A 72,089-nucleotide genomic window follows, 5' to 3' on the forward strand; every position below is an offset into this window, starting at 1 on the left:
GACGGAGAAAAACCAGGCAGCACACTGAGGAACTCATTTGCCGGCCGGGCCACGCTGTGTTTGCATTGTGCACGGCAACAAACACTGTGAACCGCTGTGCTTAAAGGCTCAGCCTGGCACAGAGGAGCAGGAACAGAGAGTAGAATGTACCTCAGACTAGAGCCTCGTAACTTCCCAGAGACTTCGTGCGTCAGTTCCCTCATACACAGACGTCCTTCGTAATCCTTTCCTTACTCGTCGTTCTTCGAAATACTGGATTTACACAGCACACCACCAAGAAACGATTTCTTGGAGGTCTTCAGGTTTTCGGGAAACATTCCCTATGACCAATCTGAAGATGCATCCATAATCAAAGTATTTCGTTGACCTCGTTTGTATGAATTGCAATTGTATCGCCAATTTTTTTAAACAATGCAACATAGATGTCTGCACGAAAAATGGGAAAAAATCGAAAAAAGAAGTGATTGTCGGAAGGACTGGCTCAGCATTAGGGAAAGTCCAAATAACCTTGAGGGAAGTTATAAGCAATGGCGGTAACATCAAGGGTGCAATGGGAATGTCACAAATGCAGAGGAGAGAGCGTATATGTGAATAGGGTACATTAAAGCCGGGGACACCATTCGATCATCTGACTAAATAGAACGTCTCTTTCAAAGTTTAGTTCCTGATAACGCTGTCTCTCACGAGTACGCGGCGTCTAAGTCTCAGCCGCGCGGTCTGGGCGTCCTGTAACGGTTCGCGCGGCTCCCCCCGTCGGAGGTTCGAGTCCTCTCTCGGGCGTGGGCGTGTGTGTTGTCCTTAGCGTAAGTTAGATTAAGTAGTGTGTAATCTTAGGGACCGATGACCTTAGCAGCTTTGTCCCATAAGATCTTATCACAAATTTCCAAATTTTGATTAAGTCTCCTTCACAGTGATCACTTAAAACCTGACGCAGTCCACGCCGCTCAGGCCGGTATTACACTATCATATTTCTTTGACACAGAAATGTGACCAAATATTCGTAAAGTTTCCTTAACAAGTATCTTTGGCGTCGCGCTAAACAGGGGTATTACATATCATGGTATATTTCGTCAAAGTACAAGTTTGCTGACAATGACAACTTGTTACCGTGCACTGCAGTTGTTGGTACTTCAACAGCATTGTGTGTGCATTTGGAAGAGAAGCGGCGGAAAAAAAAGAAACACACTTAGGAGAAGCCGTGGGTTTTACGTCGACATAACAAAAACATTCAGCAAAATTTTTTACGAGAGCTGCACGTGGAGGACGGAAAGTGTTATATAAATTAGGTAACGAATGGATGAGTGTGCATTTCAGTATTTGCTCAGCAGAGTGGTTCCTCATATTACAAAGCACAATAATCACTTGACAAATAGTGTAGCGTATGGGCAGAAGACGGGCTCACCGTAACGCTGTGATTTCTTACTAATGGAGAGAGCTATTCCTGCTAACAATACACCACTCCAGTACCACAGTGCACAATGACCTAAATAATTCTAGAAGCAATTTATAAAGCAATGAATGAGGAATATCTGAAGGTAAATAAATGTTTAGTGTATACTATATGGGCAATAAGAACTACTTTTATTTTTGAATAATTTAATTAATAGAATTAGCCTTCCAACAACTACAAACTTAATAAAAAGTAATAAACATTTGAACCACTTTTTAACTTGTGGTATCCAGAGTTCAAAAAGAGACAAATTAGAATGGAGAGCTAACAATTTTTTCATTTTAGAGTGTTTTCTTCTACTCTATTCTGGCTTGCTGAAAGCTACCAGGATGTTTCCAGACGTAGAGGCGGATGGCTGTAGCTGTGATTGTGGATTTGAAGTCGCCTGTAGCATATCCCACCTTTCCACCTGCACACGATTAATAGTGTGCGATGTACTCTTTGCTCACCCTCCACCCGAGTCAAAGCAAGGTTACTAAGAAGAGTCGAAGAAACACACCAACTAAACTTTGCAGAAATGCTTAAAAATACATTACAGACGTCAAATAGCCGTAGTGACGCCGGAGCTCTAAGCGGTTACATTTCACATTGCAGTGAACAGAAGACGAACAACTTTTATGAGCAAACCTACGGCGACGCCCAAGTTTTGATCATATTTCTTTGACGAAAGGCGAGAATTGACGAATTTCCCTATTACACTATCAAATTAAGTGTTTGACATATCGACGTTAACAAAGATATGTGATGGTGTGACACCGATCGTATATAAACTAGCAGATCTGTTAAGTACACTAAACACCGACAACATTAATGCACTCTGTCGATCGTTCTCCCTGTCACAGAGACTTTCAACTCTAATCATTCTCATACAACTGCCGATCGTGTGTGTGCGTGTGTGTGTGTGTGTGTGTGTGTGTGTGTGTGTTTTATGCTGAAATCCGGCCATGTCTTCTTGGTCACTTTTTTTTCCTTTCTTTTTTTGTCAGTCAGTAGATAAACGAGTGAATAATTGAATAATGCCCTACTACACGAAGGAATATATGGTTGCTTTTAGGCCGAATTTGAAACTCAGTATTTGTACTATTCACTAAATAGAAAATATTCTAACATTTTGAATACAGCGATCATCGCAACCACTTGCGGAGAGGAGCCAATCTCCATGAAGAAAATTTCTAAGGTTGTTCAGGGGTATTATCTGAGTGTTACGGTACAAGCAATCTGTGGTCTCTGGTAGCGTGTTACAGAGGAATAATGTTACCCGAATTATCTTTGAAGATACCCTCTCAACAGTGAAAAGTCTATAATATGCAGTCACCAATACGTACAACACAAAACAAAAAGTAATGCAACAACCTTTAGATGCAAAATATTGTCCGGCCGCTGTGGCCGAGCGGTTCTAGGCGCGTCACTCTGGAACCGTGCGACCACTACGGTCGCAGGTTCGAATCCTGCCTCGGGCATGGATGTGTGTGATCTCCTTAGGTTGGTTAGGTTTAAGTAGTTCTAAGTTCTAGGGGACTAATGACCTCAGATTTTAAGTCCCATAGTGCTCAGAGCCATTTTTGCAAAATATTGTGTGGTGGTTGCCATCGATGCGGGAACAGTTCAGCATAGCGAAGTTGTGGCTTTCTGCCGTTGTATTCAGTGTATCCATACAAGAGGTGCATATCGGCCAACACTTCTCAGTGAACATATCAGTACTACTGTGTATCACTGTTAACGTACAATTAACACTGCCAGAAAAGCAAACCCTAGACAGAACCGAACCGCGCTATAATCAAGCTAGAGGACGAAGAGTGAAGCTGCTGTCAGCAGCAACTAACGTTAGTGACGAAATCAAGATTTTTTTGTTCAAACGAGGACACTCCATCCATATCGTCAACATTTGCACTGCTGTTCATATATTTTCAGTGTAATATTGATATAAAGATGTGAGAGCGTAAGAAACCACACGGAATAAAATGTCTCTGTCACGAGCTACCAGACACCATTGGTCCATTGCATCAAAATAATTAGAAAATATCTCTGAACAACCTGTGAACATTTGCTAGCGTGGTTCTCCATGTAGAAAAGTGGCATTCTAGCAAAGTCCAACATCAATTGACTCATGGCATTCAGCTACATTTGTAGTAGAAATGTAAAACGAATTCGAATGCGAACAAACTATCTACCACGATCCAAGCTGACCTGACAATGGTGACCAAGGATGATTTAGAAACTAATGCAAATGCCGTACCAAACTCGTTTATATACGTGGTTTTCAAAGCTGTAGATCGATAAAATTAGTTGGATTACGCGTTTATTGTCTTCAGAATTGTATGTTGCCGCTTGCGAATAAATTTTTTTCAGAGAGAATAAAGAGACAGGTTGAATTCTTCCCGGCCAGTCTCATCGTGGTATCATCAACACAAAACTGTCAGTACACAGAAGTAACGTTTTGTGTGGACCAGGAAAGCGTAGTTTCTATTTGCATTTTGCAATTGACAACTATGTCTGCATCTAAAGCTGCGATATAGTCTCACTACCATCCGACAGATTGGGGTGAACTTCTCACTACTTCAAACTCAAGAATTACAACCTTGTAACTAATTTCAGAATTATTACCTTATTCGAATAGTGGACCGGAAAATGCACGCCTCTAACAATTCATACACTGACTCCATCTGGGTCCCACAACTTTCACTGGTAATACCATCCACAGCAGAACTGAAATGCAATTTAACGTCAATAGTTAGAACTACATCCAAAAGCGAAATTTTCACTGAATCAAATGAAACTTATTTACTTCGGTTAAATCACTCCAAGTTAGTGAGGGCTACCTCCATTCCACGGATGACTTCACTATCTGACATAGGATACTTTTTCTGTCGAGTACTTTCACACTCACTAAAAGGGAACATCTGCCTAGAAAACCTGGAAGAAGTTAAACAGAATGTTCTCCTCCGTAACTGAGTCGTCATAGGGGCTGAGTGCGGTGGACCCTGGTTCGATTCACTCTACTGCCAAGGACTTCCCCTTGGTGAGACGACTGGTCCTGATTGCACTCAGTTGTAAGTAGGCTGTTTAGTTTTTTTTTACTGTTAACGCCGCCGCCACGTAGCGCTCTGTATGAAAATCACTGGCTGTGCCATGTGCAGTCTAGGGCTGGTTTGCATTGTTGTCTGCCATTGTAGTGTTGGGCAGCGGCAGCTGGATGCTAACAGCGCGTAGCGTTGCGCAGTTGGAGGTGAGCCGCCAGCAGTGGTGGATGTGGGGAGAGAGATGGCGGAGTTTTGAAATTTGTAAGACTGGATGTCATGAACTGTTATATAATTTATGACTATTAAGGTAAATACATTGTTTCTTCTCTATTAAAATCTTTCATTTGCTAACTATGCCTATCAGTAGTTACTGCCTTCTGTAGTTTGAATCTTTTATTTAGCTGGCAGTAATGACGCTCGCTGTATGGCAGTAGTTGGACTAACGATGATTTTTGTGAGGTAAGTGATTTGTGAAAGGTATAGGTTAATGTTAGTCAAGGCCATTCTCTTGTAGGGATTACTGAAAGTCAGATTGCGTTGCCCTAAAAATATTGTGTGTCAGTTTAAGCACAGTCACGTATAATTTTTCTAAGGGGACATTTCATATGTCGACCTTTAGCCGAAGATACCTCACTGGAATCTTCTGATTTTTCTTGTAGTTTGTGTAGTTAGTGTAGCCTTTGTTTATTGCTAGTGCGTAATTGTAGAGAGAATTTCCTCTGTAGTTGTAGTTTTTCATTGTTGTACAGTAAAACAGTTGTGGCATGCATGTAGGTTTGCACCAAGTATTTAGCAGATGCGCTTGCAATTAACTAGAAATTATTTTCAGTGCTACATTAATGTGTTCTCTTATTTTTGCTCTTCAAATTATGCTTTTCTGTGTTATCGTGTGAAAAACGTAATACTAGGCTCCAAAGTAAACTGAGAAATGACAGTGATGACGAAAGCAGTGTGTTAGCACCACCATGTAATGAATTAACTAATGTTCAAAGTAGTAATTTGGTAATTGTGCATAGGGAAATGGAGCGGGCTGCAAATAATGGTGTAGGCAGTGAAACAATTAGTGAACAGGGAAGCATTATCGATCGATCGGTCGGCAACAGCTCGCCTCAGGATTCCGATATGACAGGACACAATCTTGCAAATACTGTAGATGTCCTCACCGTTTTCTCAGATAAATCAAGACACATTTTCTGCTTTTCAAAATGCTAATATTGCCGGTTCAGATGCACTGCCGAATAGCACTGAGGAACATGTTTCAGGCACCAGTGCATTGTTATTACAATTAATGAAACAAATGGGACAAAAGCTTCAAAAGTTAGACACAATGGAACAAACTCTTCGGAAGTTAGACAACACACTTGAACAAACACATGAAGATTTAACTAATGAGTTACATAACATTGAATCGAAATGTCAAAAAGTCTGTAATGACGTAAAAACACAAATTTGTGAGCATTTTCAACGTATTTTTTCGCGGCATGAAAATGCATTACAGAATCACGAAGCAGCCATAAAAGAACTGCAAACTATTGTTCATGAAAATCATGAGACCTTGCAAGCTAAAATTGACTCAGTTGCATCTACCGATTCGGCTACGCAACTTCCAAAAACTCAGGAAAACTTAAAGGATATAGTAGATACGATTTCAACACAAATGGACACTCTGAAACTTGGTTCAGAAAAGCACACAGAGGAAATGATTTCACTATCAGATAAAGTAGCCGAACTTTCAGATCAGTTCACTAACTTATCTACAAAGATAGATGATGATCTGAATGACACAAAACCTGTAGCCTTCACTGACATTGAAGAGTATGAACAAATTAGAAAATTCAAACAGAATCAAAATCAAATCAACACACGGTATAAAAGAGAAATGCGGGAAGTACAAGATCAGTTGGCTCAAGTAACACAAGAATTACATATTTCAGAGGACACTCGCGCCCCAGTACGGGAAGAGGGACATAGAAATACAGAACAATCACAAAATAATAACACAGGACATTTCGGAAATCATGAAAGAAATTGGCAAGGTGCACCGAATTTTGAGATGGAACCGCGGAAACGATGTAACAATGACCGACATGCGACTCGCCAACATGATGATTTTGACTATAAGCTGTTCATTACTGCACGTAAATTCAAAACATTTAAGAATTCTGGCAACGACATTCATCCACAAGCGTAGCTTCATCAATCCTCTCATTGTTTTCCTCCCAATTGGTCATTAGAGCACAGATTAGAATTTATGTGTGGCTACTTGGAGAATGATCCAGCTGTAAGAATGCGATCGGTCATTCACGATTGTCACAGTGAAGGAGAATTTTATCATGCCTTCCTCTCAGCATATTGGTCTCAAGCTACACAAGACCGAGTAAAACATAGCATCATGATGATGAAACACTTTGAACAATCTGAATTTTCCAGTCTTGTCAAATACTTTGAAGACATGTTGCATAAGAATCAAAATCTTTCAAACCCATACAGCCCTTCAGAACTCATCCGCATTTGCTTAATGAAATTGCCGGAACATTTAAGGAATATTATTTTGGCAGGGCGTTACAAAGACGACATTGAAGCTTTTCAGGGACTCTTACAAGAATTAGAAATTGACACAGACAGCCGCGGGATGCGAAAACAGGAAAACAATCACTACAGGTCACATCCGTCGCAATTCCGCGATGAAAGAAACAATAACTGGACATGACAAGGCTATTCTCACAACACAAATCGTGACCAAAACAGACACCACCCATATGACAACCACTGGCAGAGTAATAGTTACAGAGAAAGATAGCATTTCCGTAGTAATGAATATTACACAGACAATCATAGAAACAGACAATATGGCAACCAGAACTATTATTATCAAGGGAGACAGAATAACTTCAGACGCAACTGTCCAGCGTGCAGTTGCGATTCAGGGAGAAATTCTCCACCACATGACCGACAAGAAAGAAACTATGGAATCTACCGACATATCGACAGACGATATGATCGTAACGACAGACCTGAATTGCATCAGCACTGGCGGGATTCAGACAGAACAGGGCAGGGCCATCTCGACAACGTGGATTTGTGGAAGTTAGGTCTCCTAATCCCAATAACGACGCGCGCCAACAAAGAGCTAGCAGAGAATGACTCGCACCGCAGGCAGCCACCTGCGCCGGCTGGCTCAGGGAAAAATAGCATACACGCTAACCTTGAAAAAATTTTTACCATTCCTTACCGACTTATACAACAGGATAATTGCTTTGAAGTTGAAACTCTGCGCACTAGAAAGGGTAAAAGATTGCACCACATTTCACATGTAAAACCGTTTATTGAAAGATAATCTGCTTTTTAACTTTGTCTTTGCCATAAAACTTTTCACTTTACATTACTTTTGTCAGACTTAGAATCTGTTAACATGCAACAATGTTTGAAGTTAAATATCCAGTCTAGAACATAGGGAACATTTTTAAACAGAAATTACGAATGCATTGTTGTAGTGAACAGATGACACAGTGTTGTTATTTGTACATTCTTGCTTGTTAGTTGCACGATTACTTACATACTTAGAACATATACTGTTAATGAGATTTTAATACAACATTTTGGTTTAGTTGAAAAGACATTCTTTATTTGAAGTACTTTCTGTGAGATTAAAGATGACTTAGCATTTGTTTTCTTTGATAGCTTCACGATTATATCACGACGCTACTAATGTGTGACACAATTTACATTGTGCTTTTGTGGTGTATCTGTTTTATATCTGCACAGTTTTTCTGAATTCTTCTGGAAAGGAAAACATGTTTTAGTAGTAACTTTGTGGTATAGCTACAACGAGACAGCCTTTTCTGTAGCACAATAATACGTTACAGTACAGTACTTACTTCATCATGGCAATAAACGTAGTAACTACGATATCTATACGCAAAGCATTTCACTTTTGTTTATCATGAGGTAAGTACATTGACTTCTGCAGAACTTAGCTTTCGGAGGACGATAACTACGACACTTCCACAGAGATTATCTTACAACAAGACGCACAGTTTAACGCTACAGTACACGTATTTGAGTGATTAATTTTGTACTTAAAACATTTATTTTTAAAGATATTTGAAGTACAATGATACAAAGGTTTTCCGTGATACATTTCATTCCACTCCTGTAATCTGTAACACCTGAGGATATAATTACATTAATCCTCAGGGGGTACACGCCTACTTTGTGTACCATGTGTTTGGCAAGCACAAGGAGCCCTAGCTAATATGGTATTTGCTTATACAATTTTACACATCGGTACCATATTTCTCTAACACAGAATTACACAGCTATCTGATTATTTGACAGAGAAACAAACATATTTTTACTACGTCAGTGACATATGTTTACGCAATTACGCAGGTGGACAACTTCACACTTATGAAATTGTATTTTGTCTGTACTTTGTGAACTGTTCATATTTTTTCGGAACCATTGTGATACTATGAGAGCTTTGAATGACATATTTCGTATGGGATCATAATTTTTAAAGTACGTTTGAGGTAGATGACACTTTTAGACATGAGCAGAGAATTTTTTTTAGGTTTTGAAATTATTGCAGAAAGCTATGACGTTTTTGAGATTTGACTGAGGTGTTATGATATTATTACGACGACGATGTGAATTATGCTGCTGAGGTATGTTTAAGCTGATGCTATATGAGTTATGTGGTTATGCTACATATCTGTTATGATGAAATATTGAACAAGTGTCTACGAATATGTATATGTTTAATAAGGTAAGGAATAATGAGTAGTGGTTAGGGACTCTGATTTGTGGAAAAGGATGTTGGAAACCAAGAATCGTACTTTAAGAATTATGAAATGTGTGTACATGCGTGAATGTATTACAATGCCGACGAAAATTTTTTGGACACTGTTATATTTATAGGATTTTATTTTCTACACATTTGTAACGCAAATTCTCAACCTGTGAAAATATTTTTATATGAGACTATCATTGTAGCGGAAACTGCTTTCGTAAATATTTTGGTATGAAAGGTAAGTGACCGTGACATAATGCGTTGTGAGCAGCCAGGTGTGCCAGCCGCCTTTAGAAAAAGTCATAGTGTGTGCCTTTCAGAGGCACAGGTGGAGAAAAAAAGGAGGCCATTAACCTCGCCATTGACATTGCTTTGTAGAAAGCATCGGAAATATGACACGTCCAAACTTGAAAACATATAATTACACTGTGAAGCTCTTAATTTATGATATTTACTGAAATGAAATGATGAGAAACATTTTATATCTATTGTCTTTCTATCTGAGAGATTGCTCATTTTGTTTAATATCCAGTTTCTATCTGCTCGGCAGCATTGGCTAAAACAAAATTTAATAGATGTACTAATATCACTATTTTCTGTCTACAGACCCAGTAAAGAATCATTTTATGATGTACTTTCTTAGAAAAGAGAGCACAAACAGACATTTCCATTCACAGGAATTGCAAAAATAATTTTTTTTACGATTTGGTAACTTATCTGCTAGCGTATGTTCTCGTGATGCATCACTCTAGTGTTAAGATGTGACATAGGTATTAAACATTTTTACTGTAATATTTTTTCTGCTTCAGCTTTGTCATGTTTAGATATTAGTTATTGCATTTGCTGCTGCTTGCCAGGCATAGTGTTACTGAATTTCACTTTGTATTACCCTGTTAACCCAGTTTTACTACTGATTTATTTTTCTTGTTGCTGTTCATTGCTTCATATTAGTTGTAATGTTGCATATGGTTTGCTAAGTCCTATATTGCTACCTTTTTTCAACAATTTGCATTTTTTGTCATTGCTGTTTGTGTCAATTGTTTTGTGCTACTGCATTGCGTCGTCCCTTAGTTTAGCATCTGGGCTCAGTAGGTTTACGTTAGCTTAAGAGGGGGTAGACAATATAAGAAACTAACTATGATGAATTGGAAGAAAAGCATTGAGAAGCTATAAGAAAATGGTTTGGCCAAAAAAGTAGTGTACAGTGGAGAAAAACTATTTTTGAAAGAGGATGTGAACAGAATACAGAAAGCATGCTTGGATAGGATTTTTCTGGTGGAAACAAATTTTGAAATAAGACGAAAGATCTATGGAATGAAGTTTTGGGTTGGATTGCAGTACCAAATGTTACACTGAAAACAAACCCTATCCTGTACTTTCGTATTATTCCGCTATGTTTTTGTATACCCTTGTGTATTTTTGTTCTTCCTGTCTTTATGTGTTTAGCTAATAAGATTTATGTTGTAGAATTTTTCTCATACTCAGCTACATGAACTATGATGAGGAATACTGTTATCCTCAAAAATAATTTGCATTAATAACATGTCATTTACTTCTTAAAGATGTTTACACATTATTTATTCTGTTTTGTTCTAATTCTCATGTGTGAAGTTGATATTTCAAAAGGTATTTTGATCTTTTATGTATGTACTTATGTCATAATTTTTGTAACACTGATGTATTTGTTATTTCGAATCTTTTGTAAAGCCTGTATTACTGCAAATGTTATCTGTACTATTATGTTCTTTAATGATATATTTTGTACCTTTGTCATTGTATTCTCATGTTATAAAATTGTAATTGACACCAGTTCATCAAATTAAGTAACTTGTAAGTTACATTTCACTGCACACGTTCCTGTTGGTCATAGTATATGGACAATATGTGAGAAGTAGGGACTGATAGTGTTTGCACGTGTGTTGACAATTCAGCAACGGACTGGTTAACAGCATTGCTGGTTCTAAAGATAATTCCAAAAATTTGTGAGTGGACAAGTGGTGGTTTATGGACTTGCTGTATTCTCTGCAAGACTCTTCAATGGTGATTATGCACCTGCACAGTTGCAACAGATGGCTGCTGGCCGTCTCTATGTGGACTACAGTGGGTCTGCATCTTTGATGGCCCACCAATACCATTATTTCTACAAGGACTGCACTGGGTCTGCACCTCTGGTGGCCCACCAATACCGTAATCTCTACCAGGACTACAGTTCGTCTGCTCTGTGATGACCTACCTACCATTATTCTTCAAAACTTCGAATGACTCAGCTGTGGGTTTACTCTGCTGTAGACCATTACCTGTCTGCATGGCGAGAGTCAGCCCTGTCTTTCCGTTGGAAGGACAACACTACTTCTTCAAGTATGCATGGAAATCCACTACTTCCATGTGAATTTTCTTTTACTGCTCAGACTTTGAGAAAAGCACTGCAATTTTACTGTGATGAAAGATCAGGACTGTGTTTGTGGACTGTGAGAAAATCTTAGCTTTTGATCAACATTGTATCAATAAGTGTGTGCATTTCATTTCTTTGTTACTGTAATTATGAAAAAAAAATTCAAATCTGTATTGGCCACTGACCAAAACAATTTGTAAATTTTTATGTGGGAAGCATGGGGGCTATGTAAGTAGGCTGTTTAGGTTTTATTTATTGGTAACGCCGCCGCCACGTAGCGCTCTGTCTGAAAATCACTGGCTGTGCCATGTGCAGTCTAGGGCTGGTTTGCATTGTTGTCTGCCATTATAGTGTTGGGCAGCGGCAGTTGGATGCTAACAGAGAGTAGCATTGCGCAGATGGAGGTGAGCCGCCAGCAGTGGTGGATGTGGGGAGAGAGATGGCGGAGTTTTGAAATTTGTAAGACTGGATGTCATGAACTGCTATATAATATATGACTATTAAGGTAAATACATTGTTTCTTCTCTATTAAAATCTTTCATTTGCTAACTATGCCTATCAGTAGTTAGTGCCTTCCGTAGTTTGAATCTTTTATTTAGCTGGCAGTAGTGGCGCTCGCTGTATTGCAGTAGTTCGACTAACGAAGATTTTTGTGAGGTAAGTGATTTGTGAAGGTATAGGTTAATGTTAGTCTGGGGCATTCTTTTGTAGGGATTTTTGAAAGTCAGATTGCGTTGCGCTAAAAAATATCGTGTGTCAGTTTAAGCACAGTTTTGTATAATTGTTCTAAGGGGACATTTCACAGTTTCGTCAGGCCAACTGAAAGCTACATGACGGAATAGTAACGGTTGCAGGTCACTGACACCGTGCGAGAAAGCGTCGTGATCCAGTAAGCCATTGGTGGAGGATGTAGTTGCGGTTGGTCAGTACCGATGGACCCATCAAGGGCTGTAGACAGGAGTTTCTCGGCGTCATACGGGAACGAAGTTCTGATACTTGTAGTCTTTCAGTGTTTGAAAAGTGGTTGATCACAAATGATGCATAACTCCAAATTCCAGTGAAATGCTTGAAAGTTTAAACCATTATCTCCGTTCTACAGGGCGTACGACTTCCAAGCCCCATAGAACGCCCATTTAGAGTTAAGGAAAGACTGATCCATTATCTCTAGGTTGGAGAAAGCCTTTTTCGAAGATACTGGAAGATCTACTCTGACACACACATTAGCCATAGGATGAATACACAGTCGCAGCCAGTTGCAATTAATGACTGTATTTGTAAATAACAAATATCTTAAATGAAAATTAACTACTCAATTCGACATGTTAATAAAGCCTATCAACATATAAGTCGTTTACCCAAACAACAAAGAAGCTTCCCGCACTGGAAGTTAGCTGGATGTAGAGGTAAGAAAGCACAATTGCAAAACCTACAGTGTTACGTATCTATCTATTACCCAAGGTAAATAAAAATAAAATTTGGAGAAAAACGATGATATTTTCTCGAACTTCCTGCAGTGGAAAATGATTAAATAACCACCAGCTTTCATCTGAGTGCTCATCGAACTTTATCAAGTACTGACTTTTGTGTAATTTGTGCTGTCATCGTCCGCCTGCTTAGCAGCTATGATGTACTGATTTGTGGACAGTAACATTCTTTAGGTGGACTGCCCGGACTGCCGGACTGCCGGACTGCCCCCCCCCCCCCCCCCCCCCGAGTTTCGACCTGAACCCAGTGGAACACTTTTGGGATGAGCTAGAACATCGACCTACGTTTTCTGGTTTCCATTCTTGAGGAAGAATGAGCATCCATTCCTGCACAGACATACAGACTCCTCATTAAACGTGTACGCAGTAGATTTCAAGCCACCATAAAGGCGAAGGACTCGTCACACTCCATACTAATGTACACTAATAGCTGTCCGGGTACTTCGTATGAGGTTTGAGATAGTGAACAGTTATCAGTACCAGTGCACAAGACTCTTCACTCGTGTCTCGTGTGACAGCACTGAGTACATTGAACGCCTCTCTCCCAGTCTACCCCCAACCCTGTGCCAAAGTCCCACTGATAGGCCGACAATGAGATTATACACGGTACAGCCACATTAAGGTGACCACCGTCTATGTTCGGCGTCAAGATTAGATTACATTAGTACTTGTTCCATAGATCATGAATACGACACTTTGTAATGATGTGAAACGTGTCAGGTTAATAAAAGGTGTCTATACATGATATTACATTACACAAAATATTACATGACAATAAATATTTTTAATTTTTTTGTGGGGGTTGGGGAAATTACTCACTTACTATATCATAGAATACATCTAATAAGTTGAAGGAGTTGCCATTTAATTTCCTTTTAAATGCTATATGGCTATCTGTCAGACTTTTGATGCTATTAGGTAAGTGACCAAAAAGACTTTTGTGGCAGCCTAATTAACCTACTTCTGAGCCAAACTTAGATTTAACCTTGAGTAGTGAAGATCATCCTTTCTCTTAGTGTTGTAGCCATGTACACTGCTATTACTTTTGAATTCGTTCGGATTGTTAACAACAAATTTCATAAGTGAATATATATATATATATATATATATATATATATATATATATATATATATATATATATATATATATACTCCTGGAAATTGAAATAAGAACACCGTGAATTCATTGTCCCAGGAAAGGGAAACTTTATTGACACATTCCTGGGGACAGATACATCACATGGTCACACTGACAGAACCACAGGCACATAGACACAGGCAACAGAGCATGCACAATGTCGGCACTAGTACAGTGTATATCCACCTTTCGCAGCAATGCAGGCTGCTATTCTCCCATGGAGACGATAGTAGAGATGCTGGATGTAGTCCTGTGGAATGGCTTGCCATGCCATTTCCACTTGGCGCCTCAGTTGGACCAGCGTTCGTGCTGGACGTGCAGACCGCGTGAGACGACGCTTCATCCAGTCTTCGTACCGCCGAATTGCTCAACACGTGGGGCGTGAGGTCTCCACAGTACATCGATGTTGTCGCCAGTGGTCGGCGGAAGGTGCACGTGCCCGTCGACCTGGGACCGGATCGCAGCGACGCACGGATGCACGCCAAGACCGTAGGATCCTACGCAGTGCCGTAGGGGACCGCACCGCCACTTCCTAGGAAATTAGGGACATTGTTGCTCCTGGGGTATCGGCGAGGACCATTCGCAACCGTCTCCATGAAGCTGGGCTACGGTCTCGCACACCGTTAGGCCGTCTTCCTCTCACGCCCCATCATCGTGCAGCCCGCCTCCAGTGGTGTCGCGACAGGCGTGAATGGAGGGACGAATGGAGACGTGTCGTCTTCAGCGATGAGAGTCGCTTCTGCCTTGGTGCCAATGATGGTCGTATGCGTGTTTGGCGCCGTGCAGGTGAGCGCCACAACCAGGACTGCATACGGCCGAGGCACACAGGGCCAACACCCGGCATCATTGTGTGGGGAGCGATCTCCTACACTGGCAGTACACCTCTGGTGATCGTGGAGGGGACACTGAATAGTGCACGGTACATCCAAACCGTCATCGAACCCATCGTTCTACCATTTCTAGACCGGCAAGGGAACTTGCTGTTCCAACAGGACAATGCACGTCCGCATGTATCCCGTGCCACCCAACGTGCTCTAGAAGGTGTAAGTCAACTACCCTGACCAGCAAGATCTCCGGATCTGTCCTCCATTGAGCATGTTTGGGACTGGATGAAGCGTCGTCTCACGCGGTCTGCACGTTCAGCACGAACGCTGGTCCAACTGAGGCGCCAGGTGGAAATGGCATGGCAAGCCGTTCCACAGGACTACATCCAGCATCTCTACGATCGTCTCCATGGGAGAATAGCAGCCTGCATTGCTGCGAAAGGTGGATATACACTGTACTAGTGCCGACATTGTGCATGCTCTGTTGCCTGTGTCTATGTGCCTGTGGTTCTGTCAGTGTGATCATGTGATGTATCTGACCCCAGCAGGAATGTGTCAATAAAGCTTCCCCTTCCTGGGACAATGAATTCACGATGTTCTTATTTCAATTTCCAGGAGTGTATATATATCTTGGGAGGCCGCAGTGAAGATTTCTAGCTCTTTAAATAAGTGTCTGCAGGATGATCTTGGATGAGCTCCAGCAATTATTCTGATTACACGCTTTTGTCCAATGAACACTCTTTTACTCGATGATGAGTTAACCCAGAATATGATGCCATACGAAAGCAGAGAATGAAAATAGGCGTCGTAAGCTAATTTACTGAGATGTATATCGCCAAAATTTGCAATTACCCTAATAGCATAAGTTGCTGAATTCAAACGTTTCAGCAGCTCTTCAGTGTGTTTTTTCCAGTTCAACCCCTCAACAATGCATACACCTAGAATTTTGGAATTTTCTACCTTAGCTACCGATTTCTGATCGAAGTCTATATTTATTAATGGTGTCATTCCATTTACTGCGTGGAACTGTATGTACTGTGCTTTGTCGGAGTTTAAGGAGAGCCCATTTGCAGAGAACCACTTAACGATTTTCTGGAAAACATCGTTTACAATTTTACCAGTTAATTCTCGTCTGTTGGGTGTGATAGCTATACTTGTATCATCGGCAAAAAGTACCAACTTTGCATCTTCGTGACTATAGAATGGCAACCATTAATATATATTAAGAACAGCAGAGCACCCAAGACCGAACCTTGCGGCACCCCATTCTTGATTGTTCCCCAGTTTGAGAAATCACCAGTTTCTTGCGGTGACCACTAACAGACGGCAGGTGGCAGCACTAGCAGTGGAGGGTATATAAACCATCACGGAGGAAGCGGGAACGAGCGCAGTCGTTGCTGTACTGCGGAAAGGGATAGATTTTTCCGACGTCCAAAGGGGCATGGTCATTGGCTTTCAGGCCAATCGTGGAATCTTTTCCGAAGCGCATAAGTTTGTAAATCGCTCATGTGCGCCGTGTTTAAAGTAAAGGATGTCTATAATTTAAGTTCCAGTTTCAAAACGATGTAGAAATAGAACCACTACTCGGAATGACGTCAAAGTTGATCAGCGTATTATTGACGTGCGGGAGACTTCGAGAAACAAAAAAAAAAAATGGAAATTTGACCAATGGATGGCGTTTTAGGCGTCAACGCGTGGCTCACAGCTATTCCTCATTTTATGTCTGAGACGCCCAACATGACTGCCTCTTCAAAGTACGGCGTGCTGCCGGTAAAGCTCTTTTAAAAGAACAGTGACTGTGCACCAGTAGCCCTGCAGAAGTTCCGGACACTCGACGGTATTAAAAAAGGCATTGGTCTGATGTTCGTTATTAATCTGGAGATAATAATTACCAAAACTCGGAAAGATTCTTTTGGAGTGCAGTGTGGCAGAGGGAGGAAAGCAGTTGATCCGACGTCTGAAGAAAACGAGGCTACAGCATTGTAGGAGGGGTCGAGCGGTGGTGTGCAAACATGCAGTGAACAGTGAAATGACGGAACGTTGGACATGCCGTAAGGTGCATAAAATCCTACGAAACGTCCTGCATTACTATCTATACAAAATCTACCACTTTCAGGAGATGCTTCCTGCTGACCTTCCAGCATGACAACCGTTCGCTCTGGAATTCCTTGCTCGCATGGAAGAGGACAAAGAATGGGCATGAGACATTCTGTGGACAGACGGAACTCATTTACAACGGCATGTCAATACGCTGAAGTGCTGAATATGTGAAACGGAAAACCCGCACACCGTCAATCTGCAACGGTGAATCTGTGGAGCTGGTTGATAGAACCGTATACCTTAGGGCCGTATTATTTCGAGGAGATGAATCTTTTCGGTCTTGTTACCTGTATTGTTACGGGTGAACGCTATCGCAGTGTTTTGCGCACCAACGTCACCCAACTGTCCACAGTGTGAATGTGTGGATAGGATCATTTCCGTGCAAAACATAAAATGTGTGTTCAATCTTATGTCACTTAACTGCCAAGGTCATGAGTCCCTAAGCTTACACACTACTTACCCTAAATTATCCTATGGACAAACACACACCCACCCATGCCCGAGGGAGAACTCGAACCTCCGCCGGGACCGGCCGCACAGTCCATGACTGCAGCGCCTGAGACCGCTCGGGTAATCCCGCGCGGCATTTCTGTGCAAGATGGTGCAACTCCGTACATTGCACAGTCAATAAAGATGCTGCTGCAGAGGCATTTCAGAAATGCTAGAACCATCAGACGTCATTTCCCTACACCCTGGCCATCCAGATGATCTGATCTTAATCCGTGTGACTTCTGGTTGTGCGATTATCTGAAAGATGTGTTCAGTGCTCCAATTACAAAGGTAGCCAAGCTGTAGGCACGCATTGGGCGACGCTGAAACACTTTGATCTATTTTGGAACATGCTGTTTCTCGATTTAAACTTGTGACATGAAACTGTGAACACCAATTTGAACATGTCTTGTGACAGTCTCAAGACAATTAAAAACATGTCATTTTACTTTATGTGCAGTTTTTGACCCATGCTAAAGCCGAAGTCATTTTGCTTTTTATGTAGTGCTTGGCTTCAGGTCAATTAAAAACCAGTTTTTCCAATTTGGAGTGGTTCGACGCTGCCTTGGTGGATGGTCGACTGAACTTGAGCAGTCATTCACATTGACCAGTACAGATCGTTAATGTGCTATTCAAATCACAGCCGTCGTACTGTGATTCATATCATTTGGAGCCGAGCGCGGTTACATTAAGACGCTTATAACGCCATCTATTAATAACAGTTTTGATAATTTATTTGTTCCATGATGCTTCCCCCTGCCTCAATAATGTTCGGCTCGAATTTGATGACATTCTGTGCAGCGGTTCTCTTTCTGCAGCGTTTTGAAACTGAACTTTAATTGTTATGGACGCCCTGTATATCGTGCAGGGCAGCTGTGGTGCAGTACGGGCCGTAGATGACAGGGGTGAGCGGAGGTGTGTACGGGCGAGCAGTTGTGCAACTGTTGACCGACTGACTGCCCGGATGAACCAAGGGGCTCCTCAACGGCCGTTCAGCGAAAGTTACCGCATACAGGCCTCCGCAGGAGGCGCTTGGTTCATGGGCCCATTCTCACAGGCTGTTCATCTGCGACAAAGGCTGCTATTAGCAATCCAGTACCAGTACCACAATTGTACTTTTGATGTTAATTACTTATAAGAATGTCCGCCTCCGGTAGCTGAATGGTTTTCGGTCCGAGAGCTGCTTGGCTTCTGTAATTAAATAATACTAAGTGGAAGGATCAACCAAGGAACTTGAACTGATGTCTTGTGACGTCCGCAACGACCAAACACAAGGATAAAAAAAATGTCAATCCTTTAGGCCGGGGTACGATTCCCGGCTGGGTCGGGGAATTTTCTCCGCTCAGGGACTGGGTGCTGTGGTGCCCTCATCATCATCATCCTATCATCCTCATCGACTGCAGGTCGCCGAAATGGCGTCAAATTGAAAGACCGGCACCCGGCGAACGGCCTGCCCGACGGGGGGCCCTAGTCATACAATTAAATAAAAATTTGAACCACTATCGGACTTAACATCTGAGGTCATCAGTCCCCTAGAACTTAAACCTAAATAACGTAAGGACATCACACACATCCATGCCTGAGGCAGGATTCGAACCTGCGACCGTACCGGTCGCTCGGTTCCTGACTGTAGCGCCTTTAATAAGTCCAATAGTGCTCAGAGCCATTTCAACCATTTGATTGTGAAAGGGGGGGAGGGGGGGTCGGGAGAAAAGAAAGGAAAGGGAAGGGACTAATGGTGTTGGCTGTATCGGGAATTAACGCAGAAACAGCAGTAACTGGAAAACGTGTGCCACGCTGGGACTCGAACATGGGATCTCCTGCTCACTAGGCAATTACGTTAACTACTGTGTGCTACCCAGACACAGAGTTTACTGCAACTGCACAGAATCTCTCGGCACACCTCTTGGCATATCCTAACTCCCAACCATCACCAACTGTCCACAGTCCCTGGCCATTTCTTACATGCTCGCTACTTCGAGACTTCCGCAAGAGATCAGATGTAATTGTGTATAAGCACTGTAGGTGGTGGTTTCATTGCCCATCGAGGCGAATCAGGTGCGGATGGACAATTACGTCTACTTTCTCAAAATACCGAGCGTGGAGGAAATGGACAGGGATTGTGGACAGATGGCGCTGAGGTGGAGTGTAGAACGACCGAGAGGCATGCCGAAATAGTACACGCAGTTGCGATAACCACTGTGTCCGGGCGGCGCAGCTGTTAACCCAATTTCTAGTAACCAGCAGATGCTGGTTTCGTGTCCCGGTCCGGCACACATTTTCACTCATCGCCGCTGATTTCGCGTGTAGTCCCGAGGCAGCTGGCATTCTTAGTCCCTGTCCTTTCTCCTCCACCACCTTCAATTCACATAATATATGAATTACGTTTTGTTCCCATCGGACAGGTGACCGTTGGCGTGTACGGCGTGAAGCGTCTGAAAGCAAGTACCGTGGAGCAATCGTCGGAGCGTTACGGTCTGTAAAATATGTTTGTGGAATTCTGATAGTGACCTCGTTATTCTGGAATTCTCAGTATACATCTGTCCTTGGAAGCAAAGTCCACTCCGTTGTTTTACCTCAGCACGATGGCATCCACCAGCAAGAAAATGCACGCTACACAGAAGTCGCACTGTACGTGAGTGATCCGAAGAGCGCCAGTATTATTTTTGCGTAACCCCCTGGGCACCAAACTCTCCGGATTTAAGCCCATTCGAGGATTTGTGGGACCTCCTCATTTGAGCTGCTCACGCGAAGACTGCTCAGCCGAGAAACCTAGCCCGGCTGGCCACGGTACTGAAGTCGGCACGGACTTACACCCCCGCCGGCACCTTGCAGGACCTCATGGACTCTCTTCTTGCACGTCTCGCAGTGGTCCGCTTGCAAAAGTGGTTATTCGGGCATATGAAGGTGGTCACATTAATGCGAGTGGACAGTGAGTAAGGGGCAGCGAAATGAAAACGAGGCAGATGGAAAGAAAGTAAACTGTTTACTATTTCAAAAGTAATCGGTATAACTGTTAATACATGTTGAAACATCCTCTTAGAAAAATTTATCAATTACTGTGCTGGTAAACCTCTTACGTTATTTGATTTTCAAACAGGTGAGCAAAACTGAACGTGGTCAGACATTTCTCTCTTTACTTACTCTGATCATCAATAAACTGACACACAATATTTCTAGCGTAACGCAATCTGACTTCCAATAATCCCTACAAAAGAATGGCCCTGATTGACAATAACCTATACATTTCATGAATCATTTACCTCACAAAAAATCTTAGTTACTCGAACTACTGCAATACAGGGAGCGCCAATACTGCCAGCTAAATAAAAGATCCTAACTACTGATAAGCATAGTTAGCAAATGAAAGATTTCGATATAGACTAAACAATGTATTTACCTTAATAGTGTTCAAAAGTCATTATATATATATATAGGGTGTTACAAAAAGGTACCGCCAAACTGTCAGGAAACATTCCTCACACACAAAGAAAGAAAAAAAGAAAATATGTTATGTGGTCATGTGTCCGGAAACGCTTACTTTCCATGTTAGAGCTCATTTTATTACTTCTCTTCAAATCACATTAATCATGGAATGGAAACACACAGCAACAGAACGTAACAGCGCGACTTCAAACACTTTGTTCTTTGTTACAGGAAATGTTCAAAATGTCCTCCGTTAGCGAGGGTACATACATCCACCCTCCGTTGCATGGAATCCCTGATGCGCTGATGCAGCCCTGGAGAATGGCGTATTGTACCACAGCCGTCCACAATACGAGCATGAAGAACCTCTACATTTGGTACCGGGGTTGCGTAGACAAGACCTTTCAAATGCCCCCATAAATGAAAGTCAAAAGGGTTGAGGTCAGGAGAGCGTGGAGGCCATGGAATTGGTCCGCCTCTACCAATCCATCGGTCACCGAATCTGTTGTTGAGAATCGTACGAACACTTCGACTGAAATGTGCAGGAGCTCCATCACTCATGAACAACATGTTGTGTCGTACTTGTAAAGGCACATGTTCTAGCAGCACAGGTAGAGTATCCCGTATGAAATCATGATAACGTGCTCCATTGAGCGTAGGTGGAAGAACATGGGGCCCAATCAAGACATCACCAACAATGCCTGCCCAAACGTTCACAGAAAATCTGTGTTGGTGACGTGATTACACAATTGCGTGCGGATTCTCGTCAGCCCACACATGTTGATTGTGAAAACTTACAATTTGATCACGTTGGAATGAAGCCTCATCCGTAAAGAGTACATTTGCACTGAAATGAGGATTGACACATTGTTGGATGAACCATTCGCAGAAGTGTACCCGTGGAGGCTAATCAGCTGCTGATAGTGCCTGCACACGCTGTACACGGTACGGAAACAACTGGTTCTCCCATAGCACTCTCCATACAGTGACGTGGTCAACGGTATCTTGTACAGCAGCAACTTCTCTGACGCTGACATTAGGGTTATCGTCAACTGCACGAAGAATTGCCTCGTCCATTGCAAATGTCCTTGTCGTTGTAGGTTTTCCCCAGTCGCGAGTCATAGGCTGGAATGTTCCGTGCTCCCTAATACGCCGATCAATTGCTTCGAACGTATTCCTGTCGGGACACCTTCGTTCTGGAAATCTGTCTCGATACAAACGTACCGCTCACGGCAATTGCCCCGTGCTAATCCATACATCAAATGGGCATCTGCCAACTCCTCATTTGTAAACATTGCACTGACTGCAAAACCACGTTCGTGATGAACACTAACCTGTTGATGCTACGTACTGGATGTGCTTGATGCTGGTACTGTAGAAGAATGAGTCGCATGTCAACACAAGCACCAAAGTCTTCATTACCTTCCTTCAATTGGGCCATCTGGAGGTACACACTGACGAAACTAACATGGAAATTAAGCGTTTCCGGACACATGTCCACATAACATCTTTTCTTTATTTGTGTGTGAGGAATGTTTCCGTACCTTTTTGTAACACCCTGTATATATCACTTTATCATCCAGTTTTAAAAATTTACTCTCTCTGATGGACACACGTCCAGATCATCTGCTCTCAAAACTCCGCCATCTCACTCCCATATCCGCCACTGCTGGCGGCTCGCCGCCAACTGCGCAACGCTATGCGCTGTTCACATCCAATGCCCAATAAACTACAATAGCGACTATTCCAACAATGCCAACCAGTCACAGACTTCACACAGCACAGTCAGTGATATTCATATAGAGCGCTACGTGGCGTTACCAACATAAAAAACTAAACAGCCTACTTACAATGTAAGCCACTTGAGTTTTGAAATAATAAACAGTCTACTTAGATTTTTTTCCTATGTATCTCGCTTTATAATTTACTGACCCTGAGGTTTCCCGCGTTTCGCCCTGCCCCGGCAGTCGGACTGCACTCCTTCGGCATCGCTCTTCGCGTGAAACGTGCCTGATCGGGGCGCTGTTTCTGCCCGCCTTGGCCGCGCCGGAATAATAAATACCGCTCCGCATGCGAGCGCAGCTACGCTACATAACCGCATAAATCGACACGACCGGCACACGCCATCACGTGCGCAGCGCCGCATCCGCTTTCTCGGAACGGCGCCGCGCTGAGTGCGCCGCCACGGACGACGTACTGCACTCTGTGTTTGTGTGTGTACCTGCTCGCCTTACGTGTCCGGCCGCTGTCCTGGAAACAAATGCACGAATGCGAACGGCCGGAACATGCACTCCACTCTCAGGAAGTGTCTCATATCTTCACCCATTTTTCTTCCAGTAAAATTCGCTCTGTCGTCTCTCATTCGCATTATTTTCCTTGGCACTACACTGTGGAATATAACGCCATTCGAGCTATGAGACGAAGGAACGCACCTGTAAATGATGGTGTTGCAATAGGGAACGGTTAAACCTGGACGTATAGAGTTTATAAGCTAGAGCATATGGATAACGCCTGTTTGAGTCCATGTCTTTCGAAAAATACGTTTTAGCCACGAGGTCTTTGATATTATTTGGCTATCTCTGCTTCTCGGCTTTCAATATTTGCCTCGAAGAGACTTCTTTAGCGTCACGCAAAGTGTGACTCTGGGAATGATACGAACTCGGTCTACGGTTGTCCCCCAAAACTGGAGGGACAGTGATAAAAACAGGATTGCAAAAACTGCTTCGAAGGTTTCTGCACAGGAAGATAGGACCCCACAAATGCATGTTGCAACTGTTGTATTTCACAAGAAAGTAACCAAATAAGACGTAAGAAGCTACAATTCAGTAGCGTCTTCTATGCAATGCTGTTGATTAAATTTAGAAGCGTTTTTGAAAAATAAATAAGTAAATAAATAAACGAGTAAGAAAAGGACATCGAACGGTAACCGAGCAAATTAACAAGCTGATTTCTGAAGTCTATTTAGCACACCTGGACCATCTGTAATTAATGAACGAAATGATAGAAAAGGGAACCGAGGATGAATCATCAGTTTCTGGGAGCTATGCATTTTGAAAGCGCGTGGATTCAGTTAGTTGCTGCCTAAACCATCACCAACCATCCTTGGGAACTTCTGTTACTGTGCAAACCGATGTTACATCTTCTATTAGATTCCTCCGGGTTAGTAAGAAACTTTGAACAGAAAGACGACTCAGGTAAAGACGCTTCATACCGCCAAAGCTATTCTCATCGTCTCCAATGAAAGGTTTTCTTATCCTAAAACGAGGGAAAACGAAGAAGGGATTCGTGTTCCTCGTCAATTCTGCTTGGCTCTAGTGCAGGTAAACTCCAACGATGAGTGAAGGAACACAATATAGCGAATAGGAAAATGAGCTTGACAACCAATTATAATAACATACAGTCCCGGAAATGGAAACAAGAACACCATGAATTCATTGTCCCAGGAAGGGGAAACTTTATTGACACATTCCTGGGGTCAGATACATCACATGATCACACTGACAGAACCACAGGCACATAGACACAGGCAACAGAGCACAATGTCGGCACTAGTACAGTGTATATCCACCTTTCGCAGCAATGCAGGCTGCTATTCTCCCATGGAGACGATCGTAGATATGCTGGATGTAGTCCTGTGGAACGGCTTGCCATGCCATTTCCACCTGGCGACTCAGTTGGACCAGCGTTCGTGCAGGACGTGCAGACCGCGTGAGACGACGCTTCATCCAGTCCCAAACATGCTCAATGGGGGACAGATCCGGAGATCTTGCTGGTCAGGGTAGTTGACTTACACCTTCTAGAGCACGTTGGGTGGCACGGGATACATGCGGACGTGCATTGTCCTGTTGGAACAACAAGTTCCCTTGCCAGTCTAGGAATGGTAGAACGATGGGTTCGATGACGGTTTGGATGTACCGTGCACTATTCAGTGTCCCCTCGACGATCACCAGAGGTGTACGGCCAGTGTAGGAGATCGCTCCCCACACCATGATGCCGGGTGTTGGACCTGTGTGCCTCGGTCGTATGCAGTCCTGATTGTGGCGCTCACCTGCACGGCGCCAAACACACATACGACCATCATTGGCACCAAGGCAGAAGCGACTCTCATCGCTGAAGACGACACGTCTCCATTCGTCCCTCCATTCACGCCAGTCGCGACACCACTGGAGGCGGGCTGCACGATGTTGGGGCGTGAGCGGAAGACGGCCTGACGGTGTGCGGGACCGTAGCCCAGCTCCATGGAGACGGTTGCGAATGGTCCTCGCCGATACCCCAGGAGCAACAGTGTCCCTAATTTGTGGTGCGGTCCCCTACGGCACTGTGTAGGATCCTACGGTCTTGGCGTGCATCCGTGCGTCGCTGCGGTCCGGTCCCAGGTCGACGGGCACGTGCACCTTCCGCCGACCACTGGCGACATCATCGATGTACTGTGGAGACCTCACGCCCCACGTGTTGAGTAATTCGGCGGTACGTCCTCCCGGCCTCCCGCATATCCACTATACGCCCTCGCCCAAAGTCCGTCAACTGCACATACGGTTCACGTCCACGCTGTCGCGGCATGCTACCAGTGTTAAAGACTGCGATGGAGATCCGTATGCCACGGCAAACTGGCTGACACTGACGGCGGCGGTGCACAAATGCTTCGCAGCTAGCGCCATTCGACGGCCAACACCGCGGTTCCTGGTGTGTCCGCTGTGCCGTGCGTGTGATCATTTCTTGTACAGCCCTCTCGCAGTGTCCGGAGCAAGTATGGTGGGTCTGACACACCAGTGTCAATGTGTTCTTTTTTCCATTTCCAGGAGTGTAGAACCAACGAACTGAAAAGAAACTAATGCAACTTTAAAATGAATTTATAGATTCTGTTGATGAATTTCTGGGTTAAGGTCAGTCAAAGACATGGACCATCAGAGGAAGAAGTAAACAGAAGAGTAAAACTTAATCTGAGTGGTTTTTGCAAACAAATTAGAGTATTCGAAACGAAACTTACGATGCTCTGAAAAGTGAAAGTTTGCAACCAGTATTCTTACATTTCATTGCTTACAGCAACACGATACGCCTTTTATTGCCAAAATTGTTCAAACCTGAGGTCCGCTCTCGGCCAGGAAATGCTTCTTGAGAAATATTTAGATAATGGACATGGATGAGGAATGCGAGTTAAATGTAAGACGTTATTACTACTGTACTGACAATGAAATTAGAGTGAGTGACACATGTACGCCGGCCGCTGTGGCCAAGCGGCTCTAGGCGCTTCAGTCCGGAACCGCGTGACTGCTACGGTCACAGGTTCGAATCCTGCCTCGGGCATGGATGTGTGTGATGTCCTTAGGTTAGTTAGGTTTAAGTAGTTCTAAGTTCTAGGGGACTGATGACCTCAGATGTTAGGTCCCATAGTGCTCAGAGCCATTTGAACCATTTTTTTTTATGCATGTAGTCAGGCGAATGGATGCTAGAACCACCAAGGAAGCTCTTTGTCGGATTGCAACAGAATTAGAAAACCAAGCCTACAGCCTAAGTCCTAATGCAAAGTGGGTGGCTGAAATTTGAGAACATGTAGCCTGGAGAAAACCAAGCAGTCCGGTCACTGGTGCTGAAGGCAGCTTCCTCCCTGTGTTTTTATTTTTTTAAACTATGCTGGACACAAGTGCCATCAACCTCTCCGTCCATTACATTTTCCCTCAAGGTGTTAGTATTTCCAGCGCCAAATGCCTAAACAAAAATAATCTATAGTTTCATGGAAAGTTATTTTGACAAGGTGTTTTGGTAATCGACTGGTGAAATTACTGTAAGGAACATCACACTTCTGCTATACTAAAGTGCGTTAAATTGCAAATCAAACCCTGAAACTTACTGACAGTTCACAACATTGGTCACTGGCATATTGCCTCACCAGCTCCTCCCTCCCTTCGGTGTCAATGCTCTTACCTATTGACCTACCAGGTGTAACTCGTGAAATAGCTCACAACTTCCACCTGTTTTTCTCCGAGTAATAGAGACGTATGTTTAAGATTTGATCAATTGAAGGGCTCGATTTCTTTTAGAGAAATACCAGACAAACTGGTAATGGAACAGGGGTATCCCAATTGTATTTGGGATGGAATATCCAGTGCCGACGTGTGTCCCAGAATCAAGGGAAACCTCCGGAATGCCATGGCCTGAACTAAGTGACTGGAACTATTTTCATTTTCAGCTTTTATTTTAAATTACGCTACAAAGCAAACATTAGTTTCTGGAACTATGAAACAAACCATTCCACATTTACATGGCACTTAAGAAACCACATCCACCATCCAACAAATATAGTGCAAGATACGAAAATAATAAGAATAAACAACCATGGCAAAGACCTTAAACAAATGCAGGAAAACTACAAAGTCCAGAAAGCCATCGTTGGAAACAAACATGTGATGAACGAGCAAACACACATCAATACAGACTGTACTGAAGGTAATAACAGAAATGGTAAGATAAAAATCATTCCACTTGTACTTGCAGCCAGATTAAAACAAATACATATTCTCTCTCTCTCTCTCTCTCTCTCTCTCTCTCTCTCTCTCTCACACATACACACACACACACACACACACACGCACACACGCACACACGCACACAAACAGACCTATCAAACACAGATATCACCAGACACAACGAAACTTCAGATGGCAGTTACAGGAAAAGAACAAAAACATAGCAAGAAGATCAACATCCACGAAATCTGTAAGAACAATGTTAAATTATTACTATATTATAGAAAAGTAAAAGGTACCAGAACTACTTATAACCTATATATACAACGCACTAAATGTAAACTAAACAGTATACATACTAATATGTACATGTTCCTAGCAACTGAAGATGCTTCGCGAAGAATAAAGGCGATACGCGCATGGCACAAAAATTGTTTCATTCAGTTGTAATTAGACTGTCCCACAGCAAAACTTATCAAAATACCGTAATATTTTCATTTGGTTCCTAAGAGTAAATTATGGACGTAAATAAGGAAGCCCGGCGTATGTGTGTGTACGTGTGAGTATGAGTACCAGATATGTACTTCATTGTAACTCGTCAGAAATTTCCATGCTCACCATGATGCCACTGGCAAACGGCAGCTGAGAGGGATCATGAGTCGCGTCGGTGAAGCTCTGTCGGCAAGTGGAGTCTTTGTGTAGACCAAGGCTCCAGTTTATAGTCTCAGACGGGCACACTGTGTTAACCACCCTGAAAATTTCCTATCAGTGCAGCTGAATGCAGAACACAGATGTGTTATGCTATATTCCTTTTGATTGGAAATGGGAAAATACGCAACGTTCCACACGCCTCTACAATCTACAGGGTCGTCAGAAACGGTTTAAAATGTTTGAAAGAATGTTGCAGGATAGTTTGTCCTTAGAAATAATTGTTAAGAAAAAAATTTTGGTATGTTTTGCCGTTTCAGAATTAATTAACATTGAAGTTAGCCAGTCAGGATGGCACAAATTCAAGCAGCCCCCCATATACAGTTAGTTGTTCTCACAGCGTAGATGACAGTGTATGAGACTGCTCAGCCTTTGGCTCTTGTTCGATGTTTACTACCATCAAGTGTCCAATTTTTGTGTCGCTCCCTTGTTCGGTTTCTAGGAAACCAACCGATGAATACGTCTGGCGGGCCGCTTGAATTTGCGAGCACAATGGCCTGATTCACTAACTTCAGTGCTAATAAACTCGGAAACGGAGCAACGTATCGATTTTTCTTCTTAACAGTTATTTCTCAGCACAACCTACTATGTAACTCTGTTAGGAACTATTAGAGAGTTTGTAATCACAATGTATACCTCTCAGAAGATCGTAATTAAAAATAGGACATGAGGTAGACGGCGCATACCGTCCGTGATATGGATGCGTTCTCATGTCTGAATCTTCCCCACCCTCTTTCACAGGTTAGGCGTCAGAGGTCATCAACATTATTCAGGTGAATCAGAATGGGAGTGTGATTCTCGCTGAAGTTTCCACAAGTGACCGCGACAATCGCTCATTATCATTGCCAAATGATCTCTCCAGACATGAGTCCAGACCAGACTAGAATGTTCCGTATGGCGCGAAGTTTGTCCTACTTTCCTGATCCATGTCAAGTTCAGTTCATTAGAACGTAATGATATGGCATTAAGCACCAGCACAACATACTTTTTTAGATTGTCAGAACTATTTTTAGTGGCGTACACTGTAACGTCTCCTGGAAAAATTTAGCTTAAAATATAAGTGAACAGTGCCAAAATGACAACAAAAAAAAAGACACAGGACGTAGCAATTTTATCCGGCAATTGACAGTTGTTTGTTTTGTAATGTAGAGACTATGAGGCAGTCAGCACCAAAACTGAACATGTCCATATTGAGGGTATGGAAGAAAAACGGAAAAAACTACTAGATCACTTGATATAGAATTCAAAAATCTATAAAAATAAATTAAATGCAGAAAATTATTGTAAACAAATGTGATAGTTGCTATAAAATACATTGCAATTTTTCATAAATGACAGCAAATATTTTATTGTCATGTTAACTTTTGAAAAGTACAGAAGACATGTTTAGTTTTGGAACCGACGAACATGTACATAAAGAGTTTTGGAACGGATAAAATACGAACGTTTCTGAAAATCATGAAATTTTTATAAAAAGTCTGAGACATAATCACATTTTAATACAGTTATAAAACAGATACATGAAAAAATAGAAACTTTTTCTCTGAGTGAATTAGGAAATCCTTAAAATTTGCTACTCGAGTGAAATATTTTGGATTAGTAAACAGTGTATTACACACATGTCTGTTTTATGAATGAGAATTTTAACTTATGACAACTAGAATAAAAAAAGTTGCTTTCTTGAACAAAATTCAGATGGGTTCTAGCCGCCCATCTGAAGTAGTTTGACCTATTAGCGGAGCACCTGTTTAGAAAACATTTGTTATTATTGGAAATTAATTGTAATTCGAAATATAACCTGAAAGAAATAAGTGCTCCTTTCTTTAACAAACGACCCAGTTCACTGAGCAGCGTATCTTTTAACGCAACATTCCCTACCACTTTGCGTTCTTGTAACTCAGAACATTTTTAGCATTTATCTGTAGGCAGTAGCCTGAAATTTACTTTTATATTTACTGCCAAAAATGTTATAAAATAAACCGTATTTCACTTTCATTTCTGGATTTTGTGCTGCATTGTAGATTCTCCCCAACGTTTTAATGACAGTTCGCTTTGCACGTACTGGCGCTTTGAATGATCACAGCAGTAATGCGACTCAATGTATTTCTTTACACTGTTTATTTTGCATAATGTTTTGAAGCAGTACCACCTCCACTTCTTTCTCTTGGTGAAACCTGATCCTTAACTGATCTTTATCAAGCCTTTGAATCCCAAAATGAAAACAAAAGTATTTTGACACACTTTAAGTAATTTTCTCTTTCCAGAAATAATCTTATTTATATAATATCTCAGTCAGACAGCTTTGATTTCTTTCACACTTTTTGGACTTCTACACTGTGAAGATTCTTACGTCACGTAACAAAGAATGAATGAATCTTGGCATACTTTATTGTGAGATTCATAAAATGACTGGTGAAACTTCATTATGCCTAGCATTCCACGATCATTGTAATTGAAGCCAATCCTTTGATGGTGATTATAACCTGGTTTCTTTGGATGAGATTTGGATTATCGTCTGAAATATTGAATAAAACTGGTTGTGTAATTTTTTACTATTTCATGGCATTGGTGGGATATACCTGCAGCTTAAAAACTCAGAGCAGTAGCGCTAATGATATTCCGTCAAGGTTAATCCTTAATTTCATGAAGATCTATGATTTAAATCGAAAATCGGCGACTATGCCTACACTATAGGTAATCGCTGTAGGAATAATATAAGAAATGTTTCAGAATCCTTCTTACCTTGCTAATTTTTCTCGCTTTTTCTTCCGTGTAGAGACATCTCGTTTCGTTTTCCTTATGTGCCCTAATTCAGTGGCAGTAATAACACTTTCACAACTCTAACACTGGATTCTTCCTCGTCCATTTCACTGTGCGTCATTACAGTTACTACACTCAACAATGCTGTATATTATCGGTTGGGCAAACCCATTGTAGAAGTACATTGTTGTTCAAATGTTTGAATTGTGTACACTGTTTGTTCCCAGATACTAATGTTTGTTATGCCGTCATAAACATCACAAATAATACTCGGTTTCATCCTACAACACACTGTTAAAAGAAGACAGCTCCTTTCAGTCTTCTTGGAGTTAAAAAAAAGGGATGAATCTTTTATCTGTGTGTAATACGACTGCCTGTGCGTGTTTTCTTTTACTACGTTAAAATAAATATAACAGAAAAATATTTCTTTGAGAAACTTTAAAATTCACTGTGGACATACAAAGTTTCGGATCGCAAGAGGCAGTAGACATACAAAGTTTTGGAACAGAATGCAAGTTTAATGGGAAATGCCCGTGGGACGTGACAAATTACGGACATAACTCTTTCACCAGATTACAAGGAAAGCTGCAAAGACTCTGGAAATTGCGATAACTCGATTTTCAATTTTTTTGGACATGTTGAGTTTTGGAACTGTCGGCCTCCAGCGGTCTTCTTTGTATCATTCTGCTTCGTGTCTTACCACTGTACAGATTTCAAACTCTGGATGCTCTTGATTTGATAAAAGGTCAATAATGCTGGAAATTATGTATTTGCACTCTTTAAAAAATTACTTGTGTTTGTTAAAGTGATATGAGGTTTTATTTATGTAAAGATTAACATTCTCTCTCTGAGCTTTTGCACAATTCATTTCAGACTGAGCTTTTAATTATTGGCAGCCATTACTGCCTGAATTGCTAAATTGGTTGGACATGGCCGCAATGGCCTGCCTATTCAAAGAAAAAATACTTCATTACTCACGCTGAGTTATTATGCAAGTACTACTATTAAGATTTTCCAGAATTTCATCAAATTTTAAGTCCATCAAATTGCAGACGCAGCTAACACTTTTACCTTCTCTCAAAAGTGTTAAATCTTCTCTTTAGGTTTAAGGAAAATCTACATTACAGTGGCAGCACATATAAGGACCATATTTTCCCTGTAAACAAGAGAAAATTAGGCACTTGAAAAATCGATTCTGTGTGAAGAGGGCAACGTCTCACTTACATCACTGCTGGCCATTCTTTAGGGAATACTCCTTACTGTGAGATGAACAATATTACATCAGGAATTCATGTAACGGTGTTGTAATTCTATCTCTCTTGTAACTAAGCGGGCAGAAACTGTTGGCACCTCGTGTACAAAAGCCCGCAACTGCAAATATGGTTAGACAACACGATGAATATCATTTCACATTATTACATTAGTAAAAGCCTTTTTAGAATTACAGTATAGAGCTCCCTTGATCTATATTCACTGCAGTTACTTTGTAAAGCTGCTTTCATTTAACATGGAATCTCTTGTACTTGACTTCGTTGCCTGTGGACGGAAGTCACCGAATGCAGGTTATCTGTCTTAAACAACGAGAGAACAAATCTTAGTCAAGGAATACTGTATGATACAAGTATGCTGTTTCTTTTGCTCTTTTTTCGCTTCACAGCAATCATCCAACGCAGTTTAAATATGTGTTTCTGTACGTTATTTTATTTTTCTTTTCTTAATTAAGTCGTCAATTTCTAAATGGCCTGATATGACCTTTCAGGAATTCCTATCTTGTTTCAGCCTTTTTATCTCAGGGCGTAGTCATACCCAATGTCCTTAATTATGTTCTGCATTTATTCCAATCTCTGCCATCCACTACAGTTTTTACCCTCTACATCTCACGTTAGTACCATGGAAGTTATTCCTTGATGTCTTAACGTGTGTCCTATTATTCCGTTTCCTCTTCTTCTTCTCAATATTATCCACGCCAAATCAGCAGACAACTGCCTTATTTCGTGCCTTAACATTCTTCATAATTCTCAACAGCATCGTGTAGTATGACATAAACGCTTCGATATTTTTGTTTTCTGATTTTTCCACAATCCATGATTCGCAGCCACGCTGCGCTGGGATCCAAACGTACATTCTCAGATATTTCTTCCTCACATTACGGCCGATATTTCACACTAATAGATTTTTCTTGGCCGGGAAACTTTCTTTGCGGATCCAGACTGTCTATTACGTCCTCCTTCCAGTCTCCAGCATATGTTATAAGGTGGTCATGTCATTTTCAGTTTTGCAAGTTGTTGACATGAACGTCAGAGAAAGAGAAGAGAGAGAGAGAGAGAGAGAGAGAGAGAGAGAGATAGAGAGAGAGAGAGAGAAAGCAAGTTGTGTTACTGTTGAACAATATGTTGGTCTTGTTGTGGAACAGTCTTTGCCTCTGTGTACTCTTAGTTAAAGTGGGGCAGGTGATGGACGTATTTAGTTGTGCTGTATCGACTTGTCATTGTATCAGTGAGATGAACAAGGTTTTACTGTAAAGGACAGGAAGGATGAATATGATGTGTGTACTGGAAGGCGAAAAAAATATAAATTTTGATTAATGTTATTCCTTTTTAGGAGAAGAAGTTTGAGGTAAGACTACAGCAGTGCGCAGCTAGTTTGTAGGAATGATTATTGTCAGCTAGTTAACTTGCTCAGAGCTGAGAGAAAGACCATCCCACTTCCCTGAGCCTTGCATTAAGATATCAACTGATTGAGCTGTTTAGTTTTTGTAGAAATTCTTTATTAACGTTATACCCTTTTCGAATCATTGTTCACTTTGAATAACATAGTATTGTTCAGACCATTTTTATGTGTGAAGATCAGGCGAAATTTTACTCTGTCTTTCTGAATACTTACTTCATTCTGTAAGTAGGCTGTTTAGGTTTTTTATATTGGTAACGCCACGTTGCGCTCCGTAAGAAAATCACTGGCTGTGCTATGAGCAGTCTGTGGCTAGTTTGCATTGTTGTCTGCCATTGTAGTGTTGGGCAGCTGGATGTTAACAGCGCGTAGGTGAGCCGCCAGCAGTGGTGGATGTGGGGTGAGAGATGGCGGAGTTTTGAAATATGTAAGACGGGATGCCATGAACTGCTATAAACATTATGACTTTTGAACACTATTGAGGTAAATACATTGCTTGTTCTCTATCAAAATCTTTCATTTGCTAACTATGCCTATCAGTAGTTAGTGCCTTCAGTAGTTTGAATCTTTTATTTAGCTGCCAGTAGTGGCTCTCGCTGTATGGCAGTAGTTAGAGTAACGAAGATTTTTGTGAGGTAGGTGATTTGTGAAAGGTATAGAGCCATTCTTTTGTAGGGATTATTGAAAGTCAGATTGCGTTGCGCTAAAAAATATCGTGTGTCACCTTAAGCACAGTCTTGCACAATTTTTCTAAGGGGACGTTTCAATTCTAAAACTGTCTTGGAATATCATTTCATAGGAATAGTTACTCCCTCCACCCAACTGTTTAAAGAAGGTTTATCGTTACGCATTACCGCATATGGTATGCAACAGTTTGAATATTGTTTGGAAATTTAAAAAAAAAATTAGAAATCTAGCTTATCCCCTGCTTACTTGGTGCTTGCTGTTTTCTGTTGTGCTTTCGAGAAATCTGTAACAATATTGTCAATATGCGAGATACGTGGAAATTTTTATCACGGCGAGTTAATCGTTTTTCTTCAGTTGCGCATTTAATATAAGACAAGTTGTATTCTGACGAGTTATAGTTCAGTTCAAATTAGGTTCTGCTTAGTCACAGGTTAGCATACAAGTTGAACAACAATTTTATGAGTACACAGTTTTGGTAGTACGTAGACTTTTCATAGAGTAGGACGTAAATTTCACAGAAAAATATATTGTGGGAAACTTACAATGTTATTTTGTTTTCAATTTAGCATTGTGCCTTCAGTTCATAGAATTCGTGGTTTCCATGTCGATGTCAAGTTTATCACTAACCTCACATTTGCTACTTCTCATTACTTTCGTCTTTTTTCAGTTTACTCTCAGTCCACGACATGTGCTAATTACGCATCTCATTCCATTCAACACATTCTGCAGTTCTTTCCACTGCCACTGACTGCAGCAGTATCATCAGCGACTTTTATGGTCAATACCCTTCCAACTTGAATTTTAATCCCACGCTTGAAGAATTTCGAACATCGTGCATAATTTTACGTTGCCGAAAGTTATTTCTAGGTTAACAAATCCTATCACGGTGCCTTGAATTTTCTTAAGTTTTGCCACCATTGTCGAAAACAACATTAGAACTGCCTCTCTGCAGCCTAAGGGGAAACCGGTAGTTCTTTTAACAAATCCTCAATCCATCTGTTAGAAACAACACAATATTATAGCCACTACTGGGAGTTCGAACAGATATACTGAGTGGCACCCAGAGTTGCGACGTATGAGCACTGCCTACCGTTAGCGCTGAGAAACCGCCAGCAACCTGTCGGAGTGGGCCGTCTTGTGGAGACCACTTGAGCCTGAAGAGGGGGAGCGGTACTCGGAAGGTGACTCAGCTTGGCTGATACCGCAGTCCAAGCGTAAGGCAGCAGCCTCGTCCAAGTAAGAGGAGGTACGCGTAAACAGCACAGTGAGAGGGCGTTCCGGTACGAGATTTGCTACTGCATATAGGATGCCGCCTCCTATAGTGTTAAAATTCCACAGATGCTAGACACTGTTAACTGAGCACTTTAAGACGGGGTCTGTCGGCAACGAATATTTATTTTTTTATTTTTTTGTTTTGCCAACAGCTTCACTCGCGTACCTACAGGGTGACAATTATTGAAGTACATCAAATAAAATCGTCATAACTTTTGATCGGTTTGCGTCAGGACGATCAAAATGCAAGGTTGGCCGCGTGGGCATGTATGGTTTGGTTTACCGACGAAGTCCTCTCTCACTTGGATGGGTTCGTCAATAAGCAGAACTGGCGCATTTGGTCGACTGAGAAACAGCATTTCGCGATCGAGAAGTCTCTTCACGCTCAACGGGTGACTGTGGTGTGCAATTTCCAGTCACAGAATAATCGACGTCATACTCCTTGATAGTATGGTGACTACCGAAAGGCACATGAAGGTTTTGAAAGATAATTTCATCCCCATGATCGAAACTGACCCTGATTTCGAATATATGTGGTTCATGCAAGACGGAGCTCGACCCCATCGAAGCAGGACAGCGTCTGATGCCCTGGAGGAGCAATATGAGGACCGCATTCTGGCTCTGGGGTACCCAGAGGCCACTGCCATGGGCCTTGATTGGCCGCCATATTCACCGGATCAGAACACATGCGACTCCTTTTTTTGGGGCTATATTAAAAACAAGGTATATAGCAACAATCCCAAAACAGACAAAAAATGTTCAAATGCGTGTGAATCGCTAAGGGACCAAACCGCTAAGGTCACCGGTCCCTAGACTTACACGCTACTTTAACTAACTTGTGCTGAGAATAACACACACCCATGCCCGGGGGAACGCTGGAACCTCCGGCGGGAGGGGCCGCGCAATCCGTGACATGGCGCCACAGACCTCGCTGCCACTCCGCGAGGCCCAAAGCAAACATTCAGGATGTAATCGACAGCACGGATGTTCCGACAGTGCAAAGGGCCATGAAGAATTTCGTTACTCGCCTGCGCATATCAGACATGTCATAACCCACAACCGAATATCTGTAGTGACGTTTGCATGTTGAATAAAGTGTATGCACGCCGTTGTTTCTAACTAATCTAAGTTTTTTTCATGTAGTTCAATAACTGTCACCCTGCACATGTCACGTATATTTCATTCATACATGTACTTCACACATGCCCAGCTGATATAAATGTGAAGCTTCCAGAACAGATAGAGGAAACGATACGAAACTTCTCGGGATGAGAAGGTAAATGATGTTATATCAGTGATTACAAAATCGAGTCAAATTTACAAAGAACTTGGCAGTAAGAGGCCACTTATCAGAACGATGTAGTAATTTTTCCACCTTCTCTGCCTGTGCCCATGACAAGTGCCTCTCTCAGTAAATCCCTAGTACGGCACTCTTTAACATACGTGCAGGAACATCTCGAAGAGGCAGTGTTGATTGCTTGTGTTGTAATACACCACCAAACAAAAAGAGAGAACCACCAACAAGGATATTGGGAAACGAAATGACACTTCACGGGTGCAGAGGGTCTGTGGTGTTATTTCAGTGATTATAGAACGGAGTCGGATTTACAAAGAATTTGGCAGTAACAGCCCAGTTACCGTATGGCTTCGCACCTGGTCTAGTCTGGACGCATACCCTGATTCGGTTAGGAATGGCTACATGAATTAGTTGCATAATCTCCTGAGACAAGCTGGACGGTAGCTGTTGTGACCGGTCTTTGACATCCAGGATACTCGTACTGGGACAGAGTTGAAGTCCCAACCGATCCCACACATTTTCTGTCAGGAACATATCTACCACTTTTTCTCGTCACGGCAGTATCTCAATATACTGCAGACAACTGACAGAGACGCATGCCATGTGTGGACAAGCATTGTGCCGTTGAAAAATAAGCCAGCGATACTGTCGCACGAGAGGTAAGAGGTTTATTGGCATATTGCTGAGCAGTTACTGTTACCTCGGTCACTACCTGTAGTGGCCTGTGAGCGGTGCTCGCACTGAATCCTATTATTGACTGGTCTCCCTGTAGGAGACCCGAGTTCCGTACTGATTTGCGCGGTTTATTGCTGTTTGCGAGTGAGGAAAAGGAGGGGTCCGTGCTGCGGTTGGCAGGTTGGTCTTGATTCTAGGCGGCAGCCGTTATGGCCTGAGGGGCCCGTCTGTTGACATGGTCGCCGTTGGGTCCTCTTGCTGTATTCGGATACATATGCACGATAGCATCCACTGAGGCTGATTTCTGGATTTTGGAGGGAGAGTGCAGCAGCATTTTGCCTTCTGGAATCTCACAGTGTGCGGTTTGGATGTTGGCGGCGGGAATAGTGTTGTGAATGAGGGTATATGTAAAACTAAAGAACAGATGATGCATATTGAGTTTATTCTGTCATTGGAGTTTGGAAGATTTGAAGTGTAGAGTATAACATCACTGATTTGCTTAGTGATTTCTGTTTGTGTGTGTGTATGAGAAGTGTTCTAAGGGCAGCTGATCTATTAGAACCTCCGAGTTAGTCTCGGGTTAAATGGATGTCTACTTAGATGGACCACTGACTGAGGTGGTAAATTCATCTTTGAACTGTTCTGCTCCGATTCTGCCTGCGTTCCTTAATGTGTGCTGGTGTTTCTATTTGACGTTCTTTAACTTTAAGTCATTCCTTATCTGTTATAAGTTTCGAGCTATTTCGAATCAACTTTTGATGTTTTAAAACAAATGTTCTTTTAATTTTTGTAGATGGGTATCAATCTTATCTGTTAATTATAAGCCTAAAGTGTGAGCCAGGCTGGTAATCTTGTATCTATTATTCTGTAGTTTCAAAAGAGCATTCGGTGTCTGCTGGTAAATCTGCTATTGGTTACAACATGTGCCTTATTTTTATATTGGCAGTTATAGAACTGAAATTTAAGTTTCTGCTTGTAATTAAAAGGTTTAAGCCTTATTCACTTAACTTCGAGTGAAGTAATTGTTAGCGAACGTTGCCTCACTTTAAGGGATTTATTAAGTCTTCTTGTCGGAGATCTTGATTTCAGTGGCGTAATGCGTATGTTATTTGTTGACAGCCTTGGCTTCCGAGCTGTGATATTATATCTGGAGCGGAGCTTCCCCGCGTGTACCTATTCGTACTCCTGTACGTCGGCCTGTGCTTGTATGCTTGTGCCCGGACGTCGTCTCCGCTGGTCGGTAGTTCGCGGCTGGAGTTTTGATTCCAGCTGTAGCTGCTAAACAAGTTAAGTTTTCCGGATATTCTATTTGATGAATGGTTTTAAGTAACTACCTTTTCGAGGTTGCTCTGTTTTGTGATATAACGTAAGGAAGCTAAGACTCTATTTCCCGTACTTGAGTTAACGAGTATTTACTGTACTTAAGTTTTTCAATGTTTAAGTTAAATCTCTAATCCACTGCTCGTGATAGTCTGCTTGGCCTAACTTGGTTGCACACTTCTTGTAACTCATTGCAAGATTACCAGACTTAAAGATGTAAATTTTTCTTCCTTCCCAAAAGATTGATTCTTGTTCTTGCTTGTTGTGTAATTTAATTTAGCAACCTTTACGTAATTATAGTGCTATAATTGTCTTATTTAAGGGCCTTACGTTCGTTTAAAATTTTGGCTGATTTTAACTTGTCTACCGAGTTTCGAGAGTGGCCTCTGCGGGGATAAGGATGGCTTCGGCCTACTTATTGTGACAAACAGCTATTCCAGTTATTCTTTCTCTTTTTAAAAGAGCTTAGCTTCTTGTTTAATTTGGTATTTTATATTATCTTAAGGACTGCTTAGGTAGGAGAAACCTGCTGTTCATTATTATATAGCAGGTGCAAGACATGATTGTGGTCTTAACTATCATTCCGATTGTTGGCGTATTTTGAAACAAATTTGTAATTTCTTAAGAATAAAATGAGGTGCTTAGCTTGAGGATCGCCCTTACACGTCTACTATCCTTTTTCCATCCTATGCACGGACATTTCAACTTGAATTCATACCTGATGGCACTCCACAAAATGACGCCGGGAGTAACATCGCCCTGCTACTCCAGATTACCAACAGACTCGCCGACGCTAGTTTTCCGGTGTAGTGCAGAACCGCGACTTATAGCTGAAAACGATGCGACGCCTTTCATGAGTGCTTCCCTGTCACGGCACCACTCCAAACACAGTTCTTTGTGTTGAGGTCTTCACGGCAACCTACGCATGGGATGGAAATTCGCTAGTCCGGTTGTTGCTGCCTCTCCGACCAACGATGAGGGATGTCACATAATTTACAGGAATTCCATTACTTGGCCTCGGATGGCGGGCGCAGATGTGAAGGGGTTGGGACGTGTATGGTTCACAACACGGAGGTACTCCCTTGACATGGTCAACATTCTCCCTTGACATTGTCGGCCAAAACCTCAAAATCTTGACGTCGAGTACGGCTGGCCTGACACTACCATGCAGTCCAACATCGGACCAAGCGTCACATCTGAATGTTGCACAAGTCTGAAAATTGCACGATTCGATCAACCGGCCAAGTGGAGACGTACACCGAATCGTCTTCCAAGGTCTCTCAGGTGCTGAGAACGCTGTCTCATAGGAGTGTGCGGCATTTTCGCGCCTTTCACAGTGATTGCTCATTATTTTCCTCTGTTGTCGCCCATTGCATACACTACCACAGCTGGTAACAATCGTCTGTAATCAAAGGAGGTTCGACTGGAGAGGAACTCATCATGGACTTTCTCACAGCCATCTTTGAATTCTCGTACCCATTTAAGCACTTTGCTTTCACTCATAACAGTGTCATCGTACACTTCGCAAATCTATCGATGAATTTCTGCAGACAGGTTCCTTGATGACAAAAACTGTATCACTGAGCGAACCTCACACACGGCGGGCGAGTTGATAGTCTTCAACATTTTGAGAGCACAGAGCAAAACCGTATAGGTCAGCTGCAGAGTTGAAACAGAGCACAGTTGTTCCCGAGACATGCCGCAAAACGACGCATGCGCTCGTTGCGGTATGCGTGCGAACTACTAGTATCTACAACAAAACGGACCTTACCTAGAAAACACTCCTCGTATTATTTACGTGAAATGAACGTATACAGTCTACTACTAACCACGTCTTCTCCCTTTGCATGTGGTCAAATTGTTTTCTCCAACCCCAGCAGAAGCAGAGAATACGGACCACAGTACGAAAGTTGGAGGAGAAAAAGTCAAATGACTACAATAGAATACGCCCCTGAAACGTTTAGTGAAGTTTCCAAACAATACGATCGGGCGCCCTTGGACAGTAGAGGTGCCAGCTGCGTCCAGCGCGGTGCAGTAGGAGAGCAAGCAGTGTAGTGTTGGTAACGCGACGTGGCGAGGAGTGGCGTGCACCGCCTTCGTCGCCACGCCTCCTCCTCGGAGGAACAACAAATACGGCCCGCGTACAGTAAACCCGACCCCTTGTGTTTCCACAGAGCGTCCGTCTCACAGAACCTCTCTCTCTTTGTGGGCGTGCTTTTGTTTGAACGCCCGAGCAGCGAAACTGCCGATTAGAAGCAAAGGCAGGTCAACATTTACAAAGGAAGAGAAATGAGACGCGCCACACAGGGAAAAATAATAATAAGCAGCTGTATTTTTGTTTGGCGATTCCTGTCGCCGGCACATGTGATGTGGTTCTTGTGTGATTCATAGAGTGTGTATTATGAGGAATTTCATGTTGCCGCAGTGCGCCGCTGGTGTTACTTCCTGCCTTCAGATGTCTGACACATGTGAATACTAAAAGCCCCGCGAAAATAAATGCTTTCTGTCGCCCTGCTCGCCTTATGACTTTCGGAAACGTGGGTGTATCTGTTATGCATTTCTCGTCTTTTTCTCTTCTTTCGCCGGTAGGTGACAAACACATTTATTGTGCGTGTGCGACAGAAGAAGCAGTCCGTCGTAATGTCGATTCCTGGAACAGAAAATATTTGGGTGCGACTTCCGTGAGCAGTCGGTACTGCGGCTTACTTCCTTTGGAGCGGGAAACGGACCAAAGCAGACCGGAATAAGCGAACTGCCAGGGCTGCGTGACAATCAGAACTGCGAGTTGTTTGAACTTACGACTCGAATTTCCACTGCCAAAAGTACAGCACACTAGTCGAAACACCGTCATCCTATAGACAGACGGCGTTCCGTATACGCATTTGTTTACTAAAGGTGATGAAATGTTGGTTAAGCACGGCAGGTGCTAACTGTGTGACAAACTTAGAAAGACTTAACTACGAAGGCTTCCGCGGCTGGTGTCAAAATGATTTAAGTTCTTCTGTCCGTCGTAGCGCTTGTCTGCATAAAATACAAAATGCTTTAGCATATATAAAATGTAAAACAAACGTTTCCTCAGAGAAAGATTGAGGAAGACAAGACTTGCTCGGAAAAGGCCGTTACAATACAGTCGAGCGTCGATTATATAGTTTCTATATTTTAAAGTATTTTACGTTTCATACAGTGTGATTTGATCCATTGCAAATTGTTCTGAAAGCCTGCGACTGTGAAAACAATAGGTCCGTTTATAATAACTCATCTGCTACCACTCTCGATTTTCTTTATTTTATTATCTGCACGACGCGTTTCGGGAAATAACTCCCATTTTGAAGGGCGTTTTTTGTGTTTGTTATGTTATTCCTATGTGATGATGTCGATGTGTGAGATTCTGATTCATTTCGCTGACCTTAAATTTCCTTATTGTCCATTTGTGCACAGGCTCACACACACTAAACATCACACACAACTTTTTGTACACTTCTAAACATCGAAAACATTTCTACATAAACAAAACAGTGACACAGTTACTTGACCATCAAATGGTTCAAATGGCTCTGAGCACTATGGGACTCAACTGCTAAGGTCACCAGTCCCCTAGAACTTAGAACTACTGAAACCTAACTAACCTAAGGACATCACACACATCCATGCCCGAGGCAGGATTCGAACCTGCGACCGTAGCAGTCGCGCGGTTCCGGACTGCGCGCCTAGAACCACTAGACCACCGCGGCCGGCTACTTGACCATCATCAGTTATTTTGCTCCCCAAATAGCAAAACTCATCTGCTACTTTTAGTGTCTCATTTCCTAATCTAATTCCCTCAGCATCACCTGATTTAATTCGGCTACATTCCATTATCCTCGTGTTATTTCTGTCGATGTGCATCTTATAGGCTCCTTTCAAAATACTGTCCATTCCGTTCATCTGCTCTTCAGTTGAAGCGAGGATTCGTGAGAACAGGCGCTTCACAATAACAGGTCTCTCAAACGAATTTCCTGACGTGTCGACATCTGTGCTTTACAACATTGTTTCTGAACACCTAAAGTGTGCTCCCGTTGGGTCCCGAAACTCCTAACAGAGGACCAAAGAAACCAAAGATTTGAGTGTACGATAAAGTTCTTGACTCGTTATCACGAAGAAGGTGACGGCTTCTTGAGTCAGATCGTAACTGGAGACGAAACATGGGTTTCGCATATCACGCTCGAATCTAAGCAACAGAGCATGGAATGGAGACACACACACACAACTATAAAGGCGTAGGTGAAACAGACTGTCGTAGAGCAAAATCATGGCGTCGGTGCTTTGGGATAGGCATGGTATCTTGTTGGTCCACTTCATACAATGAGGAACCAATATCAATGCAGAACCATACTGCAAACCCTGAGAAAGGTACGCAGAGAGGTTCAAAACAAAAGACGCGGCATGCTGACAAAGGGAATTGTCCTTCTCCGTGACAATGCAAGACCTCACACTGTAGATCAGACCCGCTACTTATTGGACAGTTTTGGCTGGGAAGCTTTAGACCACCGACCCTACAGTCCTCATCTTGCGCCGAGCGATTACCACACTCCGCTGCAGAGTTAAAATCTCATTCTGGAAACATCCCCTAGTCTGTGGCTAAGCCATGTCTCCGCAATATCCTTTCTTTCAGGAGTGATAATTCTGCAAGGTTCGCAGGAGAGCTTCTGTAAAGTTTGGAAGGTAGGAGACGAGGTACTGGCAGAAGTAAAGCTGTGAGGAAGGGGGCGTGAGTCGTACTTGGGTAGCTCAACTGGTAGAGCACTTGCCCGCGAAAGGCAAAGGTCCCGAGTTCGAGTCTCGGTCCGGCACACAGTTTTAATGTGCCAAGAAATTTCATATCAGCGCACACTCCGCTGCAGAGTGAAAATCTCATTCTGATTACCGACTGTTCCTCCACCTCAAAGAACACCTCAGTGGCTACCGTTACAATGATGACGACGACGTGAAAACAGCGATGAACTCTTGGTTATCGGAGCAGGCGGCAAGTTTATATGAACTGGTATATTGGTTGACAGGTATGATACGTGTTTGAACAAACTTGGCAACTATGTCGAAAAAAAAACTTTCTTTTTTGAAATAACCTTTCGTTGTATACTTATTCAAAAAGACCTTACTTAAAAAAAAAAAAAAAAAAAAAAAACACGCCTCGTATCTTGCATCCGACAGGATATAGACGATTTAAGACAAAAAAAGACATCACACTCCACCAAGGAGTTATGCAAACTGATTGCAAATTGATTCATTCATGTATCGACGGAAAATTCTGAACTATAAAGTTTGGCGGCCGATAGATGAATCTGAGACGCTACAGCCCAATATCATCTCGCATTTGCCAAGGACAATCTTTGCGAGTTTTATCCCATGTACTCAGACAGTAACTATACCTCGCAGACAGGCGCGTGAACAATACACGCAGATGCCAACATTTGAGAGAGAACATATAATTGAGCTCAAAGAAGACGACTCGAATAATAGGCGATTCCGCCTGGCAGATTAAAACTGTGTACCGCAACGAGAGTCGAACTAGGGAACTTTGCCTTTCTCAGGCAAGTGCTCTACCATCTGAGCTACTCAAGCACGACTCTCACCCCGTCCTCACAGCTTCACTTCTGCCAGTACCTCGTCTCCTACTTTCCAAATTTTCATATCAGCGCACACTCCACCGCAGAGTGAAAATCTCATTTTGGAAACATCCCCTAGGCCGTGGCTAAGCCATGTCTCCGGTATATCTTTTCTTTCAGGACCGCTAGTTCTGGAAGGTACGCAAGAGAACTTCCATAAAGTTTGGAAAGTAGGAGACGAGACACTGGCAGAAGTGAAAGTATGAGGATGGGGCGTGAGACGTGCTTCGGTAGCTCAGATGGTAGAGCACTTGCCCGCGAAAGGCAAAGGTCCCGAGTTCGAGTCTCGGTCCGGCAAACAGTTTTAATCTACCAGGAAGTTTCATATCAGCGCACACTACTCTGCAGAGTGAAAATCTCATTCTGGAATAGGCGATTCACTCGATATTCGAATAGGAGCGATGCCACTGTTCGACGTTGTTGGCAGGAATGGGTGAACTATGGCCGAATACAGCGTCAAGAAGTCGATCTAGAGATGATGATGATTGAGATGTTTAGTTTGTGAGGCGCTCAGCTGCGCGGTTATCAGGGCCCGTACAAATTCCCAAACTTTGCTCAGCCCAATCTCACCACTTTCAGGAAAGATGGTGAACTGACGAGGACAACATAAACATCCAGTCATCTAGAGGCAGGTGAAAATCTCTGACCCCGCCAGGAATCGAACATGGGTCGACCTAGAGAGACGACAGAACGTTAGGCCCCAGCAATCGTCAGAGAGGCACTTAGAGCTCCGATTCATCATTATATCTACATCTATCCGGCGTGCAACTGGTGCTTCAGTGATCACAAGGAAATAATAGGCTGTTCACAGAAAAGGAGCTCAGCTCACAACTCCCCCATTGACCTCTGTACGCTAATAAGCGCATTTGGAGTGGTGTCGGACACATTGCCTCTGGAACGTCACTGACTGGAGTAGAATTATCCTCAGTGATGGATCCAGGAGGCCAAGAAAGACGTGTCTGGAGAGGGCCCGGACAGGATACCAGCCTGACTGCTGCCCGTCATACGGCCCGACAGCCAGGGGTGACGGTCTGGGGTTCTGTTTCATTTCACAGCAGGAGCCCTACGGTTCTCATCCGCGGCACCCTTACAACACAGCGGCACTTAGATGATTTTATACGCCCCGTATTGTTTGCCTGCATGACAAGCCACCCTGGGCCTACGTTTAGAGAAGATAATGCCCAGCTGCACACGGCGAGAGTTTTTACTGCGTTTCTTCGTGCCTGAGAAACCTTCGTTGGACACCAAGGACGCCAAACCTCTCCCCAAATGAGAACTTTTAGAGCATTATGAGCGGGGCCCGCCAAAAAGCTCGGGATTTTGGTAATATAACTCGCCGATTGGACAAAATTTGGCACGATATATCTTATGAGAACACCTAACAACTCTATAAATCAAAACCAAGCGGAATAACTGCTCGCAGAAGGGCTAGATGTGGACCAAAACCAAGCGGAATAACTGCTCGCGCCGGCCGGGGTGGCCGAGCGGTTCTATGCGCTACAGTCTGGAACCGCGAGACCGCTACGGTCGCAGGTTCGAATCCTGCCTCGGGCATGGATGTGTGTGATGTCCTTACGTTAGTTAGGTTTAAGTAGTTCTAAGTTCCAGGGGCCTGATGGCCTCAGGAGTTAAGTTCCATAGTGCTCAGAGCCATTTGAACCATTTAACTGCTCGCGGAAGGGCTGGATGTGGGCCAACATGATACTTACCCAGGTTTCAGCCAAAATGATTTGGCCTTTATCAGAAGCCAGTGATATTAAATTATTGCATGTATAAGTTTGCCCATGTCAAATATAAAACTGTAGCACCGTAGTAACCAGTTATAAACCTACATCACTTGAGCTGAAGAGAAACAACAGGCCACACTGCGCGGACGAGGTCAGCAGGCCGCGATAGCTTAGCCGGAACTAACGCGGCGAGCAGCTGTGTACCGAGCACCGCTGATGATCTTGTATCTATAACAGTAGCTACCTTTACATTAGGAACTGGATTAATATAACCATTAAATCTTTAATGGCGTAATACGTAAAAGAACTTCCGAGGAGGATGATATCCCAAAAACAGATTCGGAACCCGTAAGAAAAACTACACTTCTGGAAATGAAAAAAAGAACACATTGACACCGGTGTGTCAGAACCACCACACTTGCTCCGGACACTGCGAGAGGGCTGTACAAGCAATGATCACACGCACGGCACAGCGGACACACCAGGAACCGCGGTGTTGGCCTTCGAATGGCGCTAGCTGCGCAGCATTTGTTCACCGCCGCCGTCAGTGTCAGCCAGTTTGCCGTGGCATACGGAGCTCCATCGCAGTGCACGTGAACCGTATGTGCAGTTGACGGACTTTGAGCGAGGGCGTATAGTGGGCATGCGGGAGGCCGGGTGGACGTACCGCCGAATTGCTCAACACGTGGGGCGTGAGGTCTCCACAGTACATCGATGTTGTCGCCAGTGGTCGGCGGAAGGTGCACGTGCCCGTCGACCTGGGACCGGACCGCAGCGACGCACGGATGCACGCCAAGACCGTAGGATCCTACGAAGTGCCGTAGGGGACCGCACCACCTCTTCCCAGCATATTAGGGACACTGTTGCTCCTGGGGTATCGGCGAGGACCATTCGCAACCGTCTCCATGAAGCTGGGCTACGGTCCCGCACACCGTTAGGCCGTCTTCCGCTCACGCCCCAACATCGTGCAGCCCGCCTCCAGTGGTGTCGCGACAGGCGTGAATGGAGGGACTAATTGAGACGTGTCGTCTTCAGCGATGAGAGTCGCTTCTGCCTTGGTGCCAATGATGGTCGTATGCGTGTTTGGCGCCGTGCAGGTGAGCGCCACAATCAGGACTGCATACGACCGAGGCACACAGGGCCAACACCCGGCATCATGGTGTGGGGAGCGATCTCCTACACTGGCCGTACACCTTTGGTGATCGTCGAGGGGACACTGAATAGTGCACGGTACATCCAAACCGTCATCGAACCCATCGTTCTACCATTCCTAGACCGGCAAGGGAACTTGCTGTTCCAACAGGACAATGCACGTCCGCATTTTTCCTGTGCCACCCAACGTGCTCTAGAAAGTGTAAGTCAACTACCCTGGCCAGCAAGATCTCCGGATCTGTCCCCCATTGAGCATGTTCGGGACTGGATGAAGCGTCGTCTCACGCGGTCTGCACGTCCAGCACGAACGCTGGTCCAACTGAGGCGCCAGGTGGAAATGGCATGGCAAGCCGTTCCACAGGACTGCATCCAACATCTCTACGATCGTCTCCATGGGAGAATAGCAGCCTGCATTACTGCGAAAGGTGGATATACACTGTACTAGTGCCGACATTGTGCATGCTCTGTTGCCTGTGTCTATGTGCCTGTGGTTCTGTCAGTGTGATCATGTGATGTATCTGACCCCAGGAATGTGTCAATAAAGTTTCCCCTTCCTGGGACAATGAATTCACGGTGTTCTTATTTCAATTTCCAGGAATGTAGTTATTATTCGGCAATATTATTTCTTAATTTTGAATGCATTGCTCAAACTTTATCTGGTTATTTAATAAACGTATGTGTGACTATTTACAGGAATGATCTGTAATATCGTGGAGAGTACATCAGTGTGACAAAGCATCAATAAAGGCAACAGCGCCTAAAACCTTAAAAGTATGTGAATTTGAATTAACATAGCATTAGTAGCAGTAACAAAGACAGCATTAACAAAATTGCGTAGGCGAGTTAGAAACTGGGTAAGCCTAGCAGAACATAGACGTAGTATCTTAACATGATATAACACGTTAATAGTGGTACTAAAAAAGTATAAAACTGAGTGTTATAATACGTAAGTTTGAGCAATGTATTCAAAATTGAAATTAATGTTGCCGAACAATAGCTAGTCTTTCTTGTGGGTTTCGAATCTGTTATACAGGTATCGTTCTCCCTAGAATTGAGTTCTTTTACATATTACTCCATTAAAGGTTTTAATGATTATGTTAATCTAGTTCGTAATATGAAGATGGCTACTGTTATGAATCTATAATTTCACGCTCGCATGCGCACGACCATTAGCCATGCTCGGTACACGGCTGCTCGCCGCGTTTAGTTCCGGCTAAGCTGTCGGGGCCAACCGACCTCGTCCCCGCAGTGGGCCTGCTGATTCTATTCAGCCCAAGTAATATAGACTTACGACTGCGTACTACGGTGCTACAGTTCTATACCTGACATGGTCAAACTTTGGCATGCAAATAATTTAGTGTCACTGGCTTCTGATGAAGGCCAAATTATTTTGGCTGATACCTGGCTAAAGATTGGTTTCTATTCGCAACTGAGGTTGACTTGTTACATGTTCAGTTATCACAGTTGCTGGCAGGGCTGCACAATGTTAAAAAGTCTTATATTTGTCTTTACTTGTACATCACATCTACCCATTCGGAAAATTCCTTCGCGGAGCTTTTTCTTTGGTCTTAGAGTGCATACTTACTTCACCTTCCGAGATAAGTGCCTGCAAGGCGGCACTTACAACAGACCTGACAATGTTAGTTGATACTGCAACAAGTGCAGAGCTTGAGTAGTATATAGTAATAAGGATAATTATAATGATGGTAATATATGACTGAAAAAGTATATGTTTTGGTTTATAGTCTATAGCCAGTATCTGACACTACTCCTTGGGCGTGCCAGGGGATGGCCTGGAGATGGTTCTGTGTAACAAAGCCGGTAGCCAGCCGGCAAAATAAACAAATTTCAACTGTGAACCAAATATACACTTTTCCTGTACTTCATTGATCGCTGTTCCACCAACAATATGTCGGAAATATGTAATAATGTATGAATTGGTCCTGTGTAATGGGAACATTGTTGGCAAGGCGGTTCAGGAAATTCTGAAATGTAAGAATCTTAAAATCGTGGTACACCGATGTGGAACGATAAGACTGACATCAACCTCGTCATCACTGGTGCACCAGGAACAATCACACATAACCAGATTAGCGCTCTGCCTAGAATCACAGATTGTTGTAAATGTAGGGAAATACAACACTTAGTATAATCGGAACTTCTAGCAACATATTTTATAGTTAAACACAGGTTTTCTTAGCTTAAATTAGTTAATTTTCATACTAAACTGACTAAAAACTATTATACACTAAAAATAAGTTTATAAAGTAATTGGATAGATAAAAACATCTACCGCCATTCAGTGGTAGGAGAACACATATGCAAAAAAATGTATTACGTATGCAAGCTTTCAGAGCCAGTGGCTCCTCTTCCTGGCAGAAGGGTTGAAGGGGAAAGGAGAGGGTGAAGGAAAAGGGGATCTTGCCCAAAGTACTGTAAAATCTCTGAAATTATTAGACCTGCTCCTGAGGAAGCTGAAACTAACTTAGAGTAGATCTGACGACATCCAACATTGCAATCTATGTTGTGAAAAATGAAGATGATAATAATAATAAATGCACTAATCATTCCTTAGTGATAGTAAATATATTAGATACAGTAATGAACACGTAACAATTTAGAAATTTCGGTCTAGTTAAGGATTTGATGAGTAGCTTTCGCGAGTAATAACATCTGACTCAAGTGTATGGCAGCATCACAAAAGGAACAGAGTCTGGAGAAGAAGCTGGTAGGTCTCGAAAAGTGCAAAAAGTAGTATGGTAAGGTAGACATGTGGAATGGAGGAAAGAACGTAGCAATAGATTACAATAAGGAAAGCATCGGTAGTGTTGACAATCTGTCAGAAATAAGGACAGCTGCTGAACAGAAGGAAGAAAAATGAGAAATGATGAGAAGCATTTTATGCAGATGATAATATGTCAAGATCCAATCACCTGTTAAAGGCAAAGTGCTTTTGCATAACACCCGGATTATTGAATAGTTTGTTCCGAAGCTGTACGATTGAAAGATGCGTAGGTGCAGTCTAGATCCTGTATTGCAGTTATGAAATAATTTTAGATATTTTATATGTGAGGAGAGGCATTGAGGACATCACTGATTAAAAGACAGATTAAGAAACAGATGAAGAAAACTGATCATGTGGAAATAATGTCACATATCATGTCGCATCCACCCTAACTGAATATAGGGAGGACTAATGTAATTAAATAAACTCTTGCGGGAAAAGCATCTTACTCAAGACTTAAAAAAATTACTTTTCATTTCTAGATTTTTCCAAAGTCATGCTCAATAGTCGGAGGGATTCGCAGCCACTCCACCCGCAAACACAATCAATCAATTTTGTTGGAGGAGCAAAATGACTGCATAGACTATGCTCCAAAATACCAAGCAAAGTTTCTATGCACAGACCTGGGAACTGAGGGAGGTATAAGAGGTGCTGTACTCCAGCATCGTATTAATTAAACAAGGCCCACACAGTTTCAGAAGTGCGAACAGGAGCATAATCTATCATCTTGGCTTGCAGGTCGGTCACGGGGAAGACATTCTCCAGCACTGAGTGAAGATGGTGGCGCAAAGTATTAACACGATCCCCATCTGTAACCCGTCCAGGCAGAGCAACAAGTAGACCAAGGCCACGGTGCGACACCGTATACCACATTAAAGCTACGCCACGCTTCACAGTGGGGTTAAGGCAGCAACATCATAGGCTTCTCCTTGCTTTCTCCAAACGTCAATACGGTAAATGGTTAGGAATGACGTGAACAACGATTCATATGATATTTTCTCATTTTTTGTCCAGTTTATATGTTCCAGAAACCAGGTTTGTTGCTTCAAGGCACAGAAGGATATAATCCATGATTATGTAACATCAGGTATGTTTTCGAAGTTTACCGCTGACTTCACATGTCGAATAGTTTGATACATGAATGTTCTGAAGTGCGTTTTATCATAAGGAAATATTGTTTTAATTACTTTCTGTGTTGGTCGTTTTTATTTATCTGTCACGACAAAAAATTGCAACCGTTGATCACAATGTTTCATGACTTACATTTGGACACTGGTTAAATACAGGGTGATCAAAAAGTCAGTATAAATTTGAAAACTTAATAAACCTCGGAATAATGTAGATAGAGAGGTAAAAATTGACACACATGCTTGGAATGACATGGGGTTTTACTAGAACCAAAAAAAAAAACAAAGTTCACAAAATGTCTGACAGATGGCACTGGAGAGCAAAACGTCAGTGACTGTGCATGACAATCGTGTATAAAAGAAGCTATAATGAGAGAGAGAGAGAGAGAGAGAGAGAGAGAGAGAGAGAGAGAGAGAATCAGATGCTCCAGCAGTCGCAGCATCTTGACTTTATCTGAAAAGGCGCTTTTAGTAAAGCTGTATAATCAGAATGGGGAATGTGCTAGCCACGGGTTGCTTAGGCGACAGACCCCGTAGTGGCCGACCGAGCACAAGGCGTAATGCCAGTTCAGGAAGAAATGGAGACTGTAGCGCGTTCGTCTACGCACGAAGTCAGCGCTCGTGCAGTCGCACGTCGCACCGGCATTCCATACACTACTGTTTGGTTGGCACTTACGCGTACCCTCCGATGCTATCCGTACAAAATCCATCGGCATCATGAACTGTTACCTGGCGACTTAGTGAAGCGGAGGGCATTTGCGGTGTGGACGTTTCAGAAGATGCGGAAGATGACGATTGGTTGAGTAACGTGTTGTGGACCGACGAAGCTCATTTCACGCTCCGAGGGTCTGTCAACGCCCACAACTGCAGAATTTGGGCTACCAAAAATCCTAGAACTGACGTGGAAACTCCACTGCACTACGAGAAAGTCACGGTATGGGTTGGATTTACCACATCTACCCTTATCTGGCCTTTTTTCTTCGAGGAAATGCGTGATTCTGGTTTTGTTCCTATAAAGAACATCATCTTTGCTTTGTCTTACCTTGTTATGCTAATTATTGCTATTCTGATCAGATGAAGCGCCATCTGTCGGACATTTTTTGAACTTTTATATTTTTTTGGTTCTAATAAAACCCCATGTCATTCCAAGCTAGTGTGTCAATTTCTACCTCTGTATCTACATTATTCGGCGATTTATTCAGTTTCCAAATTTATACTGACTTTTTGATCATCCTATACAATATTCATGTTTGTTTGAGATTAATTACTGATGAATCTACATCTGCTGTGTCCTTGAACCAGTAATACATGCAATAATCTTCAAACACTGGTAACTCCAAGATGGAATAATGACAATATTGTGAAAAGGATGGGTTGCTGCTCATCACCGTAGATGCTGAGTCGCAGACAGGCACACAAAAAGACTACTGAACACGTAAGCTTTCAGCTTTCGGCTTTTGAAATAGACAACGTACACATACACACTCACGGAAACGTAGCACACAAACACACACAAATGACCACTGGCTGCCAAAACCAGACCAGCCACTTTTCAGCACACATTCCGTAGCAGACGCCTCGTATGTGTTCCGATGTCGACCAAACGACATTAACATTACGATTGCCGTGAGCAAGCACCACTGAGATAAGATCACAGATCAATGAAAACGTGCCGCCTGGTCACAGAAATCACGTTTCTTGTTACACTGATTCGATAGCCGTGTCTCGATTCTCCATCATCCAGGGGAAAGACTGCTCGAAACATGCATAGCTACGGGAGCCTGACAGTAAGGGGGGGGGGGGGGGGGGGGATATTCACGTGAGATTTCGTAGGGCCTGTGGTTCTAACCCACCATGACAGCTGTGAAGCTCGTGAACGTTCTTGAGGATCACCTGCATCTCTTCTTGCTTTTTGTCTTCCCTGGCAGCGATGGCATCTTCCATCAAGATAATTGGGCACAAGGCCAGAATCGCGCTACGGTGATTTTAGGAACACGACAGTGAACTCACTGATACATTGGCTACCAAATTCGCTGACCTGATCCTGAAGGAATCCATCTAGGAAAATATTTTTGGAAATTTGTCGTAAGTTCTAAGAGACCAAACTGCTCAGGCCCTACGCTTACACACTATTTACACTAAATTAAACTAACTTACGCTTAAGTTCACATACACACCGATACCCGAGGGAGGACTCGAACCTCCTATGGGGGAACCCGCGCGAACTATGACAAGCCGCCTCAGACTGCACGGCTAACCCGTGCGGCGAACACATCTAGATCGTTAGCCGACACTAGCTCCACTTCCACAAACCACTGACCCATAACTGACGGCAAATGCATGATTATTGCGTAGACATCTCATGAACCTGTAACGCCGTAAATGCATATTCTCCTAGTTCCATCTATTGTACTATAAATTGTTTCCTTATTTTGTTACCTGAAGATATGACATTTCTGTGTCTTTATATACTGTAATTGTTTTACTATTTGTATATGTATATATATGCATTTATGTCGATGTATAATTGGTTTCTTTTGTAAATATTATTTGTATTTTTACGCTGGGTCTTGCCTAGGGAAAACTATGCCATCGAACGATTACATCGATAGGTCGTGTGGAGAACCAAAGTGTTTAGGATCTTTGGTAGTGAACTCGGACGCGTGAAGCGCGGGCAGAGCGGAGTCTGCCTGGAGTATGGCGGTTGAGCAGGTGTGTTGAATGATGCTCCCGCGAGTTGCCGCGCTTTCGTGGTTTGGCAGCATGTAATTGCGCTCGACTTGCTATGATAGTTTCTGGCACGGTGTTGCGGACGGGAAACATTAGCTGGCACACATCAAGAGCCAGTTTCGCCTGGTGACCGTGTCGAGAAGAAGGCGCGCCATCATCCAGCTTCTGCAACAGCTACGGCCGACATATGTGATTGTCGCCACCTCCTCGATCGACGACTTCAAACTTTCAATCAACCAACAAGGAAGACTGAAAGCACGTAAAGTTTTAGAACTGTATGGCAGACCTCAGCTTTTCAAACTATTCCATTAGCATCACTAAAATACAGCAACTTAGCATGAAACTTTGTTGCTCATTGTACCAATTGCATTACCAAGCAGGGTCCGTTCCTTTTCCGAAATGAACTCGAGTGTCGTTGAAATTCAAACTCCAGCATTAAAGTAATATCATTCGATTTCACTGCTTTAATTCCAAAGTTCAGTTAAGGTATTCATAGCTGGCTACAATATTTAGATTACACTAGCACAAATTAAGAGTGCGAGTTTTGTTACCATATTTTAGCTTACCTGTGACTGCAGCTCAGTCTGGTACGTACTAAATTTTACTATTGTTAATTGTTCAGAATCATGTAATTCAAGTTCAAATTTAAATCGCTTATTTCTTAATTGCGTAGGTTCAAGGAGCTTTTGAAATGATTATTTTACTGAATTTCGTAGTGCTTCAGAAACAAAGTTCACTATTAATTTCAGTCACTAAATTAACTTTCAGTTTTCCGGTTTTATTAATTCTTTTGCTAAATTAAGTCAGAGTGTAGCGAAATTTATTACTTCAGTTTTCACAGAACACGTTTCAACCTTTAGTTGCCACGCTTTTAGTGCTAAGTATATGTGCAATAACCTTTGTTTTTCAGTTATTATAGTAGTTGTCCATAGGACTGGCGAGCGTAATTTCCCCCAAATCTCAAATATCTAATTAACGCCAGTTAATTGTTAACGTAACGGCCGCACATTTACTTTCTTTATTAACTTTACCCCTTTTCAAAATTAATTTCCACCAGTTTCATTCGTAATGTTCCTTTCATTTAGATGTAATCCTTTCCTCCCTCTTTACCGACAGATTAACTTCGGTGACGATTGCTTTTCCCAAATTTCCATTAGGTACACGCGGTTTAATTTTACCTGTCATTAAAGTCGATAAAATAGGGCGTGGTTACAAACCATACCTCCAGGAACCTATCAAGTACCTGATGGTCCATGCCACGGAATACTGCCAGTGTACTGCGTTCGTGCGGTGCTATATTATTGGAAGTGTCCGCCCCTGGTAGCTGAGTGGTCAGCGCGACGGCATGTCCACCCGACGGGAGGCTCTAGCCGCACGGCGTTTCCATTGGAAGTATTCACGTGAAGCACAGTGTAAGTGGCCACGTTTTTTGGGTGTAGATATATGCAGCAGAACACCTACTTGGAAAATAGCAACGAAATAAACAAGACATTTTTCGATCCTTTTTCTGATTGTATGCCGCCAACCGTGATTTTCTTTCCTGCGTGCATCTCTTAATTTCTGGATATCACTTGGACCCTACGTCCTGAATTTCTCGTTCTATGTGTGAGAGTTTCTGTCTCCTCCTACAGTTCTTATCCTCTAGGGCTCCCTTAAATTTCACTAAAACGACTTCTCGATGTCTAACACATCTTCTATCAGTATACAATGATGTCTCAGTTCACGGGAAAGCGATATGCACATATATAGATGGCGGTAGTATCGCGTACACAAGGTATAAAAGCCGGCTGGGGTGGCCGAGCGGTTCTAGGCGCTACAGTCTGGAACCGCGCGACCCCTACGGTCGCAGGTTCGAATCCTGCCTCCGGCATGGATGTGTGTGATGTCCTTAGGTTAGTTAGGTTTCAGTAGGTCTTAGTTCTAGGGGACTGATGACCTCTGAAGTTAAGTCCCATAGTGCTCAGAGCCATTTGAACAAGGTATAAAAGACCAGCGCGTTGGTTGAGCTGTCATTTGTACTCAGCTGATTCATCTGAAAAGGTTTCCGACGTGATTATGACCGCACAAAGGGAATTAACAGACTCTGAACGCAGAATGGTAGATGGTGAGAGGTGCATGTGACAGGCCGTTTCAGAAATCGTAGGCAATTCAATATTCTTAGCTCCACAGTGTCAAGTGTGTGCCGAGAATAACACATTTTAGGCATTACGTCTCACCACGGACAAAGCAGAGGCAGACGGTCTTCGCGTAACAACCGAGGGCAGCGGCGTTTGCGTAATGTTGTCAGTGCCAACGGACAAGCAACTCTACGCGAAACAACCACAGAAATCAATATGGGACATGTGACAAACTTGTTCGTTAGGACAGTGAGACAAAATTTGGAGTTAACAGGCTATAGTAGCACACGACTGACGTAAATTCCTTTGCTAACAGCACGGCATCGCCCTCAGCACCTCAAATGGGTTCGTGACCATATCCGTTGGATCCTAGTCGACTGGAAACCGTGCCCTTGTCAGGTGAGTCCCGACTGCAGTTGGTAAAAGCTGATGCTAGAGTTCTCTACGGAGTCATGGATCCAAGTTCTCAACATGGCACTGTGCAAGTTCCACAAGCTGCGACACTGTCGCGAATAAAACAGTGACTCGTATATACAATAAGTTTCCTTTAATTTACGTCAATGGTCACAAACTTTTTGTTAACAGATTACCGGTTTCGGTCGATAGTGACCGTCATCAGACCTGTTTTATAAAAACAAAATCCTAATGTGCTGCAGCCATAGTGACATCGTAGTAGTGCTACTGACAACATGACTCGTGCATATGATGTCATTTATATGTATTTGACGATGCTGCTGCTGATTCCGCATTTAACATTTGACGATACCACTATGGCTGCAGCACATTAGGATTTTGTTTTTATAAAACAGGTCTGATGATGGTCACTATCGACCGAAACCGGTAATCTGTTAAGGGGAGCCGGAGGTGGTCAGATCCAAAAAATTAAGATTTTTTTTGCCACCAAAAATTAATTGGAACATTCCTCTTTAATGTAAACTTTGAATTATTGTTCTACTCGCCCTAGAAGTGGAGTTATTACCATTTTCCCCCACGCCTGCAGAGGAAATGGGCGGCCGCTGAATGCATCTAACACCCTCTCGTGACTTCCTGGCGAACTGCTTGGGATTTTCTCGGCCTGTTACGCATACAGCGCCTTATGTTACGCATACAGCGAGTGTGCAAGGTTTGGCTACATTGTTTTCTGTGACAAATGAAGCGCTAATGGGCTGAAACAAACTTTGGGATCAAGTAAGCTCAGCGATGGAAAGACAATAGGCGGGAGAGGCAGGCTTACTGATGAGGTGATTGAACGTCTACAGAGATACTATGGGTATGCTATAAGGCAAAATACTAGTAATGTTAGTGACATGCGAAAAGCAGTGTGGGCATTGTTCCTTCATACTGCCTCCTCCAATGAATACCCTCAACACAGCCCGTGCCCAAAAGATTCCTGGTGCAAATATAATGCAAAAAAGGACTATGATCAGAAACATGGTTTGCCAGCAGCTGTGATAAATGCAATGAAACCAAATTTTCCATGACTTAGCACAGCTAGAATTGTTACACAAATGTCTGCACGGAAAGACGCAGAATCGTAATGAGAGAGTAAACAATTTGATTTGGAAAGTGATTCCTAAAAGGGTGTTTGTAAGCATAAAAACACTGCACTTAGGCATTTATGATGCAATAGCAACCTACAACCAAGGGAACAGTGTGAAGTGTGAAGTTCTGAAGGAATTAGGATTTACAGCTGGGGTGAACACTGTACGAGCACTAAGAAATATTGACAGAGAAAGGATAAGAGGAGCAGAAAGAAGAGAAAGGCATATCAATTATGATGGAACAACAGGCCAGAAAAGAAGACAAGAGGAAGCTTTTGGAGGATGAAGAAGAAGCCCCTGATAATCCATCCTATAGTGCAGGAATGTATTGAGAAACTTTGATAGCCATTTCCCATAAATTAGAATTTTACGAATATAAGGAACATTTCCTCATAATCCACTCAAGCTAGGGAGATGAAATTTTTCTACAGCACTCCTAGTGGTCAAATTTACATTGTAACACAGCCATTTGGCAATATGTTCAGTAGTTTCATTTCAGTTTAATTATAAAGCAATTATTTGTAAAAAAATTGGGTCATTAATAAAAAAAAATAATTGGAAGGAAACTAGAAAAGATGCTCCATAATCCCTCTATGATAACTGCAATACTGAACCACTCTATATGTAAAAAGAAATTTCTATTTGGTAGTTTATTCATAAATGTTCCTCAAACTTAGTGATTTTAACATGGGCAGCATAGGCTCCTCCGGCTCCCCTTAACAAAACGTATGTGACCATAGACGTAAATTAAAGGAAACTGTTCAAGCTGGTGGTGGCTCCATACTTGTATGGGCTGTGTTTACATGAAATGGATTGGCTCCTCTGGTCCAGCTGAACCGATGACTGACTAGAAATTGTTGTGTTCGGCTACTTGGAGACCATTTGCAGACATTCATGGATTTCATGCTTCCAAAGAACTGTGTCATGCCACCTTGCCACGATTGTTCGCGATTAGTTTGATGAATATTTTGGAGATTTCGAGACAATCATTTGGCCACCCATCGCCCAACACGAATGGCATCGTACATTTTTGGGACATAATCGAGAGGTCAATTCGTGTACAGTATCCTGCAGTGGCAACAGTTTCGCAGTTATGGACGGCTGTAGAGGCAGTATGGCTCAATATTTCTGCAGGGGACTTCAGCGTCTTGTTGAGTCCATGCTGTGGACAAAACGAAGTCCGACACGGGAGTGGGAGGTATCCTATGACTTTTGTCACCTCATGTAGACTTCTAGGCTACCAACCACGCTAGCATCTTCCGCCGTGGAGGTCGGCCGCCGCGGCCTGTGACGTAGGCTGACGCGCGGGGGACAGACGGCAGGGCAGCCCAGTCTGGTCTGGCGCGCAGCGAGACAAATGAGGCGCGGCCCGGGCCGGCCGGCCAATTAGTCGTCGTGATTTATTGCCGGCCTTCCGATCCATCTGCGCGGTCGCCGGCAATTAGCCGCGGCTGCAGCGCGCGTTATGAGGGCCCGCCTGTCTCGCGACACTACAGCCGAGCCTCCCCAGCTACCCTCCCGGCGGCACCGCCTTAGTTCGTGAGAGGTACCTAGCCACGGGAGATACTCGGCTCATTGTTAAAATTGCCACACCATAACGTCTGAAGTTCCTAGGTACACGTATGCTTATTTCGAGTTTTCACTTAATAAAATTAATATAACGTTTTTAATAACTCAAAGCCTGTATGACTCATTCATGTAGGTTAGGTAGTTTCAGTTTATGCTGCTAGATCGCACCACATTCCCGTTGCAGTGCCACTTAAAATGTTTTGAAGATATGAGTCAGATGAACGGCTGCCCACGGCACTCCCTGTGAAGGTGTTTCGAAATAATATGTTGTTCTACTCCTTGGATTTACTGCACTCAGTGCTTTTAATACGCGACAAGGGTCTTATATTTGACTGATATATGCTTTTCCTACAATTATTTCTATAGTTTACGTCCAAATTTGAAGTATACGTGCGTCTACTTCGGGTTACATCCTCAAAACTTTTTCTGTACTTCCTCTACAGTGTAAATTGGAGCTTTTTTGAGTAATGAAAACGTCACAACTGCATAATGTTTTGGCAAAATGTAATTTGAATGTTAGGATACAGATTCTAATAATGTCAATAGTTACTCTCTGTTATTATTTTCAGTTATCAGTGATGAATAAATACTTCGCATGCTGAATGAGAGAGATTTCAGTCTGTTGTTCTGTTATCCTTCTGTGTTAGAAATGAGCCTCAAGGTACCTGTAAGTCATTGTCAAATGCACAAAAAATTATAGGTCAAACTCCAGAATGAAAATCTATAATGGTTAGTTAAATTGTTTAACCATTTTATTGATTTGCCCAATGTTAATTGTTAAACTATCTACAAAAGATCTTGTGGAAAAGGAGTACCAAGATGCTACAAATATTCTGTAATAAATTTTACACAGAATTTGCTTAATGAGCTGATAGTCTTCTAATGTAAAAAGCTCCTCATGGGTCTCCAGAGAAATAAGTTCTGAGGGTTCTTGATTACATGCTAATAAACCCAAAAGGAGAAACGTGGCCCCTAGCTAAGAAATCTAAGTCGATATGACCAAGTTGACCACCTTTACCAATACATAGAGACAAAAAATACCTCTAAATGTCGCGCTGTGAAGGGTGGACGAACTTATATACACATATGAAAATGCAGTTCTTCAGTTCTTGTTACCGGAGCACCATGGTAATATAACCATGGTGACCACCGTCACTGCTTCCCTTGATCGGGCAGCTGACATTGGTGCAACCAATGGCACCAGTGACAACAGCAGATATTGCCTTGACACCTCATTCACTTTTTACACAACTCCCATATCTGGTATGTGCTGACACGGAGGAGAACTGCCGTCATATTGCAATCAGCGCTGTAATAGGTGCACATCACATAGTGTCAGGTACACGGTGCCATTGGCTACATTACATGATCAGTTCTCGTTCGCATAGCCAGTAATATGGATAGCAGGTGCTATATTTCGCCAGCCGGGGTGGCCGAGCGGTTCTAGACGCTACAGTCTAGAACGCCGCGACCGCTACGGTCGCAGGTTCGAATCCCTCGGGCATGCATGTGTGTGATGTCCTTAGTTAGGTTTAACTAGTTCTAAGTTCTAGGGGACTGATGACCTCAGAAGTTAAGTCCCATACTGCTCAGAGCCATTTGAACCATTTTTTGCTATTTTTATCACATGTTAAGGTCGATGGCTGAGCGTGTTACGGGGTGATAATGCCAACAAAACACCACCACTTCTGTTTTGAATAACCAGTAATTTGGACTGCAGCTGGCATGTTAAGGCCAATGGATGTGCATAGTATGGGATGTAACTTTGTATACAAAACAATCACTTCAGGTTTGTATAGCCTGTTATTTGAACAGCAGTTGTTACTTTTCTGAGAAATTAAGGCTGATTGGTGAGCATGGTATGGGGTGGCATTGGCTACACAACTTGAGCACTTGTCGTTCACACAGCTAGTAATTTGGGTAGCAGCTGCTATTTTTCTGGGCTGTTAAGGCTGATGACTATGACAGTCAAAGTCTCTGTGACAGTATCTTTGGAAAAGCTAACTCAGGACTGGATACTGCCTGTGCTGTCTTGGACCGCCTCAGTACGGACACTGCTCGAGTTTTGTCGTGGCCAGCACGTTCGTCAGACCTCCCACCCTGTGAAACACCTGCCGAAGGACCGGCGCACCACTACTCCCAAGCCACTAGTGTTGGTGAACTGTCACACCGAGCTGAAGCAGCATTAAATGACCTGTATCCGTCACCCAAGCCTAGTGAGTACTAAATTTTCGCTCTGTCAGTTTAGCTCAGTTTTCGTTCTATTGCACTGTCTATTTACAATAAGTAAAATAGCATCATGTTTTTCTATTTTCCGTCATTCCTTAGTTGTTTCAAAATTTATGGAGGCATGTTTCGCCTTTGAAGCTAAATGAAAGCCTAATTGTGTTTTACCATGAGCGTTTTGCTTCTTTTATGTATGAAACATATTCAGTGGACTGAAATGCATGTTTGTTTTTATGTATATAATAGATGCATTGTGTAGTAGTTACAAGTATGTTACTGCGTTACCTTTTCTCATGGTATCCTCTTGTTTTTCAAGTTAGAAACAAATTTTGCACAAGTTTCGTGAGATTAAATTATCGGTTGGTGTTATTTACGACTTACAATGTTGTTAGCCCATGTGTGGCGTCCTGGAGATGTGTTTACTGGTTCCCCATACATCAGATGATCGATTTTCGGCGTTCACCGACATTCATTACAACACTTCACTTGCACTTTTCGCTGTGTGTTGAATGTGTGTGAATATAGTGTGTAATATTGCCAGCTGTCCACGTGCTTTTATTTTTCTGCTTTTGTTTGAATTGTGAGAGTGTGTGTGTGTGTGTGTGTGTGTGTGTGTGTGTGTGTGTGTGTGTATGTATGTTTTGTTATGTGTGAATGTGTTATTCTTTGTATGAGTGCTGTCTGATTAGTGTGTGTGTGTTTCAGACAGATACAGGGGTGGTGGAGGGGGGTAGAGAGGGAGCTTAATTAATTATTTATTCTGATATTGTTTTGCATTCCTGTTTTTTATTGTTTTAGTGGATAACATAATCAGTAAGTTATCAGTGATTTATTGCATGAATTGGTTTGGTCATCAATTATTTTGTTTTTTATATATGAAAGTTCTTTGGTTCTTTATATACGAACGTTTTCCTATAAAGTCAGAAGTCTCTTGTTGTGATTGTTCTCTCTAATAATTTTCATGTCCTATTCCACGTTGGCTGGTTCATGTCCATGTTTTATCAGATTTTCAGCAAAGGCAGAATGGCTATTGTCATTAAAACAATAACAAACAGCAATGTAAAACAAAACAAGAATAAATAATTAATTAATCCCGCCTCCCCCATCTCTCTCTCTCTCTCTCTCTGTCTCTCTCTCTCTCTCTCTCACACACACACAGGTACACACACACAAATACACACTCACAAAAAGAAAGGAAAACACCCACACACAAGAAATAACATAGTCACACATTACAAATCGCACACACAAAAGAAATGAACATACACCAAACACACATACACATCACAAACGAATGTTCAAATGTGTGTGAATTCCTATTGGAGCAAACTGCTTTCGTCATCGGTCCCTAGACTTACACACTACTTAACCTAGCTTAAACTAACTTATGCTAAGAACAGTACGAGGGAGGACTCGAACCTCTTGCGGGAGGGACCAAAAACGAAAGACAAAAGATAAACACACAGCGACTGTTTTCGGCACTAGACATTACAAACACTCACTCTTTCAACACACAGTGAAAAATGTTGCAATAAGCCGGTGCTCTAGAGTATGGAGACGTCACACATAGACTAGCAACATTCTAAAAAACGCTAGTTTGACCTCACGAAAATTTTAATGTGAAAGTTGTGTCTGACCTGAAAAAGAAAAGCATAACCTGAGACTACGTAACATTGTAACATACTTGTTACTACCATATAATGTATTTATCAGATATATTACAAGCCACTGAAGTTTCTTCATAAATAAAAGAATCTAAACTTGTTCAGTAAAAAGTAAACTGCCTCTCGTATAGTTGCTAAGACGGAACATATTTCTATGAAGTAAAATTTCGTTATTTATTACCTTTCCCTATGTTACTAACTGTGGCCAGCTGTATATATAGGCAGCTGCACTTAATCTCGCTGTTAGTATAAGGAGCCATCAAAAAATTTTCCGTTCGAAGCCCACACTAACCACTTGTCTACATGTGGGTTCGGTGCATACATGACCACATTGTAGCCGTGCTGGGTTGTATATACGCTGCAGTAACGCCCTCAAACGATAACTTTTGGATTGCTCCTCTTAGCTTTTGGAATGGTTGAACTGATTCAAAAAGGAAGTTGCTTTAGGCCTACTGAAATCAAAGCTATTCGCTATAATAACAACTACATCAAACACCTCAACAACTCAAATCTTTTTTTAAGAGGAGGACCAGTTTACACAACGAGCGTAGATTTCATCCTGTTGCTTCATTTCTTTATTCATTAAAAATCAAAGTTCACAGTACAGGCGTAAGCCACAATCCATTCGTTTTCGCAGACTCACTTTGAAAGAAAATATAAAGAATCTCTATCTATACCATAATCAACCATTAACATCATAATTAGTCGGGCATCAAGAGGGATACAGCACGTTGATAGTTGACAGCAGCCAAGATGGCCGCTTTTAGGTAAGTGGGGAACCACCAGTATGAATGAGAATCGTGCACCCAAAATCGGGTTGTTTTGACGGCATGTCAAGTCTTGCGGCACCAACAAACCTACGTCACCTGTAATCTTCCACCGACGAGGCTGTCTGAATGGTAATTCCTTGCTGTTACAGACGAAGGATGGTCCACATAGTGAGCTCACAAGCATCAGCCGATCGATGAAAGACGTAGCCTTGGTAACCCTACTGTGGTGGACAAAAAGGACACCAATGGGACTGGGGTTTCTGGCATTACTAATTAACCGGTGTTCGTTGGATTGCAAGTTCTACGTCAGCGCCTACATCTACAATCCGCAAGCCACTTCATAGTGAGTGACGTAGGGCTGTTGTACCAATATATGTCCCTCTTTTTCTATTCCATTCATGGTGTGTACTTCCGTTTGAGCTCTACTTCCACTATTTTCTCGTCGTGGTCATGTCGAGAGCTGTAGGAAGAGGTAACTTGTTGCCTGACGTCGGAATGTGCGCTCTGCGAATTTTAGCAGCAAACTTCTCAATGATGCACAGCGCCTCTCTTGTAGCGCCTGCCATTGAAGTTTGTATGAGCATCTCTGTAATGCTCTCTCGCTTAGTAAACATAACGCTTCACTTTTTATTTGATTCTCTCTATGCCTTTTATAAATCCTATCTAGTAAGGGTCCTCCACTTACTGAAAATCGGACAACGCAATCTCTTACAAGTCACTTCTTTCGTGGATGAACTACATTTCCTTGAGGTTCTTCCAATGAATTTCAGTCTGGTTTCTGCTTTTCTGAGAACCAATTTCATTTGATTCCGCTTTACATCGCTCCGGAATGTTACTGCTAGACATTTTAGGTTGATACTGTTTCCACTAATTCGTGGCTAAAAGTGTCATCAAACAGTAATGGTCCTATCCGTCTATTTGCACGTCATGCTTTAAATTTATTCGAATGTAGAAGTTGGTGTGGAAGTGTCATTGGTAGTCGCATAGCAGTTCTTGAAATTTCACAACTTTCGAAGACAATAGTGTCTCAAGACACTCGTCTTGTTTGACGACTTCGTACGCGTTCATATTGTATTTTATACACTCTAGAGCCAAAGAAACTGGTACACGCGCCTAATATCGTATGGAGCTCCTGCGAGCACGCAGAAGTGCCGCAACACGACATGGCATGCCTGAAATAGTGCTGGAGGCAATTGGCCTCTTGAATCCTGCAGGGCGGTCCATAAACCCACAAGAGTACTAGAGGGTGGAGATCTCTTCTGAACAGTACTTTGCAAGGCTTCCCAGATATGCTCAATAATGTTCATGTCTCGGTAATTTGGTGCCCAGTGGAAGCGCTTAAACTCAGAAGAGTGTTCCTGGAGCCTCTCTGTAGAAATTCTGAACGTGTAGGGTACCGCATTGTCCTGATGGAATTGACCAAGTCCGTCGGAATGCACAAAGGGCATGAATGGATGCAGGTGATGAGACAGGATGCTTACATATGTGTCACCTGTCACAGTCGTTTCTAGACGTATCAGGGGTCTAACATCACTCAACTGCACATTCCCCACACCAGTACAGAGCCTCCGCCAGTTTGAACAGTTCCCTGCTGAAATGCAGGGTCGATAGATTCATGAGGTTGTCTCAATGCCCGTACACGTCCATCCGCTCGATACAATATGAAACGAGACCGGTCCGACCAGGCAACATGTTTCCAGTCCTCAGCAGTCCAATATCGCTGTTGACGGGCGCAGGCGAAGCGTAAGGCTTTGTGATCAGGACTGGGCCTTCGGCTACGAAATCCCATATCGATGATGTTTCGTTGAATAGTTCGCACTCTGACACTTGCTGATGGCCCAGCATGAAATCTGCAGCAATTTGCGGAAGGGTTGCAATTCTGTCATGTAGAACAATTATCTTCAGTCGTCGTCGGTCCCGCCTTGCAGGATCTTTTTTTGGTCGCAGCGATGTCGGAGATTTAATGTTTTACCGGATTGCTGATATTCACGGTTCACTCGTGAAATGGTCGCACGGGAAAATCCTCACTTCCGCTATCTCGGAGATTCTGTGGCTCGTCACTCGTGCGCCGACTAAACACCACATTCAAACTCATTGACCATTGGTGATACTGAGCAGCAGTAACCGCTCCAACAACTGCGCCAGACGCTTCTTGTCTTATATAGGCGTTGCCGGCCGTATTCCGCCTGTATTCATGTCCCTGTATTTGAATATGCATGCCTATAGCAGTTTCTTTGGCGCTTTATTGTATATTAAGATACTCACAAGTAGAATGTGGCACCAGTGAAAACGTGTCGTTGAATGAATGTAGGGAAGTCGCGATCTGACGTAGTGACCAGATAGCTTCATAACCAAAGGAGCGTTTTATCTACAAACCATCCAGACTCGTGGTCAGCGGTCACCAGCAGAGTAAATTTACACAGATGCTGAACTACACCGTGTGCATCAATGAAACAGTAAATTATGTCAAATTAAGAGAGTTGACTTTTGCCTGAGTTTCGAAAGTTTAAAGTATCTTTCTCGATCTTCCATCGAGTGTTTTGGTAGTCCTACGGTGAGTCTCATGAACTGATATCATAAAAATCGGTGCACTATTTCTGTAATCCATGCAAAAATGGGTAGTCGAATAAATTTTTCAGTAGGAGGTGGTATTGATTCTTGTAGTAATCTTTTGAAGTACTGTAGTCTTTTAGGGTGCCCCCTACTTCTGTAAGATTAATTATCTTTGTTAAATGATTCAGCCGCTACAAGACTTTGTAGACCAGATGATAAGCAATTTTCTGTTATAACTGTAGAAAGAAACTACGAAATTTTCGAACCATTTTTTTATTATTTTTTTAATGCATTAGAAGATCACAAAAAATTGTTTACGATGCACCTCTTACAAATTCCACAATTATTAAATAAAATAAAAGATCCACGCATCAATAGATCTTAGGTTTTCTCCGATAATTTTGATCCTGCGAACTACTTTCCACCATCGAAAGCGGTGCTGGTTATCCAAAACTGTACCCTAAATGTGTGACTGAATGTAAAGCATTTGGTGATGCGGGTGTTCCTCAGAACGACTAAAGGCGACTGTATCGTGGTCTTATGTCCGCAGACTTTATTGATGCACCTTTCTACGATAGTGTATCTTGTCCAAGCCTCTCCATCTCTGAATTACGAATGCAGCCCACAACCATTTGAACTGTTGAACAATCCTTGGTCCCGCTTTACAATTTTTGCATCCCATGTTTTCCTCCATTTGCAGACTGCCAATTCTTTGATGCCACATGATAAATCCTGTCAAAAAGTCCCAGCCAATCCCTTCTTTGAGGCAAGTTGCGTTGTATATTTCTTTTCTCCCTAATTCTACTACCTCTTCTTTAGTTATCCGATCTTTTAATATAATCTGCAGCGTTCTTCTGTAGCGCCTCATTTCAGAAGCTTCTATTCTGTTCCAACTCTTTACCGTCCACGTTCCACTTCCGTACGAAACTACACTCTAGACAAAAAGCTCCAAGAAGTACTTCCTAGCAGTTAAACCATACGGTCCAGCCATATTAATGTCACCACAACCTCTGTTCGCCGCCAACTTGCAGTAGCTACTCACAGATGTCAGGGGACAGCAATAGCAGTACAAGCAAGTCGGGGGTAAGCGGAACACAGTGCAGTCGTTGACGTAATGCGGAAGTGGAGCGATTTATCTCACGTCCAAAAGGGCATCATCATTGGCGTTCGACCCAAGAATGAAAGCATTTCCAAAATGGCTAAATTGTAAACTGTTCGTGAAACATGGTTACTTAATCCTACCACATTTACACATCATGTCTCAAATACCATAAAAGAGTGAGCGGGATGGAATCGTGTTTGGTAGTCACACTTTATAATTAAGACAATTTATTGACATTACCCCTTAAAAAAGTTTGAGAATTACAAATTGTGGCCGGCAGGTGTGGCCGAGCGGTTCTAGGCGCTTCAGTCTGGAACCGCGCGACCGCAGATTCGAATCCTGCCTCGGGCATGGATGTGTGTGATGTCCTTACGTTAGTTAGGTTTAAGTAGTTCTAAGTTCTAGGGGAATGATGACCTCAGATGTTAAGTCTCATAGTGCTCAGAGCCATTACGAATTGTGGACGAGCCACTAGATAAAGCTTTGCAAATACTGTTACAAACCCGACGTACTCAGTACTCAAACACTCCCTTATTAAGAAAACAGAATTACTAACAAACTTCAAAAATTCCAACTCCCATATAGGATTTCCCTGAAAATGCATATAATAAAACAATTATAAGTAAAGGGTGACTCAATGACACTTGAACTCTACTGCCAAGCTAAGATACAATTACATAACATGACAGAACCAGTCAAATGAAAGGAACTACAGCAGAAACATTTATCTTTAAAAATAAACGTTCACGTGCTCAGACGTGTTAAAAGCATTACTAGAAAGGCTGCTGGAAGACGTCAGCAGAAGCTATGCAGTTTACGGTTTAGCCAGTTGCCAGTCCCCAATATTTAAGGAAACAAGATCATATACGAACAGGTTACATACATATGTATTTATATATCCACCAACTTAAACCGACTTGGTGGAAAGAAGATAAATACTAAGCTTTGGAAGGCGATATGTGAACAACTACCGGTAGTGGCCAGGTTCTTAAATACTGCCAGGCCTAGACCTCGGATGACATTTCACTCCCCGCCAAGGCACTGGCACAATCGAAAGTTTCTGCCCGAGTCACAAAGACATTCCAAAAACTCTCAAACATAGAAGCACTCGGCAGAACCTTTGACTCACTTGCACATGGACAACTGTATTAATAGAGTGCAGGCTTTAAAAACGGCAACATAAAATCATTTGATTGCAAGAGACACAAAGCACTAGTAAAACTTCTGAGAAATCGTTCAAATAACGGCCACCATTTAACTAGGCCAACTGAACTCTTCCGCGCCTTCAGGTTCGACTGTGGAAGTCTCACCATAATAATAAGTTTAAATGGCTTTGAGTGCGTCGGTGAACAAACACAATCACGACGACTTACTCCGTATCAGGTAGACAATACGAGGGAACGGGTTCACAGCTTCACCGCTTCCCTTCAAATCTGGTTCCCAGCGAAGCCACAGAACTTGTATCTCCAGCCTGCCCGTGTCGGCAAAGCGCCCAACCAATGTCGCACCACAACATGAAACTGTCATCACGCTCGTTCGGCAGCCGTTGACACTTGTGTCCCCGCGAATGTCACGAGATCTCGAGGGGTACCCGTCGAAGACTCACAACCAACTCGCTTCGCCCGCCAACCCGGAAGATAACACACGCGAAAAGCAAAGTTAACTTACCTCATCCACAATCGATCTCAACGATACCTGAACAAAATAACACTGGCGCCAACTCGCCACAGCTCAGTTCGCTTGCTTCCATGATAAAAGTATACCGTGGATGACAAAATGACGCTATCCAAAACCGGCACCGTGGTTCCCCACAGGCCATAGATGACAGGGATAAACGACACCTGTAGAGGTGTGTACTGGCACATAAACGTTCAAGTGTTGGGTAATAGACCGCTCACATGAAGCAAGGGGGCCGGCCGGTGTAACCGAGCGGTTCTAGGCGCTACAGTCTGGAACCGCGCGACCGCTACGGTCACAGGTTCGAATCATGCCTCGGGCATGGATGTGTGTGACGACCTTAGGTTTGTTATGTTTAAGTAGTTCTAATTTTTAGGAGACTCATGACCTCAGAAGTTAAGTCCCATAGTGCTCACAGCCATTTTTGAAGCAAGGGCTACAAACAGAGTCTCCTCAACGACCGTTTGGCGAACGCTGCTGCATATGGGCCTTGGCAGCAGGTGCCTGGTTCACGCACCCATACTGACTGCTGTTCCTCGGAGACGAAGGCTTGCATCTGCACCGAGCGAGGTGGCGCAGTGGTTAGACACTGGACTCGCATTCGGGAGGACGACGGTTCAATCCCGCGTCCGACCATCCTGATGTAGGTTTTCCGTGATTTCCCTAAATCGCTCCTGGCAAATGCCGGGATGGTTCCTTTCAAAGGGCACGGCCGACTTCCTTCCCCGTCCTTCCCTAATCCGATGAGACCGATGACCTCGCTGTCTGGTCTCCTTCCCCAAAAGAACCCCAAAACCCAAGCTTGCATCTGCACGCCAGTAGCGCGCAACTGGACGCCCACAGAGTGGCGACAGGTGGCCATTTCAGATAACTCACGTTTTATGCTCCATCGGACAGAGGACCGTTGGCGTGTACGGCGTGAAATGTCTGAAAGCAGACACCCGGCAAGAGTCGTCGGAAGGGTCCAGGCGGAGGAGGGAGCGTTACGGTCTGAAGAATGTTTTTCTGACATTCCATTGGTGATCTCGTCATTATGGAAGGCACAATGGATCAACATTAGCATGAATTTTTCTTGAGGACTATGTCCAACCTTACCTGCTTTTCTGTTCCGCTCGGCACGAGCCATCTCCCCGCGGGACAGTGCAACGTGTCATACAGTTCGCAGTATATGTACGTGGTTGGGAGAGTATCAGGCTGAGATTACCGTATTGCTCTCACCACCAAACTCCCCGGATATAACCCCAGTCGAGAATCTGTGGGACCATCTCGGTCGGGCTGTACACTCATTGAATCCTCAACCGAGAAACTTAGCGGCCTGGTTCCACTTCCCCGTCGGTACCTTCCAGAGCCTTAATGACACTCTTCCTTCAAGTCTCATAGCGCCCCCCTCTGCAAAAGGTGGTTGCTTATTCAGAATGTAGACAGGTGGTCACATTAATGTGCCTTGACAATGTATATTCGAAATTAATACATTTTTCTTTTTCATACCAACGTTTCTTGTTAATGTTACTCTTCATTTTATATAATTTTCAGATTGGCAAGCATCTGTTATTTTGTTGCCCAAATAGCAAATCTTATCTCCTCAATTCTTAATCCAATTCCTTCAACATCGTATGGTTTAGTTTGTCTACATTTCTAACATTCTGCGTGGTGTCTGTTTGTTCTAAGTCGTGTCTCCCTACCACTTTAGCGCAACGACGCTCTGAGCATGTTTTTTACGGAAATGACTAGTGTGAACCTGGGACCTGTTGCTGCTAAGGAGACGCCAGACCACACATGACATGTAGAGTTCAGAAGAGTTCAGTGAGACTAGCGACGATATAATCAAATACTTAATGATTTCAGCGTCAGCTCCACTGCACTCCCTGTAAAATAATCTTAATACCAACTAAATTTAGTGGGAGGGGTTCAAGGCTTTCCTATTTTTCGTTATATGGTAAAATAACGTCGAAAAAGCAGTTAAGTTTACCACTGGAATTTTTATTCTGCTCACAAAACATTGTTTATTGATTGGTTGGTTGGTTTGGGGAAAGAGACCAGACAGCGTGGTCATCGGTCTCATCGGATTAGGGAAGGATGGGGAAGGAAGTCGGCCGTGCCCTTTCAGAGGAACCATCCCGGCATTTGCCTGGAGTGATTTAGGAAAATCACGGAAAACCTAAATCAGGATGGCCGGACGTGGGATTGAACCGTCGTCCTCCCGAATGCGAGTCCAGTGTCTAACCACTGCGCCACCTCGCTCGGTCATTGTTTATAAATTGTACTATTGATAAAAGGAAATGTTTTAATACAGGATGATAAAAACCAACTGCGTTCAATAAAAATGTGAACGAATATTCCCTGAATGGGTTTCCAAGTTCTATAATGGATGACCTATGCCCCATCACATCTATAATCTAGCTTTAAATGAAGTTTCATAAAAGAGAAAGCTATCAAAAATGGTCTACAGCGCCACTCAATTATCTTTTATTACTTATTTAACTTGTCTTAAATTACAGTGGCTGATGTGGCTTCTCAGTAATTATGAAACAGAAAAATCATCGCGTTTCAGATTTTAACTTCAAGTAGCAAATGTGAATACCACGAAGCTTAATTGACGATCGACGCTAGTATTACGTAAAAAGGGGATGTAACAGATGAGACTTCTGCAGTTCTGAGTGAAGCCTTATGCGCTCTTATGCGGCATCGTGTGCGTTCATTACTTTGTCGGTTGTTAGGCAGCGTCAGGGGCGGTGGGAGGCG

This window comes from Schistocerca gregaria, chromosome 7 (assembly GCF_023897955.1).
Source record: "Schistocerca gregaria isolate iqSchGreg1 chromosome 7, iqSchGreg1.2, whole genome shotgun sequence".
NCBI lineage: Eukaryota > Metazoa > Arthropoda > Insecta > Orthoptera > Acrididae > Schistocerca > Schistocerca gregaria.